This window comes from Musca autumnalis, unplaced genomic scaffold (genome assembly GCF_047663935.1).
Source record: "Musca autumnalis isolate F117 unplaced genomic scaffold, ASM4766393v1 scaffold_5, whole genome shotgun sequence".
NCBI classification, from domain to species: Eukaryota; Metazoa; Arthropoda; class Insecta; order Diptera; family Muscidae; genus Musca; species Musca autumnalis.
In genome coordinates, this window is record NW_027412088.1 from 54686463 (window position 1) to 54747410 (window position 60948).

At 35.6% G+C, this 60948-nt stretch overlaps 4 protein-coding genes across 5 annotated transcripts; 2 read left to right on the forward strand and 2 right to left on the reverse strand.

Moving 5' to 3' along the window:
- The first annotated feature begins 337 nt into the window (after window positions 1-337).
- On the forward strand, window positions 338-11633 carry Rab2 (RAS oncogene family member Rab2). Its single transcript, XM_073957200.1, has 4 exons — window positions 338-608; window positions 3829-4144; window positions 4224-4404; window positions 10460-11633. The coding sequence occupies exons 1-4, from the start codon at window positions 563-565 to the stop codon at window positions 10556-10558; spliced, it is 642 nt and encodes a 213-aa protein (XP_073813301.1). The 5' UTR covers window positions 338-562; the 3' UTR covers window positions 10559-11633.
- A 22623-nt stretch (window positions 11634-34256) lies between these two features.
- Window positions 34257-38216, forward strand: LOC141405606 (uncharacterized). Of its 2 annotated transcripts, none has more exons than XM_073990137.1 (3): window positions 34257-34277; window positions 34496-34534; window positions 35483-38216. In XM_073990137.1, exon 3 carries the CDS (start codon window positions 35511-35513, stop codon window positions 38037-38039), a length of 2529 nt encoding a protein of 842 aa, XP_073846238.1. In that variant the 5' UTR covers window positions 34257-34277; window positions 34496-34534; window positions 35483-35510; the 3' UTR covers window positions 38040-38216. The 2 variants fall into 2 exon arrangements, with proteins under 2 accessions (XP_073846238.1, XP_073846236.1); XM_073990135.1 differs by having other exon boundaries at window positions 34260-34439.
- LOC141405607 (E3 ubiquitin-protein ligase trul-1-like) lies at window positions 38101-39474 on the reverse strand. Its single transcript, XM_073990138.1, has 2 exons — window positions 39206-39474; window positions 38101-38857 (listed from the first exon to the last, which is right to left on the reverse strand). Exons 1-2 carry the CDS (start codon window positions 39325-39327, stop codon window positions 38224-38226), a joined length of 756 nt encoding a protein of 251 aa, XP_073846239.1. The 5' UTR covers window positions 39328-39474; the 3' UTR covers window positions 38101-38223.
- A 10551-nt stretch (window positions 39475-50025) lies between these two features.
- Window positions 50026-50921, reverse strand: LOC141405108 (uncharacterized). Its single transcript, XM_073989115.1, has 3 exons — window positions 50787-50921; window positions 50595-50706; window positions 50026-50434 (listed from the first exon to the last, which is right to left on the reverse strand). Exons 1-3 carry the CDS (start codon window positions 50908-50910, stop codon window positions 50362-50364), a joined length of 309 nt encoding a protein of 102 aa, XP_073845216.1. The 5' UTR covers window positions 50911-50921; the 3' UTR covers window positions 50026-50361.
- Between the last annotated feature and the right edge of the window lie 10027 nt (window positions 50922-60948).

Consider the following 60948-nt stretch of genomic DNA (forward strand, 5'->3'; position numbering starts at 1 on the left):
ACTATGTTTACATTTACGAAATCCACTCGATTTCAACTGTCAACTCCTTTGCGTATACGTCAAATGAAAACTCATTTGAAATCGAGTGGATTTCATTTGACAGTTGAAATCGAGTGGATTTCGTAAATGTAAACATAGTGTAACCCACTTCGAGAGCATTTATTTGACGTTTGCGCTATGGAATTGACATTTGAAATCCAAACCCGCTGGGTTAATCCGGTTAAGTGTAACCTGGGTATTACATTGGAAAACGGAGTGAATTTATTACATCCAGTTATATGTAAACGTACTATTACACGTACAAGGCAAATGTAAAATAATAACGCCGTCTATGCACAGGAGCGAGGCTATGCTTTCACTCTAGAGACATCGCCGACATTTTTTAAGATTAACTTGGTACTCTGGTGTTGGACAGAGAGACAGAGAGACAGAAAAAAGAGAATTGCGTAGTGGTATAATTCTTCGAGAAATCGCGAATATTGTGTGATAAATATTTAATAGAATAGTTTTGTAAAAGTTCTATTCATCTAGCTCCTCAGAAAAATAAGAAAAAAAAGCAAAAATGTCTTACGCATATTTATTCAAATACATTATCATTGGTGATACAGGTAAGAAAGTGAAAGAAAAATTCACAAAAAAGAAAAACAACAATAAAAAAATTTGCCAAAAAAACTTAATTTTGTTGATTGTGTGTTGGCTGAGTAATTTGTGCAGAATTATGAAATCTTAACTGGAAACATATGGAAGTGAAAAATGTCAAGGATTTTTATGCATAACAAACTTTCAATCTTGCATTGTTTTGATGTTTAGCTTGCTTTTATTGGGCTGTAATAAATAATTTGAGATTTTCTTTGTTAGAGTTTACAAATATTCTGTCATTGTTGAAAAATCAATAATTTTTTCATTGTTGGCTGTTTGGTCATTTGTATTTACTCTTTTCTATGGCTGGTTTGGCTGCCTGAGAGAGCTCTCTGCATTTCCTAGTGCGCCCCCGTTTGTCCCCATTGTTGATGCTTTTGTTGTTGTATCAGATGACGATGATGACGACGTATATAATGGTGTATACGTAGAGGGGTGGTTGATGGTTGTTCTATATCCACTGTTTAAGAGTGTATACATAGCAGGAATACAAAGTCTGGCATTATATGTTGTTGTTATGAACTGCATACACATTTACCTGTATCACAGTTGAATGTACATAGTTACCACTAGTTACCACTTGCAGCTAATGATTGTTCCTGTCTGGAACTCACTATAGGAAGTTAATTTCAATACCAACCACCCCCTTCCTGTGCTTGTCATAAAACCTGCCCTTATCAACATACCCGTAGTACCTTAACTTTGCTATTTGTGGGTGTTGTCAGTCAAACATGTTTCCTTTTTCATCATCATATTATGGTATCCCCAACAGCTGTTTTTCCCCTTGATTTTGTTTTAGTGAGTTCATCCCCAAGCAAAGCATTTTGAGTCATTGCAATGGGTACACATACTTGTACTAAGGGAAGATTTAACTTCTAAGGGAGTCTCTTTATGTAAATTTGTCGTTATTTTATTTTCTTTCATATTTTTATGATTTTTTTAATTATCTCAAATTGGGGGGAAGGGAATTAGTTGACCTCTAAGGTCCATTGTCAATGTTGGTAGTTTAAGCATTGATATAACTAAAATTTAGTTACTCTGAAAAATGATAAAGAATGTAGTAGAACCGGTAACTTGATTAATTTCCGAGGGAGATGGCATTATTAACATTTTCTACATTTTCTAAGCTGTTTAGCTTTCATTAGTAGTCCGATTTTAATAGACTTCTTGTGTGTTGATACGTTCAACTTGGTTTTGTTGCTAGACCAAATTTTCTTAAAATGTAGACATCGTCGGAGTGAAGTAAGGAGACAGGTGTTGCTTAGAGACATCCCTCACATTCATTTAGTGGAAGTATGCATCACTTTATTATTATTATTATTAATATTATTATTATTTTTTTTTTGTTTGAAACTATATAACGAGCTTTCATTGGCAAAAATATATTGCTAGATGCCGTCTCAACTAAAAACGGTCAACATAAACGAATCCAATGTAACATCAAGATATTAGAGTTCTTGGAATGTTTTGAAAGTCGCACCGAATTAAAGCCTTTTTAATTGTTGGGTCTTGTCTCCCTACTGACGACAGTATGGCTTCTGAAGAGAGAGCTTGAGCCTTGATCTAATGACCCGTACATGGAATCTATGGGGGTATCAGTCAGGTGTGGAACTACCGAGGTAGAATTGCTGTACTCCAGCCTATATACTCAACATTGGCATGCTTTTGGAGGGTCATAACCGTCCGGTCTTGGGGGGACTTTTAATGCTCATAATGAGTTGTGGCATTCGATCCTCGGAAACGACCAGGCAACCCGTCGTTTCTTCTGAATCAGACCATCTCCCCATAATTATTTCCATCAGCAGACCGCACGATTTCATCAATCATGGGAAAGATCTCTTCCTGCTGAGTATGAACCACCACAATTCACAATGGATGATGTTGCGAATGTCATCAGGAACGCTAAATCATCCAAAACGTTGGACCTTGATGGAATTCTCATGCTGAAACTAAAGTTCTCAACCTGTCGCTACCTACCGACATCGCAGGGTGGTCCCCCACTGAAATAATTTTGCTTTTGTCGCCCGTAGCAAAGACCCTTGAGGCCTTAGTCCTTAGCAGCGACAGAAATAGCTATCCAGTTAACAATAATCAGCACGGATTGCGTACAGCGCTGCACGCCATCTTTACATAGTAGTCGAGAACTCAACCAGAGTAGGCCGTGTGATAGAACAGTGATGGTGGTGCTTGACTTATCAAAAGCCTTTGATACCCAAGCACTCCACGACAACCCTACGGCCAAGTTTGAAACTTTGGATAAACAATTATATGCGTGGACACCAGTCGTACATGGAAATCAGGAACAAGAAGCCCAATCCCTGTAGAGTGAAACATGGATATCTCCTTTCCTGTATTCCGCCCCTCCAGACGGCATTGAAATCGTAACCTATGCGGATGATTTTACAATCTTGGAGTCAGGTACCTAGCCTGGTGTAATTTGTGAAGGGCGGAACTCCTATTTGATTGAATTTATCACCTCTCCCTTTTGCCTCAACTAAGCTTGGGATGGGTCTAAATTCCAATAGGGCAAGAATCGTTGACACCGTTCCAAACAACTGTCTGTTTGCATTAGAGCTTTTTGCAGGGTTAACTAACCTTCTTTATGAGGATTTATTTGACATCATAACGTTGAGAGAAAACCATTCTGGGCTTATTTTCTTTTCTTTGGTCGAAAGCTAATTGCCTTTGTGTAGAGTAACCCTCGAAGACAGTATGTGGGTTTGTCCAAATATTACACATGGTAATATTTCTTCCAAACCCATGAAGATGGGACTATATCGGTCTACTTCTATTGGTATCTTCTCCACAAGTGTAAAAAATTCGAGTTAATGCCTGCCTTGCCTCGATCGCTTTGATATTTTTTAGGTATGTATTACTTAGGGTCCCGACAGCCTACAACCACAAACCTAGTATTTGAACAAAGTTCTTTTTCCCCAAAAAATATATGCATTTTTGGGGAATGAACTTTGTTCGTATATTATTTCGAAATATGTTGTTGTTGTCCAAATTAAAATTCAATACCCCCATGATTCATTTGCTTTTACGAATGACAAGATAAGAGATTTAATAATGCAGAAGGTTTTCATTATCAAGGTGTATAATGACCTGTGATTCACATGTACTCTGTGATATATTCAATGTGCACTAGAAAATACTTTAAAAAAATATTCTTTTTCATATTTATTTCAGGTGTTGGCAAATCATGTCTTTTGCTGCAATTCACCGACAAACGTTTCCAGCCCGTTCATGATCTAACAATTGGCGTGGAGTTTGGTGCACGCATGATCACCATCGATGGCAAACAAATTAAATTGCAAATCTGGGATACAGCCGGTCAGGAGGCATTCAGATCAATAACACGTTCATATTATCGTGGTGCCGCTGGTGCACTTCTGGTATACGATATAACACGACGTGAAACATTTAATCATTTGACAACTTGGCTGGAAGATGCCCGACAACATTCAAATTCAAATATGGTCATCATGTTGATAGGAAATAAGAGGTACGTATGGATTTATTTGTTGGTTTGTTTTTTAATGTTGCCATTTTAATATGTATGTTTTTTTTTTTTATTATTTAAGTGATTTGGAATCACGCCGTGAGGTTAAGAAAGAAGAAGGTGAAGCATTTGCCCGTGAACATGGTCTGGTATTTATGGAAACCTCAGCACGCACAGCTGCAAATGTTGAAGAAGCGTTTATCAATACAGCCAAAGAAATTTATGAAAAAATCCAGGAGGGTGTTTTCGATATAAATAATGAGGTATGTAAATGTGTGTAAAATGGAGTTAGTTGGTTTGAAATGCTTAGCTGGCATAAGAACTTGTATAAATCGTTGCGAAACTATGGGAGTTTAATAATGAATCATACAAAATTATTCAAATGGATGCTGGTGGTAATGACACTAAAGTATCATATAATTCCTAAAGGAATTGAACAATTATTTTCTTAACAAGATGGAGCTTTGTAACTCCAACTAAAGTTTATGCATATAGGAGCTTTATGTCTAAAAAAAAGTTCATTAACCCAGATATGCCCAACGTCCTATATATAGGACACACAAAATTCTTGCTAATTTGATATGTTATGTTTATCAAAGTACCGTTTATTTTATATACTAAGTATACATCTGTAGCTCTTGGGATATTATGTGATTCCATTATTTTGAGCTACTATTTCTGAGTTTTGAGGTCTAGTTCATCGAAGTTGCTACCTATCGCTTAGTTTTAACAATGATTAGCGTTATGACCGATTAATTATTGGGTAGTTTTATAACGAAAACAAACACGATGTGGAGCCTACTATGAAAAAACGTTAACTAGATGCCAAAAAGGTATCTTTGGACTATATGTCAAATGTTTTGTGCCCCATAACTCCCAGTTATATGATAAAAACCTGTGTCCAAAAGAGGCCTCAAAAACCATTTTTTTCAAGAAAAAATTGAAAAACATATAAACATACTGTTATTATTTCACATTTGCTTCTAAAATAATATAAAAATACTTTTATAATGATCACGATCAAGCAATGGGCATATCTGGGTTAACATTGCGGTGTTTCCAAACCTATTGCTAATTGGTGTTTAGGGTTCGACGAACACATGAGGATGGTACAGCCTCCTTGCTCTTATATTGACTCAGTACAAAGTTCGCTTAAAAGTACTTGTCAAAGCCTCATCCAGACTAACACTTTAGGAAAAATAGATGTCAATTTGTTCGGATAAAATATAAAGTTGACAACAGGTTAGGTTAGGTTTAGGATGCGTAACTGCCGTGCAGGCAGCCACTCCACTCGGAGACCTTGAGGTCCATTGTGATCATCCTGACTATTGAAATGTATGTGTTGTAGAGATGATGATGATGTAACGGTTATGGATTTGATGGATGGATGGTGTTGAAAAGAGGATTCATTGTAGACTATGAATGAGATGATGTTGGATGCAGCTATGTGGTGATATGTGAGTGCAGATGGTGTAGATGTGTAGTGGAAAGTGTGATGCGTTTCGTGCTGTGAGCGAGGCTGTATAATGTTGCGTGACTGCGGATTGTGGTGATATGTTTCTGATGGGTATATGGTGATTTGTGCATACGGTGATGATATTCTGAATGATGTTAGATGCAGCTATATGGTGATGTGTGAGTGCAGATGCTGTTGATGTGTAGTGGAGGGTGTGATGTGTTTCTTGCTGTGGGCGATGCTGTATGATGTTGCATGACTGCAGATTGTGTTCTGTTTATGAGTAGTGGAGAGTGTGATGTGTTTCTTGATGTGGACGATGCTGTATGATGTTGTATGACTGCAGATTGTGTTCTGAATGGTGCTGTAAGCCTACAGATGGTTGTTTATGATGATATGATGAGCTATGTGGGAGAGAATTGTGGATTAAGTTGGAAAGATGGGAAGGAGGAAAGGGGGAAGTGGTAAGACAAAAGAAACAAGAATAAGAAGAATGAGTAGTTGTAAAGAAGAGTGGTAGATTGTTTTAAGAAGAAGGAGATTATTTTCCTAGAATGTACTAAGCCTGTTCTGACCAGCCCCAGAGCCACTTTAGACTCTTGCAGTAAACCACCAGGATAGTAGAGTCAATAGAGGAGAAGTAAGAAAGAGAGTCAATCACATGTACACCAAATAGTCTATGCCTTTTGACCATCAGTCTAGGACATCTACATAAACTTGACAACGCCAAGAAAATTTAATAAATTGCTCTTCACAACAAAACAAACCTCAGGCAAAGGTTAGCTTGAAGTTTGCAAATATAAGTTCAGATGAGTGGTTGGGGGACTGTCGACAACTGACTTATCCAGTAATTATATGCTCTGTTCCAGAACCTGCACGATGCTACTATTTTTTACTAAGATAACACTTTTTTCATTATTTTATCGGAAAAAATATTTAAAAATAGTAGTTTCCTGCAGTTCTGGAACAGACCAATAGCATTACTTTAGAATTCAATCCTCGGAGTGTCAAGTTATTGTTGAAAATTAATCCTACATCTCTTCGGACCAGTTAACGTCACGTTGCCAAAGTTGAATGAAGTGAATTTTCCCCGGGATCGAGAGCGAATTAACCACTGCCCACATTTTACTAGTTCGGACTACTATGTTGAAAGATTTAAGATTCGATCGCTTATGCTCCCCGTCCAACTTGTTTACCCCATTGTCAGTTCCCTGTTTTAATTGTTTTGTGAGAGTTCCTCACAACCAATTGTTAGTTCCGTATTCTCAATTAAGAAATTTGATCTCACTTCGGAATGAAGCAGAAGTAAAGGTGGCATGAAATTTCCTTTCAGCTACACGAAAATCAGAGGTTTGGGTTGCTACCCTCAACCTTGTAACTACATGGTGCCTCAATGAAGTAAGGAATTTCCCACAATTTGGGGTAGAGTCATGTCCGTCCGTCCGTTGTTGTTGTTTTAGCAAGCAAATATGCTCGAATCCCATGGTTGCCACTTCTATGCCCCGCATTACTAGGGGAATTTTTAACCAGGGGACGTCACCTCAACAATTATGTGTTTGTCTCTTTCACCAGGGAAGCGGTAATATATCCCAGAATGCCTGCTTAGAGCTCTTTTGTTCCGTGACAGGATAGAGAAGAACCCCCGTTCGTCAGATACCCATCCACCACAGGTCAACATCGGTTGTTGTTGTTGTAACAGTGTTTTTGTTATGTTTATATGTTCGTTCCTCTGTTCAATCTGGCTCTGGATCTATCTCCAGTTCCAGAAAAGTGGCTGCTTCGATGGGATGTAGCCACAGATCCACTGGAGTTAGATGGGTAGGTTTGGCGGGGCAGTTAAAAAGGTGTTGTGTGTCGTGCGGGCCCATGCCGCATACTGGGCATATGTCTTGCACGGCGCGGTCGATTTCCGCCCAATAAGAATTTAGGCGACTGCAGTATCCCGATCGTAGTTGAGCCAAAACTACTCTGGTTTGTCGTGGCAGCTGACGCTCCTCAGCTGCGATAGATGGAGGATGTACTCCGAGTACTTTATTCACACTATAATTGCTTATTTAATCCTGCTTGATATGCTTGTTGTCCTAGGGGTTCTCTCCTGTATCGTTGGACCTCTCCCTTTAGAGCATCGATATCCTTCCTGATCTCCCTGAATGGGCCGGGCCTACCCACAAGATGGTGATTGGGATGGCTCACACGATAACATCCAAGCAGGTACTGCAACGAAAGCATCTCATTGTGTTGCTTTACAGGAAGAATTTTTGCCTCCTCATGTAGATGGTCCACTGAAGATTTGAGGAGGCACCCTGTCGCTGTTCTCAGTTCGAATCACACAATCTCGGGGACCAGACTGGAGCCGCATAGCTTACCACAGACCGACCTATCGCGTTATACGTGGCCAACAAGGTTTCTTTATCTGCACCCCAATTGCTGCCGGCCAGGGACTTGAGGACCTTGTTCCTACAGTCCCTGGCCCTAAAATTTTAGGGCAGTTTGTGGTCGGAATTCTGCTACCGTCGACCACGACATTCAACTCACGTCCAAACTGCGCTGTCCATGTGGTGAACAGAGTGGCTGTAGATTTTGTGGCGGAAATCTGCATATTCTTCGAATGGAAAAAGGTGGTAAGATCGGTTAAATAGTTGTTCAGTCTCTCACAGATGTCATCAGGATAGGTACCCGACGCCAGGATCGTGCAATCATCCGCATACGTCACGATCTCAATGCCGTCTGGAGGGGGTGGAATACAGGAGAGGTAGAGGTTAAACAGTTCCGGAGATATCACCCCACCTTGGGGAACTCCCTGTTTCCCTCTACGGGGTTTGGACTTCTTATTCCTGAATTCCACGTACGACTGGCGTCCACACATATAGTTGACTATCCAACGTTTCAAGCTTGGCCGGTGAGGTGTAATGGATGTAGGAAATTAGGTGCATTTTCTCTGGCCTTAGCCGCTTCCTAGACTACTGCTATAGGAGTGGTTCAGCAGCAAGCAGAACATCTCCCAGCTCCCATTACATCAACAATTATTTGTTCGTGTTCGTGTAGCGGCAATAGGAATAGAGAAGAACCCCGGCCCATGGATCAGTTCCGTTCAGATCTCCATCCACCACATTTCAACAGCGGTGAGGTGTAATGGATGTAGGGAGAAGGCTGCTCTGGCCTTAGCCAACACCAAGAATACTGCGATATGCGTGGTTCTGCAACAAGCAGAACATCTTCCATCATGTCTTCAACTACGTCGGCGTATTCATCGTCGCCGTTCGAATACGTGGCACCTATATGTGTGCACGCCAGTCGTTTATGGAATTCAGCCATAAGAAGTTTAGGACACGTAGAGTGAAACAGTGAGCTCCCCAAGACATGGTAATATCCCCTGAACTGTTTAGCCGCTACCTTTCTGAAATTCCACCCTCTTCATACGATCGTAATCTATGCGGACTTTGTCATTGTTCACCACCTAGACTGCTGAAATGTGGCTCCCCTCAGCATATTTTAGTCAATGAAGACATTGGGTGCCACCGTGGTGCAATGGTATGCACACCCGCCTTGCACGCAGAAGGTCGTGGGTTCGATTCCCTGACTAGGCAACATCAAAATTTCAACAGTGACAAAATACCTCTCAGTAATGTTGGCGACATTTCCTGAGTATTTCAGCCATGTATAACTTCTCTACAAGTGGTGTCGTAGGACACGCCGTTCGGACTCGGCGATAAACTGTAGGTCCCATATCATTGAGCTAATATGAATCGGGGTGCACTCATTGATATGAGAGAAGTCTCCCTTGTCCCGTATGGGATGTTGTGGAACAATGTTTGTGTTTGAAGATATTGGGTGTAATGTTCTATAGCATGTTGAAGTCGTCCGCGCAAACCACAGCTATCAGACAGAGGAACAAGATCCTCAAATCGCTGACCAGCAGTACCTGGCGTGCTGACAAAGAAACCTTGTTGACTTCTTACAAAGCAAAAGGCCTGTCTGTGGTAAGCTATGCGGCACCAGTGTGGTATGAATATGTTTGCCATACATTGTGGAAGAATGTTCAAACCTATAAGAGTGTCGCACTTATGACCGGAACTGAGTGTCTTTTCACGACACCGGTCCGTTGGCCACTTTCATGAGGAGACAAAGATTTTACAGGTTCATCAGCACAAGATTTTGTAGATGGATTACCTGCTTGGGTGTTATCGCCGTGAGCAGCCCGTCACAATGTAGTGAACAAGGCTTCCTCCACCCAGGCATTTCAGAAGATCTTTATAATCTAGAGAGAGAGCTTCCAAAGTATGACGAGTCTATCAGTTTTGGATATTATTTATACTGATGCATATACGCGACTGTAAAAAGTATACAGTGCGACTTAGTTTGAAATGGAAGATGGGCCATATCGGTCCCATCCTTCGAATACCTATCCCACAAAAGTTCAAAACTTTTCCCTAAAATGGTGCGCACGCACCATCGCACTCTCAAAGACGATAATCGATTTGGTCCTAAATATATAATTTTTGAGGAAAAGGATTTGGTCCTAAATATATAATTTTTGAGGAAAAGGATTTTGGTTGTATAGCCGATATTCGATTTGTCCATAGATGAAAGTTTCAATTCGCTATACTATATACTGATACTTTTTTACCTGTTTTGTAGGCAAGTTCATACCTCCAAGAAGTGCGTGATCAATTCTGCAAACCCCCCAAATATGTACATAATTTTTGGGGAAATGGGTTTAGTCGGACCTGTCCATAGTTTAAAGTTTCAATTCATAAAAAGTTTTAATTCTGTCAACAATGTTGAGTGAAAATTTATTCGTTTTTTTTTTAAGTGGGACATTTTGTTGTTACTGATATATTTTCTTCCTTTTCTCATTCCAGGCCAATGGCATCAAAATCGGCCAACAACATTCCCCCACAAATCCATCACTGCCTGGTTCGGGCAATCAAGCTGGGTCAGCTAGTAGCGGATGTTGTTAAAAGTTTCTTAATTGTCCCCCTTCCTATCCTCCCGTATAAACTTCTAACAACTTTTTAACAAGAGCCCGACATAAAACTAACTCTAACTATAGAACACTCTTCGTAATTATTTTTTACACAAAACAAAATCATTGAGAAGATAAACTTAAAGAGAAGAAAGGAATCATAAAATAAAAGCTAATAAAAGATATATATTTACTTCAACTACATATATTTTTCTTTCCTTATTAAAAAAAAAAATAAAAAAATTAAAGCAAAAACTTAGCCGAAAAAATATGAATTGAATGAAAAATAAGCTAAATCAAACTGTTTTATTCCATGGACAGCAGCGATAAATCGATGAGATAAATTCCTTTTCCTAGGAGACTAAAAAAAAACTCATCAAATTTATTGCTTAAAGTTAAAAAAACAACAACAACAACAATTAAATTAAGAGCCGAAACCAAACACAATTATTACATTAAAACTAAAAAAATACCAAATATTTGTAATGAAAAGAGACATAAAGTAAAAAATAATTGATAACGATATGTATTAAAGACAGTTTCAAATAAATAATTTCAGAAAAATAAATTGCTTCTTTTTTACGTCATTACAAAAACAAAAGAACAACAGCAAATAACTATTTTTTTACAATTCTTATTAAATATTTCTTGCTTTTTGTTTTGTGGGCTTTTAATTTTATATTTTTTTTTTTCGTTTGTTTGTGGTACAACATTTATTTCTATACAAGCCAGTTATATTATGTTGATTAATTGGTATTGTTTTGTTGCAATTTTTATCCCTATATTTTAATTTATTTACAAACTCCTCTCATATATTGTGTTTTTTATATTTTAATATCGTATCATAAAAAATAGTTTTTTTTTTGTAAGCCTATAATTTATATATACAACACACATTTATAATATACATATACACAATTACTTATATAAAAACGTACATAATTTGTATGTATGTAATAAATATTTGTGCATAATTAATTGTAGTTTTAATAATAAAAAACAAACAAAAAACAACAATTTATAAATTATTTTGATGTTTTGAATAAAAAAAACCGACAGAAAAGATTTCATTAAATGTGTTTTGAAGTCGTGTTTGTTGTTATCAGAGAGCGAACAGGGCGGTGCTGCATGTACATCCTCCTGTAGGTGATGTGCATCTAGATATGGAAAAAACCCTGTTGGTCATTAGTATTGATAACTAAGATACCATAGAACCCAGAATATAGTATTGAATCATGGTAGAACAAATACAAGGTAAAGTTAATACTACAACAAATACAACTCGAACAACAACCACAAAGGAATTTGTTTTTGTTTGTAACGTTACTGCCAGTTGTATTTGTAAACAAAACAAGGAAATGTCTATAAATTATTGGAATTTAAAAAACTAATAATTTTTCACATTTGGTTGAATATTTTGGAAAACATGAATGAAAATTCGTTACATTTTCAATTTTTATGCTTCCACATCATTCCACTAAATGCATAAATTCTCGCAGAAAGTAGAATTCTTGCAGAAAAGTTTGGGGTCGCTGGAAATACATAGAAAAAGGAGAAGCTGTTTCAATGTTTTGTTTTAGAAATCAAAGAAGCACATGTTTATTAGGGCTTTATTTTTTAAATTTTAACAAAATACCTCACATATTAACAAACGTTGTATCGCCTCTACAAGCGGTGATTTACTGCGCGGCTTATCGTTTGAACTTGGAGGAGGTTACATATCATTGATATGAAGAAGTCTTTCTGGGAAATGGTTTTTTCCGAATGATATATTTTTTTTTTCTCAAAAAATATATGTCCCTAATGTACATCGAAATAGAAATGAATGTATAAAATGTCATATGAAATTTGACACTAACGTTACAACCCGGTTCAGTCAGCTGGGTATTGCTGCTACCTTTTCTTGCTCTACCATGGTATTGAATGTAGAATGAAGCATATTACCATTACCCCACAAATTTAAAAATTGTGACTGACTTCATAAATACAGTATTTACATTGCAAAAAATGACAATATCATAAAAAGATGAAGTAAATATGTGTGGCAACACAATGCCAATTGGTGTGCAGTCCACTTGAAAACACTGCACAAATTCGGCAATTGCTGCGCAGTGTGATGTGTCGCGTAACATTTATGAAGTCGCGACGATGTCAATAAAAAGACATGCTGCATTTATGAAGTTGCGACGATGTCTTTTGACTGCACTTATGAAGTCAGCCTGTTATTGCCTTATTTTAATTTATAGTTTCATGTCGAGCGGAACAAAATTAATAGAAACGATTTTTCCGCATTATTGCACATCGCAAACCGCTATAATTAATAAAGCAAGTAGAAAATAATTAGCCGCCGATAGGTAATACTCAGCCCTTAACTGTGAATAAATGTAGCTCTTATAGGCCGTTTATATATAACAAGGTTAACCCAGTGGGTCTGGGTTTCAAATGTCATTTCCATTGTATATACTTCAAACAAATCCTCATAAAGAAGGTTAACCCTGCAAAAAACTATAATATAAACGCCGTATAACCCCCAGTTTTTGTAAAAAAATTTATTCTTCTCACACGAATTGTCAAATTTTGTAGATCGATTTACTCGCTTTAGCGCAAATGTAGAGCGCTGATTTTTAAATGAGGAATCCTTAATGATATATGGAACGGGTATACGAAAAATTAGATGTGTATGTCATCTGGGGGCTGAGCTATGAATGCCTAAATTATTACGAATATAGACGAACGAACAAAAATAAGTTACAAAAACTGGGGGTTAATGGCTATATCACACCATATGCTTTTTCACATGTATGACATCAGCTGGGGTTGGATTCTTGTTCTATGAAAATTTGAAATGAAAAATATTTTCTTTATAATTTTTTTTTCATTTGACATTTATTTCCTTTATAAAAGTTTTCATTTCAAATTTTCATAGAACAAGAATTGAGCCCCTGGTCTGTATATTAGTATACCCAAAGTGACAACATACATGTGAAAAAGCATATGGTGTGATATAGCCATAAGTAATTAGTTTGGTTGTTGGGATTCCGCTGAAGGTAAAGTAAGAAGCATGGTACAATTACTTAGGTAGATGCATCGGCGAATTGCTACAACAAAGCAACTTTTTTTGTAATGTAAACTGTCAAAATTTTCGCCGAATGGTTCCTTGTTGTCTCTTTTTATCACTTGTGTTTGTACAGTGAAGTGAACACATGCTATCTCTTACTTACCGAATCATATGGTTTTTATACCCTCCACCATAGTATGGAGGGTATATTAAGTTTGTTTTTCCGTTTGTAACGCATTGAAATACTCATTTGCGACCCTATAAAGTATATATATTCTTGATCAGGGTAAAATTCTGAGTCGATCTGTGCACGTCCGTCCGTCTGTGGTAATCACTCTAGCATCCACAAAAATGGAGATAGGACGCTGAAATTTTGGGAAAATCCGTCTTTTGTTTGTAGGCAGGTCAAGTTCGATGATGGGCTATATCGGTCCACGTTTTGGTATAGCCCCCATATAACGGTACCCCCGATTTACGGTATTTTGACGTTTTTAGCTACATTTTCAGACCGATTTAGCTATAATTTGTCATTTAGGGTTCTTAAGTGTCAAAATATTTATGTAACAAAACTTGTGGACATAGGTCCACGTTGTGGTATAGTCCCCATATAACGGTACCCCCCGATTTATGGTATTTTGACGTTTTTAGCTACATTTTCAGACCGATGTAGCTATAATTTGATATGTAGGGTTCTTAAGTGAAAATAAACTTATATAACAAATGTTGTGGACATAGGTCCACGTTTTGGTATATCCCCCATATAACGGTACCCCCCGATTTACGGTATTTTGACGTTTTTAGCTACATTTTCAGACCGATTTAGCTATAATATGACATTTAGGGTTCTTAAGTGCCAATAGTTCCACGTTTTGGTATATCCCCCATATAACGGTACCCCCCGATTTACGGTATTTTGACGTTTTTAGCTACATTTTCAGACCGATGTAGCTATAATATGACATTTAGGGTTCTTAAGTGCCAATAAACTTATATAACAAATGTTGTGGACATAGGTCCACGTTTTGGTATAGCCCCCATATAACGGTACTCCCGATTTACGGTATTTTGACGTTTTAGCTACATTTTCAGTCCGATGTAGCTATAATTTGACATTTAGGGTTCTTAAGTGTCAATAAACCTATATAACAAAACTTGTGGACATAGGTCCACGTTTTGCTATAGCCCCCATATAACGGTACTCCCAGATTTACGGTATTTTGACGTTTTTAGCTACATTTTCAGACCGATGTAGCTATAATTTGACATTTTGGGTTCTTATGTGTCAAATAACTTATATAACTAGTGGACATAGGTCCATGTTTTGGAATAGCCCCCATACAACGTTACCGCCCGATTTCAGGACGTTTTCACATTTCTAGACCGAATTAGCTATAATTTGATATTTAGCGTTCTTAGCATGATACAATGATACAAGGTAACCTCACGTTCACAGCTCACAGAGTTGTATTCGCTTTGCAGTCCCTTCATTGACAAAATGATTTTGACAAACTTTGTATGTATGTATATGTTAAAATATACATGTCAGGTTTATTTACATTTTAAATTCCAAATCAGTTTAATTATTTTTTTTTTAATTTAAATTTTCAGACAGATTGGAGTCAATTTACCCCTGTACGTCTAGCTGGCTGGAGAAAATCTCTCAAACGGATCAGCCGATGTGGTCCAAATGTTGGTCCGCGTAATATTTTTTCCAATCATTGATCAATTTCACATTAGCTGCCGTGACATAAAGCATGCATTTGGTTGCGGATTTATAATTTTACAGAGGTTAAAACATCTGGTTCCAGGTTCACATAAAGGCTAAATGTGTATACCCTTAGCCTTTACGCTGAGGAACAAGCGTTTTTGGACAAAATACTTTTCAGACGATTTGAAGTTGATTTGTCCATGTCCGTCCGTCTGTCTGGCTGGTCCGCACGATAACTCTTGAACGGATTGGTTAAAATTTTGGGAATCGTCGTTAAGGTTCGAAGATGAACCATATCGGCCCACTTATTCCGGTACCACTACAACAAAATATCACACATTTTAGTCCAAAAATAGCATTTCTTTCGGGCCTAGATCAGGTATGACTATATCGTTTCAGTTCTTCGAATACCTCCACACAACATTTTTCCTTAAATGCAGTTTATTTGGTATTGCACATCGTAATATTTCCTTCAAACATGAACATGTTCTTGTTTTCTGACATAATGACCACAAGGTACAAAAAATCCTACAAGGAAATGACTCCAAGATGGAATAGGGCGTGTCGAGAATTTAATAGCACCTAGTCACTTTAATCATGACTACAACATTATATTATTTTCCCCGAGGAAAACAACACTTCCCAGTTTCTTTTTGCGACCAGTACTTTAAGTTGGTAAACGTATAAATTAGAGCTTTTGGACCACTACGTCAGAAAGCATGGACTTACACACGAAAAACTGCACTTAAACACAAATGGTGAAAATTTGTGAGGGAGGTACAATAAGAAGAGGGTCCATATGGGTCATTTTAGAAGTTAAACTCAATTTGGACAAAATATTATCCATAGTTTGGATCAATTTGTTTGCTTTATTCGTTCAAGAGATATACCGTGTACCATTTAAGTGACATTTTTAACTTTTGGGTGAGGTACCGGAAGGTGTGGACTAATATTGTCCATCATCGAACTTGTACTAAGTATAGACTCCAAATTGTCTGAAACGGATTTCGTTCAAACATACCTGGGGTCTAAAAGATTTGTTTCGATGGGCACATATTGCCCATAAAGACTGAGGGTATAAAAAGCGGAAGACTATGGCTGACATCCGAAATATCAGTTGCTTTGTTGCAGTTGTGCATTTGAAACGCAGATTAGATTTTGCAACGATGTGCATTTTAAAATACTTTTACAATGCACGAGCAATAACTGAAACAATGCAGTTTCATGACGTTTCGGAAGTTGAATTGAATTTTAATAAGGATAATGACTTATGAGATAAATCTGTGGCTGTCCTTGCCCCAATAAAACGATCTTTTTATTTTTTCCACCTCTTCAACAGATTCGGTACAAAATTCGGCCTTTGTTCAAACTTAGTTTAAGTTAGAAGATGGACAATACCGATTCTTAACTTCCGGTACTTGCCCCCAATATTTAAAAAATGTCACTAAAATGGTTTGCACCTTATCTCTTGAACGGGCAAATAATTTGGTCCAAACTTTGGATCTCCTAATATTTTGGTCACATTTACTTTAACTTCTAAAATGGTCGAAATGGGTCCTCTTCTTAGTATAGCTCCCCCACAAAAGTTCACCATTTATGTTTTAGTGCAGTTTAGGGTCTGTTCGAAAATCCTTTGGAAATGTATACCGATGCTGTTCGTAGTTTTAAGTCGACATGTCTAAGACGGCAAGTTCAAATGTCCAAAAAGGGCCACAAAATTCTGAAAAGACCCTAAATACATTCGATCTGTGCCTAGATGACAGTATCAATTCACATAGGCTGTTGGTATATGTTGTTGGCAAAGCCGACTAATACGGATAGACCCAGAGCCAGATTGAGCAGAAGAACAAACATACAATAATAAACACTGTTACAACAACAACTGACACTTTTTTACTCGATTTTATACATTTTATTCATAAAAAAATACGGATACCGAAGAAAACCTTCATCCTTGTAGTATACGACGACGGGACCAGAACGTAAATCGGCGACGGTCGCTGGCCCAGATCTTCATGGGCCTGTGGAAGGCAATAGCTTGGTAGGTCTTTGTACTTTATCAGAATTGACCAAAGGGAATTCAGAGAGCCAATGATGTGGCCCGTAGAGACCTAGGCTTTGGTTTGCATTGACCTCCAGGTGTCTAGGGCAAAAAACCTTGGTAGGAACGAACATGAGACCACCACGGCACATGTTATGAAAATCATTCTGTCCAGAGCTATGAGTACCACCCCACGGACACAGGAATACGCGAAATAGCGCGACCAGTAGGCCAAAATTCCTGTAACAAGGAGCACACATTCAATATATGAATATAAACCCATTTATCATCGCTCCAACCCAATTACTTACCGGCGTGTTTGCTATAAGCGTTATGTAAACACGCATCAATTGGTTGTTGGTGCATAGATTAGATGCTGGGTTGACGACATCACTGCTGCCAAATAAATGATCGTTTCCTCGATTTGTGCATTGTTCACTGGACCAGTGGCCCTACGTTGTCTAAGTTCTGCAATAACACGAAAAACATTCAAGTCAAAACATTTTCACGTTGTATTTCACAAATCAATTTCGAGAAATAGAAAATCAAAATATTTATCTGCTTTTTACTGAACTTTAACATAATTTTGGTATATCCACATTGACCGCGATGTCCGTTTGTTTTGTGGGCAGTTATTTTCTTGATGATTTTTGATAAAATTACGAAAATATTTTTTTCTGTTCTATAAAATTATGTACACAAATATTAAAAGAACGTAAACAACCCATATGTTGTTATTGTTGTACACAACAACAACAACTTTCATATTGTTTCGAACGCATGGTTGTATTTGACAGCTCAAGGACGGTTTTTTGAAATGAGATTACCTTCTTATTCTGCCATGCGTTCTTAGTGACCAAAAAACTTATATTCGAAAAAATTATGAACATAGGTCCATGTTTTGGTATAGCCCCATATAACGGTACCTCGGTATAACGGATTTCGGTATCCCCATATAACGGATTTTCGGTATTTTGAGAATTTTACCTACAAGTTTTAACCGAATTATCTGTAATTTGAACATTTGACATTTGAAATTCTTAGTGGTCACCACACCCCTCCACCAAAAATTGTCAAGAAAGGTCGATGTATTGATAAAGCTCCCATATAAAAGTACCTCCCGATTTTCAGTAATTTGATGATTTTAGCTACAATATTAAACCGAACTAGCAGTAATTTGCCATTTGAAGTTCTTAGTGGTCACAACACCTCTCCATAAAAAATTGTCAACATAGGTCTATGTTCGGATATAGCTCCCATATAACGGTACCTCCCAATTTTCAGTAATTGGCAATTTTAGCTACAATTTTTAGCCGAACTAACTGTAATTTGACATTTGAAGGTTGTAGTGGTCACCACACATTTGCATCAACAATTTTCAACATAGCCCCAATATAACGATACTTCCCGATTTTCGGTACTTTGAGGATTTTACTTAAAATGTTTAACCACGTAGGTTCATGTTTTGGTATAGCCCCAAAAAATCTTCCCGACTTAGCTTTATTTTTTGGACGAACTTTCTGTAATTTGAAATTTAAAAGCCAACAAAAATTCTGCAACAAAAATTTTTCATTTAAATTGACATTTTCGTATAGCCCACATACCTCCGATCTAGCTGTTAATGACATTTGAAGTTCCCACGTTATGTACCGATTTTCGGTATTTTGGGGATTCTAGCTACAATTTTTAACCGAATTAGGAGTTATTTGACATTAAAGGCTCCCATCAAAAACTGTCAACATAGGTCCATGTTTTATTATAACCCCTATACAACGGTACCTCCCAATTTCTCGCCCACCAAAAATTGTCAACATACTTAGTTAGATATAGGCACCATAAAAAGGGCCTCCGAATGAAGCATTTTATGTACATTATCTGACATTTCAACGTACCCACTCAAAGTTGGGGACAGGAATGAAAACTAATTATTCCATTTTAGTTCAGAATATTTTATGGTGGAGGGTATGAAAAGTTTGGCCCGGCCGAACTTAACGCTTTTTTACTTGTTTGTTTTGATTTTTCATGGCCATGGTACAATAAGAAAGGTAGATGCATCGTCGAATTGCTACAACAAAGCAACTTTTTTTGTAATGTAAACTGTCAAAATTTTCGCCAAATGGTCTCTTGTTGTCTCTTTTTATCGCTTATGTTTGCCTATAAAGTGTAGACATGCTATCTCTTACTTACCGAATCATATGGTTTTTTGTTTTGATTTTTCATGGCGAATTCCTAGTTTTTTGACGTTTTAGATTCGATCAGCTGGGCTGAGGCATCTACCTTTCTAATTGTACCATGACAGAACTACCAGGTAGTGGTATCACACCAGCTGATCGAATATGAAAAGTCAAATCCCTTTATAAAAAAAATAATTTTGTTGTAATTTCCCCAACAACATAAAGAAAGTTTTGATATAACATATTCAAAATTTTACGATGCCACTACCTGGGTAATTGTGCCATGAATTGTACCATGGAAGAGACTAAAGCTGTAAACAGATACAACGTTTGGGTAAAGTTTTGTGTCGTTTTGGCCGTTTTTACACTGTTGGGCATGATGCCGAAAAATTCAAATTCATTTGAAATATATGCCGACAAACAGATAAACGCTGGACTTTGGTGTCGTCGTCGCCCTGTTGTTGCTGTTTTTTTCTCGACGCCCAACGCAAAACTTTAATCAAACGTTGTATCTGTCTTCAGCTTAAGGGCCAGAACAGAATCAATCGTCGCTTGCTTTGATTGCTTCCCCAAATGTCAAATTATGAAGGAATGCCAGAGCCTCTTTGCAAATCCGCCTGCGTTCTTCTTTAGGAGGCTCTGGCATCCCTTTATAATTTGACATTTGGGAAGCAAGCAAAGCAAGCGACGATTGATTCTGTTTCTACCTTAATAAATAGCACGTCTTCAACGAAAATGCCCCAAAATGTTGTGTATTTTAACTTGATGAATTATTCCTCATAGCAAATGAGAAAAAATGATTTCAAATTAGACTACATTCGTTAAAGGGAAGTAGTGAGATAAATAGAGATTAGGTGTGTTCGTTTACTCAACAATTTGTACAAATTTGTACAAGTCCAGTAACTTGTTGTAACCGACTAAGGTCTTTTGCATTGTACTGTAGAGTAAACGAACGACATCCAGAAACAATTTGTACAAATTTTGAGTAAACGAACACACATATTATCGGGTATGTTCTGAGACATTTTACCTCTCACTTCACGCCTCAAGCATTTTGTCCACAAATCTAAAAAAAATGGAAAATTTTTTTACTGGCTCATTTTGACGTACAGGTAGAATATGTTGCAAAAGTTTGAAAATGTAATTTTGGAATGCGGTGCCCACGGTAGCTCGAAAACGGATGATCCGATCTTCATATGCTTTTGTGGGATTTTATACATATGTACATACATATAAAAAGATTGTACTTGAGCGAGAGGCTTTTTTAATTGTTTGACGGATTTATGGCGAAAAAACTATCAATTTTTTAGTTAAAATCGAAATTTTCAGCCCAATTATGAATATCAACTCCCCGTGAGTTGTCTAACTTTTTCCTTTAAGTTAAAAGTTTACATTTATAATTACCCTGTTTGACTTGGACAGAATTGGCTCATACCAATGCGGCTTTAGACCTGGCAAATCCACCATTGACCAGGGGCACAATTACGTGATTCGATTCGATCGAGAATTTGCTCGTGAACATGGCACAATTACCAGGTAGATGCATCAACAAACAACTACAACAAAATCGAGTTCAGTACTATGAAATGTCAAAAATTTTTTCCAAAAATTTTGTTAGGCAGTTATTAATAAACACATTATAACAAAAATCCGTCAAAAATTCACAATTTTTCTTTTAAATGTTTGTTTTTTAATTTTGTGTGTTTCAATTACAACAACTTTTTTGACAGCTCACAGTACATCAGCTGGGCTGACGCGGGTACCTGTATGATTGTGCCATGCTCGTGAATAAGTTTTCGACACGATAAAAAACGGCATGACAAAACTCGTTCGAAAACGTTCAAGTAATGTTATCGATTTTTACTATAGTAACCGGTAATCGATCAGGCATGGTACAATAAGTCTGTCTGGTTACTTTCCCAGCAACAATTGTCCAGCAAGAACTTTCTCAGAGAGTAAGGAGTTTTTATTCTCTTTTGCAAGAGAACTGTATAAAGTAAACAGACACTTTCCCAGCAAAAACCAGCAAGTAATCAGCTGACTTGCCAAAACAGAACAATTTGTCCGTCAATAAAGGAAGCAAAGATATTGTATTTTTTAAAAATAAAAAAGAAAATGACCAACAAATGTATTTTTTCACTTTGCAACTTTGTTCTCCAAAAAAACAATACCATTAGGCTTGCTATTTCCACAATAAAATTGTTTTTAATTTTCACAAACATAAATCAACAAAAAATTAAAAACAGCTGATTGATTGTTTTCAGGAAGAAGAAGAGCTTGCAAGTGCTTGCTAGAAGAAATTTGTCCAGCAAGAATTTGCAAGCTCTCAGTGAAAGAACTGTCAAAATGTCTCTCTCGAATTGCTCTCTTTTGCTGGTTTTTTGTGTTAACAGACGACTTCCAGCAACAATTGGTACAAATTGTTACAAATTTTAGGGTAACCAGACACATCTAATAATACAGGTAGCATTATCATGCCAGCTGATGGTAACATAATAGCCCTGTTCCTTTACGTTCAAGAATCTTCAAGTTTTACAATTTTTTCCTCGAAAAGCGTTCCTTTACTTCAGACACAATACAATTCATATGGGAGCAGTTTTCAACTTTTACTACTTTTGCCGGTTTTACCATTTTCAGAAGTAAAGGAACAGACCAAATGTGTCAATTGCATTGAATTGAAGTCAAATTGTGACATCTTATGTTGCCAACAATTGCAGACGCGGCTACCTGTGTATTTGTACCATGCGATCAGGTAATCTTCAGGGAATATTATAAAGGTAGACGCAAAAAAATGTGTTTATTTTAAAACAAAAGCTAAAAACCAAAATTATGAATGAAAAAATGTAAGTATTTGTGAAATTTGTTGAATAATAAGAAAATTATCTATGTTTACAAAACCTTTTTGGCATTGTTATAACAGATTGCTAATACATCTACCTTAATAGTTCTCTCTCAAAATAAATGAGAATTTGAAGGGTTTTTTGCTTAGCCTCTCTGAGAGAGTCTTTCCTTTGGTAAACAACGGAGCATGTATTTTATAAACAATTTGTACAAATTTGTACACGTCCAGTAACTTCTTGTAATCGACTAAAGGCCTGGATACATAAGCTGCCTTGCCTGCTTACCTTGCTTGCTCCTGATAAAAGAATAAAAAAGGAAAGGGCAACCCAGTTCGAAATTTCCTCTGCCTTCTTTATTCTTTTATTTTTATCATGTCAAAAATGAAGCAGGAAAGCAAGGCAATCAGGCAGAGCAGCTTATGTACGCAGGCCTTTAGGTCGAGTTTCCCAATACAGTAATTTCATAAAATCACTTTATTATGGAACTCGATCTATAAACGCCAAAATAATGGGAAAGTTTCGTATGAAAGTTTCAGCGTGTAGCTTTAGAGTTAAATTGAAAAGCCATTCACTGAGGAATGATAGCAAAAAATGTCTTATCTGTCCTTGGCATGGTACAATTAAAAAGGTAGAAACAACGGCGAATTGCTACAACAAAGCAACTTTTTTTGTAATGTAAAATGTCAAAATTCAAAAGTCAAAATTGATCTATTGTTGTCTCCTTTTATCGCTTGTGTTTGTCTATAAAGTGAACACATGCTATTTCTTACTTACCGAATCATATGGTTTTTTGTTTTGATTTTTCATGGTGAATTCCTAGTTTTTTGACGTTTTAGATTCTATCAGCTGGGCTGAGCCATCTACCTTCTTAATTGTACCATGGTCCTTGGTCACACTATATGGTTTCATTGAAACAATTTCATGAAATCCAGGGTTCCTAGGTCGATTTCCATACATGGTAGAATAAGAAAAGGTAGCAGCAATACACAGCTGACTGAACTGGGTTGTAACGTTAGTGTCAAATTTCATATGACATTTTATACATTTATTTCTATTTCGATGTACATTGGGGACATATATTTTTTGAGAAAAAAAAAATATATCATTCGGAAAAAAACATTTCCCAGAAAGACTTCTTCATATCAATGATATGTAACCTCCTCCAAGTTCGAACGATAAGCCGCGCAGTAAATCCCCGCTTGTAGAGGCGATACAACGTTTGTTAATATGTGAGGTATTTTGTTAAAATTTAAAAAAATAAAGCCATAATAAACATGAGCTTCTTTGATTTCTAAAACAAAACATTGAAACAGCTTCTCCTTTTTCTATGAATTTCCAGCGACCCCAAACTTTTCTGCAAGAATTCTACTTTCTGCGAGAATTTATGCATTTAGTGGAATGATGTGGAAACATAAAAATTGAAAATGTAACGAATTTTCATTCATGTTTTCCAAAATATTCAACCAAATGTGAAAAATTATTAGTTTTTTAAATTCCAATAATTTATATACATTTCCTTGTTTTGTTTACAAATACAACTGGCAGTAACGTTACAAACAAAAACAAATTCCTTTGTGGTTGTTGTTCGAGTTGTATTTGTTGTAGTATTAACTTTACCTTATATTTGTTCTACCATGATTTCCATACTAGAGTAAAATCATGAAGTTATTGTAGCTTTGTTCCAGAACTAAAAAGTTTTTACAATTTTTACCACTTTTACACATTTTACACGAAAAAGCGTTCCCGTACACAAAAAAGTTGTAAAATATTCACTTCTCTTTAAACAAAAATGGCGCTGAATGACGCTCTCTTTAAAACTTTTTACACAACAAAGCTTCGTTCCCGTACTTTTTAATAGTAAAACTCGTAAAAGAGAGAACTGTAAAAAATTTTTTCTCACACAAAAGTTTTTTGAAATAGTTCGGGAACGGAAAAATGGAAAATACGTCAAAAAACTGGAACAAATGTCAAAGTCGGCGTATCAGCCAATCAGACGCCGGAAACCATGTTACTATTTTTTACACGCTTAAGCTGTGTTCCAGAACTAAAAAGTTTTTACAATTTTTACCACTTTTACACATTTTGCGTTTCCGTAAACAAAATTTATATGAAAATCGTTTACGACTTTTACAACTTTTACGACTTTTACCACTTTATAAAGTACGGGAACAGGCCATTAAATTTGTCGAGTAAACAGTTTTTAAAGAGAGCGCCATATAGCGCCATTTTTGTTCAAAGAGAAGTGAACATTTTACAATTTTTTTGCGTACGGGAACGGCTTTTCGGGTAAAATGTGTAAAAGTCGTAAAAATTGTAAAAACTTTTTAGTTCTGGAACAAAGCTCAAATTTGAGCGTGTAAAAAATAGTAACATGGTTGCCGGCGATACGTCGACTTTGACATTTCTTCCAGTTTTTTTCACGTATTTTCCATTTTTCCGTTCCCGAACTATTTCAAAAAACTTTTGTGTGAGAACTATTTTTTTAAAATTCTCTCGTTTACGAGTTTTACTATTAAAAAGTACGGGAACGAAGCTTGTAGTGAAGAACTCGATTTAAGAATCCCTAAAAGTTTCAATGAAACCACTCTGGTGTGACCTTCGACTTGTTTTATTAAATGTTGTTCACCAATAAAAAAAGGCTATTAATATTATTTTTTGCGGAAATGCTTACTTTAAAGACTAAAGGCCTGCGTACATAAGCTGCTCTGCCTGATTGCTTTGTTTTTCTGCTTCATTTTTGACATAATAAAAATAAAAGGCCGAGGAAATTTCGAACTGGGTTGCACTTTTCTTTTTTATTCTTTTATCAGGTAAGTAGGCAAGGCAGCTTATGTACTAAAGTCGTGCACAGTTACAACTGAATGCAACAGTTTTGATGTTTTTCAGAAACCAGTGAGTATTGATGAGTGTTGTGAAGTTTATGTTACTGGTTGTTATTGTTACTCTTTCAAACAGTTATGGTGTGAATTGTTAAAGAGAGAAAGAGAGTAACATATCTGCTCCATCTGATTCGCCCAAACTGTTACAAACAGTAGGTGTGTACGATAACTTTCCCAGCAGCGTGACCGTTGTGCCACTAAAGTATCAATTTTGATACTTTTTATCGGCATTGATACTTTTGTGCCACCTTTTTATATTGATACCAAATGTGCCACTTTTTGATTTTTTGTGCTACTTTTTCATACCTTGTGCCACTTTTTAAACTACATACATTGTAATGTAAACTTCCCGGCAAGCATTGATGAATGCGATTGTCGAAATCTTATCCAAAATGATGAAGCCCACGGGAAGAACTGTGCCACAATCATATGAGTGGCTCAGTGGGCTTGATCATTTTGGATAAGATTTCGACAATCGCATTCATTGATCCTTGACGGGTTCTTAGTCAAATAACAATGACTCGTATGTGGTCTCTAATTGTGTGTTGCTGTATGTGTGTGCGTTCGGCTATTGAAATTTTTCCATTAAACGCCTTTTAGACCAGGGATAGGCGAGCACACAAATGTAACTATCTTTACACTTGTACGGCGATGTTATCCCGATTTATTTGACATATACTGTATGAAAATAAAAATTTAAATCGTCTGGATTTGCTAAATCCAGCATAGTCTTAATGTACTATTACCAACATTAATATGATCAAATTTTATCAAGAATTAAATTAATTAAAATTATCAGAATGGAAGTCAAATATATAGAAAAGAAGTGTTTTTTTGTAACCTCTGTTCCTTTACGTTCAATAATCTTCAAGTTTTACTACTTTTTACTCGAAAAGCGTTCCTTTAATTCAGACACAATACAATTCATATAGGAGCAGTTTACAACTTTTACAACTTTTGCCGGTTTTACCATTTACAGAAGTAAAGGAACAGGCCATTAGAAAGCGGTGCCCACTGTAGCATGAAAACAGATGGTCCGATCGTCACATGTTTTTGTGGGATTATTATTAATATAATAATCGAGCGAGGGATTTTTATTAATTCTTTTACGCTTTTATGACGAAATCGACATTTTCCGTTTTGCTTATGGACAAGAAATTTATCCCACTTAATATATGCTTATCGGTGCTTAATAAGTGCCTAAGTCCCAATTTACATTAGGCGAGTTTACTTGCGGCAATTGTCAGTTTGATGGAGAGAGAGGTGAGGTATATGGTAACCCTTTGCCTCTCAACATCCTCTCTCACCAACAAACTGACAATTGCCGCAAGTAAACTCGCCTAATGTAAATTGGGACTATAACCCCTTAACAATAGTAAAAAACTGTGCCACTTTTTTGCTACTTTTTCAAAAAACTTGTGCCACTTTTTCCAGAAATGATACTTTTTGTGATACTTTTTCAAAATTTCCAGCGGTCACACTGTTTCCCAGCAATAATTACTCAGTCAGTTCCAGCAACCTCTCTCAGTGAATTTTACTCTCTCAAGCAAGAAAAATTGCAGAAAGTTATCGAACAGCATTTTGCAAAAAACTTGCAAGAAAGTCAGCTGTTTCCGAAAATGTATGAAATTTGTTTTTGTTTCTTTTGATATTTTAAACCAAACGGAACAAAAACATAAATTTTAAAATTGCACTTTACTTATTTAATGCTTTAATCCTATCCACAACGCTTTAGAATCTAAAAAAATGTGCAATCGTGAAATTTTCTTGGTCGAAAATGTTAACATTTCGATTTGTTTACATTGAACATGTGATTAAAAGTCAGCTGATCAGACTTGCAAATTTTTGCGGGACAAATTTTCCCAGCAAAAATTTGCAAGTTCTCAGTCACAAAACTCTCCAAAAATCTCTCCAAACTCGCTCTCTTTTGCTGGATAATTTTGTTATCGAACAGCATTCAGCAAAAATTTGTACGAATTTGTACAAATTATTGGATTATCGTACATACCTAGTTACTGGTGGTGATACCACAGGTATCTGTTGTGTGTTGTCAGAGTGAAAGGGTGGTTGATTGTTTCAAGCTGTTGTGAAGAAATACTGCAAAACAATTCCATATTTTGCCTCAATATTTTTTAATATTATTAATCCAAGATGTCTAAAGCGGGGTACACACGATCAGACTGTCGATTTTTCGGAAATATCGATAAATGTCCAACCGTCCAGCAACCACAAAATATTTTGTGGTTGCCTGATGACTGACAAAAATGAACGGCCACACTGGCAAGCAACCGATTATTTGAGCCAAACTGACAGTCAAAACTGATCGTGTGTACCCCACTTAAGATACGAGTATTTCATGTTTGTTTAGTCCGTGTTTAGACACACGGGAAAGTAAATTCAGTTTTTAGGCAATAGGGGGTAGGAAAGAGTATTGAGGAGCTCTTTCCTCTCCGCTCTCTCCCAAAAACTTACTTTCTTACTTTCCCGAGAAATTTGTGTGTCTAAACACAGACTTATGACATAAAAATGGTTTTTATTTATAAATAATAAAGAAATAAAAAAGTATAACAAAAACATATAATTCAACCCTTTAAGGACAAACATAAGCAAAGAAGTATAACAAAATATTTTATTAACTTTAAATGAAAAGAGCTTACACGTGGGAAGTTTTTACGCATTCTTAAAGGGTAGTAGGGTAGTTTCAAAAAATCGAAAACATTTTATGGTATTATTTTAAAGTACAGGTTATATAGATTATGACACCAAAAAATCAATTCATAAATTTTATTCAAAGTGTTGATTTTGAAAGTGACTTAAGTCACGAAATTAAAAAAATAATGTTTAGGAGCTCAACATCTTTCGTAAAGGAAATGATATCATTGTTCTCAATTAAAACAAATCTATGATGCCAATCAGCCACTCGGTAATGCCGGGCATACACTATGGGCATGCAGGACAGCATTTGTAATAGTATTAGTAAATTTTGAAGTTTTTGTCAATGTATTTGGGAGTAGTTTTGGCAGGATTGAAATCAAAATCGTTTTGATTTTGTAAATGAACCACTTTTAATCCGATTATTTTTGTTTATTTTCCAAGTAACCAACAAATAATTTTTGAAAACAACAAATATTTGTGAGGAAATTAAAAATTTGGAAAATTTCAACCCAAAATCGAGTTCTGGAGGAAAATTCATCATTTTTGCAATATGGATTGAAGGAATGCCACACACTATTCAATCACACACTTACACAGGGGTTCATCGGTTGCTGTCCTGCATGCCCATAGTGTATGCTCGGCATAAAAGTTTTCATTTCAAATTTTCATAGAACAATAATTGAGCCCCTGGGGCTCAATTCTGTTTCTATGAAAATGTGAAATGAAAACTTTTAAGCCTTTACCTAATTAACTGCGTGTTGCGTGTGCGTTCAAAAATACAAAAACAAAATACATAGCTTTGTTCCTTTACTTTTTTAATGGTAACCGTGGTAAAAGAGAAAAGTGTCAAAATCGCTCAAAATTGCTCTCTCGTATACATTTTTACCAGAAAAGTAAAGGAACGGAAAAATGGTAGATCTGGCAGCAATGTCAAAAAGAAACAAAAAAAATCAATTTTCGTCTTTTATTTCACAGTTTTTAATTTAGTTTTGTCAGCGTTCGACTTTTTCTTCTGTTTTTGTCCATTCTTTTTCATTGTGAAATAATCGTCAAACAAAAGTCGAAAAATCAGTTCTGCCATTTTTTACCTGCAGAAATTTTGCTGGTAGCCTGTGGTAGAAGAGAAAGCCATTTTCGCTCTCTCTCCCCTCTCACTCTCTTAAAAATTGCTTGCAGTTTTGCCACTTTTCGGGTTAAGGAACGCTTTGCAGGTTAAAAATGGCAACAAATGGTAAAAATGGCAACAAATGGTAAAAATGGTAACCTCAGGTAAGTAAAGGAACACAGCTCATGTATTTCAAATTGAAAACAAAAACAAATACATGTATTTTGTTTTTTTTTTTTGAACGCACACGCAACACGCAGTTAATTAGGTAAAGGCTTTATAAAGGAGAAAACTGTCAAATGAAAAAAATTATAAAGAATCCAGGGGCTGGATTCTTGTTCTATGAAAATTTGAAATGAAAAATATTTTCTTTATAATTTTTTTTTCATTTGACATTTATTTCCTTTATAAAAGTTTTCATTTCAAATTTTCATAGAACAAGAATTGAGCCCCTGGTCTGTATATTAGTATACCCAAAGTGACAACATACATGTGAAAAAGCATATGGTGTGATATAGCCATAAGTAATTAGTTTGGTTGTTGGGATTCCGCTGAAGGTAAAGTAAGAAGCATGGTACAATTACTTAGGTAGATGCATCGGCGAATTGCTACAACAAAGCAACTTTTTTTGTAATGTAAACTGTCAAAATTTTCGCCGAATGGTTTCTTGTTGTCTCTTTTTATCACTTGTGTTTGTACAGTGAAGTGAACACATGCTATCTCTTACTTACCGAATCATATGGTTTTTTGTTTTGATTTTTCATAGCGAATTCCTAGTTTTTTGACGTTTTAGATTCGATCAGCTGGGCTGAGGCATCTACCTTTGTAATTGTACCATGGAAGAGACTAATAGTACGTTTATATATAATCGGATTTAACAAACCCACTGGGTTTTAAATGTCAATTCCATTACATATACGTCAAACAAATCCTCATAAAGAAGGTTAACCCTGCACAAGGCTATAATATAAACATGGCTTAATGCTAAGTTTACATTTACGAAATCCACTCGATTTCAACTGTCAATTCCATAGCTCAAACGTCAAATGAAATCTCATCTGGATTTCATTTGACGTTTAACCTATGGATTTGACAGTTGAAATCGAGTGGATTTCGTAAATGTAAACCAAGCATAAGGGCCAGAACAGAATCAATCGTCGCTTACTTTGATTGCTTCCCAAATGTCAAATTATAAAGGAATGCCAGAGCCTCTTTGCAAATCCGCCTGCGTTCTTCTTTACGAGGCTCTGGCATCCCTTTATAATTTGACATTTGGGAAGCAAGCAAAGCAAGCGACGATTGATTCTTTGATTCTGTTTCTACCTTAATAAATAGCACGTCTTCAACGAAAATGCCCCAAAATGTTGTGTGGACTGTATTTGCTATTTTAACTTGATGAATTATTCCTCATAGCAAATGAGAAAAAATGATTTCAAATTAGACTACATTCGTTAAAGGGAAGTAGTGAGATAAATAGAGATTAGGTGTGTTCGTTTATTCAACAATTTGTACAAATTTGTACAATGTTTGGTTTACATTCGGCGTCTTTTCGTGATTTCGAAGGCGTTTCGTGATTTCGCGCGGAATCATGTAAAATTTATCATGATTTCGCATACAAAAATGAAATCATCTTATTTCGTGATTTCAGCGAAATCAACATCGAAATCACAGTACACATGATATACAACCTTGCTTTTGCCTAAAAAAGTACCAAAAGTTGCAACACTTTTCACGTATCACAATAAACAAGGTAGATGTGCGAATTGCTGAAACAACAAATTTTAGTATCAAAATTTGTAAACAACGTCAAAAATATTAAAAAAACTTTCTTACAATGCTATTTTTTTAATGGTAATTTTAGAAAATGGATCTAATTGTAAAATAATGTCTCCCCTATACAAATTTCCTAAAAATACGTAAACGGGAAATGACGGAAATTGCAAAAACTCCAGCAAAAATGTCAAAATCAACGTATCAGCTATAATATTAGATACCAATGAACATATGAACATGCTTGCTGCTAGTTTCTAATAGGCCAAAATTGTATGGCAGAAAACAGGAGAAGAGGGTGTTATTCGGCGCTATTTTTGTTTAAAGAGAAGTGCATGTCTTGCTAGATTTCGGAATACGGGAACTCATTTTTAGTACTAAACGGGACAACTACTGCATGTACTAATATTTTGTAGGTTCTGAGCACAACTTTTATCTATCAAAATTTATTATTATGATGTCTCAACTATAAAATCATTATTTATTTTTTTTATTTTTTGGTACTATACACAATTGATATGATATATAGATAATTTTATGATAATTTTTTAAATAAAGTTGTAAAGTTCTGTATTGTCGAATATTTTTGATCTTTAATTCAATTTACAACAACTTGTCTTGAAAATTCATGTTCAATCAGCTGCGCATATGCATCTACCTTGATCATTGTCATATGTTTGAAATCAACAAAAAATAAGTGTAAACACCGGGGTGTATTTCAGGATTTCGTGAAATCCAATGGATTTTGGAGCGCAAGTGTAAACTTGGCACAAGTCCAGTAACTTGTTGTAACCGACTAAGGTCTTTTGCATTGTACTGTAGAGTAAACGAACAACATCCAGTAACAATTTGTACAAATTTTGAGTAAACGAACACACATATTATCGGGTATGTTCTGAGACACACTTCACCTCTCACTTCACGCCTCAAGCATTTTGCTTCTTTCTTGGGACTAAGATTCATTAGGGTATTTAACAAGAAGAGTACACGCTAGTCCATCCATAAAATACTCGAAAAATAAACGTAAATTGGTTGAACAAAATGCTTGAGGCGTGAAGTGTGTCTCAGAACATACCCGTATGAATACTAAAGGAGTTATGGCCACTTACAGATTTTAAAAAATGAAACATTTTTTTACTGGCTCGTTTTGAAGTACAGGTAGAATATGTTGCAAAATTTTGAAAATGTAATTTTGGAATGCGGTGCCCATTGTAGCTCGAAAACGGATGATCCCATCTTCATATGTTTTTGTGGGATTTTATACATACATACATACATACATATAAAAAGCTTGTACTTAAGCGAGAGGCTTTTTTAATTTTTTTGACGGATTTATGGCGAAAAAACTATCAATTTTTTAGTTAAAATCTAAATTTTCAGCCCAATTATGAATATCAACTCCCCGGGAGTTTTCTCACTTTTTCCTTTAAGTTAAAACGGCAGAAAGACAAAACTCACTGGGAGTTTACATTCATAATTATCCTGTTTGACTTGGACAGAATTGGGTCATACCAATGCGGCTTTAGACCTGGCAAATCCACCATTGACCAGTGGCCCAATTACGTGATTCGATTCGATCGATAATTTGCTCGTGTGGCAAGACAAAACTCGATCGAAAACGTTTAAGCAATGTTATCGATTTTTTCTATAGTAACCGGTAATCGATCAGGTAATCTTCAGGGAATATTATAAAGGTAGACGCCAAAAAAAGTGTTTATTTTAAAACAAAAGCTAAAAACCAAAATTATGAATGAAAAAATGTAAGTATTTGTGAAATTTGTTAATAATACATTGAATAATAGTTTCGGAATAAAGTAGTGCTAAGAAAATAAGAAAATTATCTATGTTTACAAAACCTTTTTAATTGTTGCAACAGATTGCTAAAGGGCTGTTTACACCATCTATCAGTGTCATATGAGCTGCCATTTCTTCACCCATTCGACATTCTCTATGTTTGTCAAAATTGACGTCATCCATACAACTTTCAATTTGTGCGTTCATACCTGCAAGTGTTATTTTCGTATGACATAACCTAAAAATATAAAAACAGCTGTTTTTTTCATTATTTACATTTATTGTTGAGTTGCAATTTTGCGCAAATTTTAATTTTGGTTGAAGGAAACTGAATTGGTAGAATTGGTGTTTGGAGTTATAGAGGCATTCATGTTTTTGCCACCAAACAATCATTTCAAAGACTGCTTCTTTCGACCTATCGATCTGAAAATAACATTATAAACGCCATTTATTTACTTTACTGACTATTATTAATACACATACCTTTCCATTTTCTTTTTTTAAAAGATTTTGTTTTTCATTTTTTGTTTGAGAATGTCAGAAAACAGCTGATAAATTTATGTTTACATACGAGAATGCCGTATGAAATAGAGCGCTCCCTAAATGAAAAATTTACATATGAGTTGCCAAATCATTTTGATAGATGCAAATTTTCATAGTGGTTACACTATGTGTACAACATTCGCAGGTAGAAAATTTGGCATCTCATACGACATTGATAGATGGTGTAAACAACCCTTAATACATCTACCTTAATAGTTCTCTCTCAAAATAAATGAGAGAGTATTTGTAGGGTTTTTTGCTTAGCCTCTCTGAGAGAGTCTTTCCTTTGGTAAACAACGGAGGATGTATTTTATAAACAATTTGTACAAATTTGTACAAGTCCAGTAACTTCTTGTAATCGACTAAAGCCTGGGTACATAAGCTGCCTTGCCTGCTTACCTTGCTTGCTTCTGATAAAAGAATAAAAAAGAAAAGGGCAACCCAGTTCGAAATTTCCTCGGCCTTCTTTATTCTTTTATTTTTATCATATCAAAAATGAAGCAGGAAAGCAAGGCAATCAGGCAGAGCAGCTTATGTACGCAGGCCTTTTGGTCGAGTTACCCAATACAGTAATTTCATAAAATCACTTTATTATGGAACTCGATCTATAAACGCCAAAATAATGGGAAAGTTTCAGCGTGTAACTTTATGCTTGGTTTACATTTACGAAATCCACTCGATTTCAACTGTCAAATCCATAGGTTAAACGTCAAATGAAATCTCATCTGGATTTGTAGCCAATATAGTCTTATGTCGGACTATGAAAATTTTCATTAACATGAAAATGAGTTTATAGGTAAGAGGTGTAAAGGGGGTGAAACTATGTACACAAGGTTCTGTAATCTGAAATTATTCTTTGTGTTTAAATTCGTAACTCTCAAACCAATGCAAAGCAATGAAAATATCAACATTTTCATATGATTTCATATATGTGTGTAGACGTCAATGAAAATTTGGAAGAAAATTGCAAAACGTTTTCAATGAAAATTTTCATAGTCTGGCATAAGACATATTTAATATTTTGACATTTTTTCATTTTTTAGTATATATAATTCATTGTAAATAATTATAATGCAAAACGAAACGAATGCGAATCAATCAATTACACAATTCGACGTGTTGCTGCCTCGTTTAATATTTTCGAAAGGTCAGTAATCGATAACAATCTCTTTGCGAGAAATGTGAGAAAATATTCTTCAAATGGTTAAAAATTAATTAAAAAACATTAAAACGGGGAATTCTTTAATTATTTAAAACTTGCGTGGATGTCTTTTTGTTTATTGAATAATTATTTGTGTATAGCAAAAAAGTATATTGCTTTATAATAAATCGTTTGTAAATAATCAATAATTTTTTTCTGCACAGACACGGCGACACCCAAAAACTTGTTGATATCAAGCAAAGGTAAAAGAATTGCAGGAACAAGTGTCGTTTAGGGGCACCTCTCGGATCGGGCTGAAATTTTTACAGTAGATAGCCCTTGGCATCCTGAATACAACGATATATAATTTTCTGTGGGAAGTCCATACTTCCCGAGATATGGGTCTTGACATTTCGGAAATTTCGTACTTTCACAACTTTAGGTTGTTTAGGGGCACCTCCCGGATCGGGCTGAAATTTTTACAGTAGATAGTCCTAGGCATCCTGAATACAACGATATATAATTTTCCGGGGGGAAGTCATACTTCCCGAGATATGAGTCTTAACTTTTTTACTGGGACTCGTTTTAAAGCTCACGAAGAGTACTTTCCAATGCCGCCAATAATTAATAATGGTAATTAGATTTTCCAATAATAATTTATTAAGTTTTTATAAGTTTCCTTAAGTAGCCGGCCTTTGGCCGGGGATTTAAGACTTTCTCCTATGGACAGGGTCAAAAGTGGGCTACGCGATCAAAACTCTCTTTTAAATTGAAAGTGTTCTTAAGTAGTCGGCCTTCGGCCGGGGATTTAAGACTTTCTCCTATGGACAGGGTCAAAAGTGGGCTACGCGATCAAAACTCTCTTTTAAATTGAAAGTGTTCTTAAGTAGTCGGCCTTCGGCCGGGGATTTAAGACTTTCTCCTATGGACAGGGTCAAAAGTGGGCTACGCGATCAAAACGCGTGCATAAAAGTACTCTCCATAAGCTTTAAAACGATGCCCATATTGCCCACGTTAGAATTGCAAAATGTCAAGACCCATATCTCGGGAAGTAGGGACTTCCCCCCGGAAAATTATATATCGTTGTATTCAGGATGCCTAGGGCTATATACTGTAAAAATTTCAGCACGATCCGAGAGGTGCCCCTAAACGACATTTAAGCCGAATTGCAAATTAATCTAAAAATCTTTAAATTAATTTTGTAATTTTAGTATTTATTTATCGTTGTATTAAACAAAGATGGGGACAACAGATGATATGAAGACATTATTATCGCGACGTGATCTATTAAAAGGTTCCATTGATCGTATAATGACATTTGCCAAAAATCCACCCGACAATCCCACAGCTGAACAAATTGAAACACGTCTCAAGCGTTTGGAAGATATTTGGCTTCAATTTTCTGAAATAACCACAAATTTGTATAAACATCAAAATAATGCAAATTATGTAGATCCCAGTAAGGAGTTTCACGATTGTGAAGATCTATATATGGATGCGAAATGTTTGCTTAATGCCTTAATACCCAAACCCACAACACAAGAATCAAATCCAATTATAGATCAGCAAAGTGATTTGATAAAACAGCTTGTTGAACGTTTAAACAACTTGGAAACGACGTCTGCGTCATCATCAATAAAATCTGCACCTGTTTCTTCTTCGAAGACGACAAAGAAACAAGATGATATTTTTCCCAATGTTGTTATTACACCATTCACTGGGGAGTATAAAGATTGGCCATCGTTTGAAGAACTCTATACTAGTGCTCTCAAAACAAAACCAAATCTGGCGAATAGACAAAAAATGAATTATTTAAAATCATTGCTACGCGGTACAGCTTATAAAATAATACAAAACATGCCATCGTCTGATGAGAACTATGAAACTGCTTGGAAACGCCTCAAAGATCAATTTGATCGGCCACTTTATATTGTTCATTCATACATTGAGAAATTTATGAACATACCCACAATGAAAAGGGCAAATGAAGACGATTTGCGCGGTATAGCAAATGTGGCCACTGATATCATAAAAGCTCTAGACTCGATGAATCAAAGTGAACGTGATCATTGGCTTATTTATATTTTAATGAGTAAATTGGATTCAGATATTTGTCACAATTGGTTAGCCCAATGTCAGCAGGAGCAAAAGCCCAATATTACAGATTTTCTCAAGTTCTTAGATTCCAGCGCTAACGACATGGCCGATATTAAGGATTATTATAAACCTTCTAATTCCCAATATGCAAATAAACCACATCCAGTCAATGGTGGCAAACCATTGCCCTTTGTCCATGCTAATAAAACATCTCCCGCTGCTAGCGTTCATAGCACAAAAAGTGAATTCAAAAGTAGAAACCAACGTTACAATAATCGTAGCTACAGGGGTAGAAGAAATAATGGAAACAGATATGGACAAGCAGAAAATAAAACTGATGAGATAAATGAACGCAGAGATCAATCTCCTACTGCTAGCGTTCATAGCACAAAAAGTGAATTGAAAAGTGGAAATCAACGTTACAATCGTAGCTACAGGGGTAGAAGAAATAATGGAAACAGATATGGACAAGCAGAAAATAAAACTGATACCACTGGAAGCAATTCCGTTGCTAATGCAAATAATATAAATGAGCGTAAAGACCAATCTCAAATGAGCCAAGGCAAGGGAAACCATTACAATCCATTTAGGGCTAACGACCAAAATAGTGGCAATTTGAATCATGGCAAGACAAATGCATCCTCAAATGCAGGTCTGTTTCCAGTCCCAGTATCCGGTGCTTCAGCTGGGGGTATTGCAACGCAACCATATTTTCCACTCCCACTCATGCCACCAATGGCCGGAAATCTCACCATGCCAAATATATCTTTTAATAGAGGAATTCTCAAACAACCATCTGTTCCACTTATACCATCAACTACAGCAGCAGTTGCTACAACAAAATCGAATGCTATCAGCAGTCCTCAACAAAGTGCTGTAACCCAGTATCAACTTTCTGTGTTAATGGGTAATAAAGCAAATACCGTAGCCGTGCCCAAACAAACAAACGTACCGTCAGTGGCTACTAAAGAAAATACCGGTGCCGTGCCCAAACAATCAAATGTACCATCAGTGGCTAATAAAGAAAATACCGGAACCGTGCCCAAACAAACAAATGCACCACCTAACAGTGGTCAAAGTCTTTTCATGGAATTCAAAACCTTGCAAGAGGCCATTCAAGCAACTCTAAACCAAGAAAAACCTAAAGCAAATGAAAAAATTGCCCAAATAACTTCAAATGCAACTACTACTGAAACAGATCCTCAAAGCGCAACAACAAAAATGGACAATAGCTCTCAGGAAAGAGGATCGGAAGCCAACGGAACAGTTATAACAACATTGGATCAAATTACTCATCAAAAAAATGATGATTTGGTTAATAAAAATACCGAAATTTCTTCTTTGCAAACAACAACATTAAATGATAAACTTGATGATACAAATCCCAATGCGGAATCCGATGATAACAAGGAAGAAGACAATGAAAAAGAACAGGATCAGGATCCAACTTCCCTGGAGTCACCAGCAACTCCATCCCCACAATTGGATCCAAATTTAATAATGTTGTTAAAAGCCATGGATGGCAAAAAGGGTGTACAGGAAATTGCATCGGATTTGGCATCATCCAACCTCACTCAACATCTAGAAACACTCAGAGACATTTTACGTCATATTGAGGCAAAGAAAGAAACCACCCCGACACGTGACTATTCTATACAATCACTTGATTGAATAAATTTACAGTAATTAAAAATAGTTACTATATTGCAAAGCAAATTATGTTAAGCACCCATATATTATTGAAACAAAAATATTTTATTAATAAGGAATATTAAATGCTTTTTGGAATAATACATGCTTCATTTTATAATATATATTATATATATTATCTACATATATCTCAAGAAACTGCATTTTACTTTTTATCTTTGTATATATTCATACATTCAATATAATTTTTTAATTTCATGTTTTCAATTTGAAGTTCAGTGTTTTGGGTAATTTCTTTTTCAAGTTCTTCGGACAGATGCAACACTTTCATTTCCAAATTATTAATTTTATCATTATTTAAGTTTATATTTATCATTGGCTTTTCTTGTGGCTGTCTACCTTTCTTCGATTTTTGATTTTTAGACAATTCTATAGCCAACTTTGTAGAACTATTTTCCAATTTGTCTTTTAAATCATCACATTCTCTCTTAAGATTGGCAATTGTATTCTCGGAGGCTGATTCTATTTGGCATATTTCCTCATTGAGGATGCAAATTTTCTGGCGATTCTTTTTCTCTGCTCCTTCTAGGCACACAATATTTGTACGAAGTTTTGTTACGACTGCTTTGAGATCATTTAGCTCGTGATCAGTTGCCGTACGACTTTTGGCCAATGCTAGATTCCGTTCATAGAGGTGTTCCTTTAATTTGGCCAATTCATCAGAAGTTTGTTGTAGATTTTCTTTTAATATCATGGGATCATCACCATTCTCGTCAAACTCCAAATGAACTAAATGTGCAAGTGGTCGATAAGCTTTGCACTGGGGACAATCGGCATTTCTATTTGATAAGATCAATATTTGCGCGTTATTATTATGCCGGGTAGTTAAATAATTCGGAGCAAGTTGAGATGAAGCATTAAGCTCGGATAAAATTATAATTTTTCCTATATAGCCGGACTTCGGCCGGGGATTTAAGACTTTCTCCTATGGACAGGAGCCAATCTAGGGAACGGGAACAACATTTTCTTTTAAATTAAAAATTTTCTCTAAGTGGCCGACATTTAACTTCGGAGGCCCATATCCCATACCGCAATAAATGTTATATATATTTGTGATCAGGTCCCGATTCGAGCTTAATGCTTCAGCTCATGTTAAGTCCATAATTCTTCTAATTTTTTAAACTTACAGTAATTGATAATTCAACAAACATCCATAGTGGAAAATGTGTCCACAACTAGTAGAGTATATTTCCTTGGAATTATTGAAAGATCCACAACAAATGGGACACAGTGATTTTAGAACGGGCATGACTTCTTTGCAAATTAATTATACCGATGACTATAAGCGTGTAACAAGCACTCCTTTGTTAGCTCAAATATCTTATCTGTGAATTCTAGGCAGAAAAAAATCTGGGACTTTCCCATAGAACAACAACCGGCAAAATGACAATTTCAAACAAAGAGTCATGTTTTATCGATAACTAATTAATCAAACACATAACTCATTTAATGTGGCCCGGCTACATTTTGAACTAGAGCTGGCAAAAATTCTATAGCACTATCGAAAGTGTCGATTCTTTTTTCGAAATTAAATATCGATAGTTATTTTTTTCTATCGATATTACCCGTTTAAAAATCCTTAACCTAAAATCTGCTCTGTTCCAGAACCTGCAAGAAGCTACTATTTTTTACTACGATAACATTTTTTCCTTTATGTTATCGAAAAAAATAGTAAAAATTAGTAGAGCTCTGTTCCAGAACTAAAAAGTTTTTACAATTTTTACCACTTTTACACATTTTGCGTTCCCGTACACAAAATTTATATGAAAATCGTTTACGACTTTTACGACTTTTACCACTTTATAAAGTACGGGAACAGGCCATAGATTTTTACAGTACTGGAACAGACCAATCTATTGAAATTAATGCTCTGTTCCAGAATCTGCAACAAGATACTAATTTTTACTACGATAACATTTTTTACTTTTGGTATGTCGAAGGTCACACTAGAGTGGATTCATTGAAACTTTTAGGTATTTATAGATCGAGTTGCCCACTACAGCAACTTCATGATATCACTCTACTGTGGAACTCGACCTAGGAACCCTTGTTTTCATGAAATTGTTTCAATGAAACACTCTAGTGTGACCAAGGACTATGTTCCAGTAATACAAGAATCTAATAATTTTTATTATTTGGTCTGTTCCAGTACTGCAAGAATCTACTAATTTTTACTATTTTTTCCGATAACATAAAGGAAAAAATGTTATCGTAGTAGAAAATAGTAGCTTCTTGCAGGTTCTGGAACAGAGCAATTGTTTTCGATAACATTATGGATCAGTTTTTACTGTCAGTTTTGGTCAAATAATCGGTTGCTTGCCAGTGTGGCCGTTCATTTTTGTCGGTCACAAAATGTTTTGTGGTTGCTGGACTAGAGCTGGCAAAAAATCGATGGCACTATCGATAATATCGATTGTTATTTAAAAATTCAATATCGATAGATAGTTTTGCCTATCGATATTATCGTAATAAAAACCCCTAACCTGAAATCCATCGAAATAAATAGAAATTTTCGGTTATGTGTGTGTAAGAAAGTAAGTCAGTAGGCACACGTACACATTTTTCGGTAAAATAAAATGTATTTTTTTACATTTTTTATAAAATAAAAGCATTTGTTTATTCTCCTTTACATTTCTGTGAACTACTTGTACAAAATTCCAATAAAAGCATTGACATTTCCGCCATTTTCATCTCCAAATTAATGGCGATGACAAATTAACGATAATATCGATAGCAATCGATATTTTAAAACATTATATCGAAAATATCTAATGTTGGGAATATCGATGGTTTGCCAGCTCTATGCTGGACGGTTGGACAGTTATCGATAACTGCAAAATATCGACATTCAAAACTGACAATGTGTACTGCTCTTTAATGTTGGCAATATCGATAGTTTGAAATTGATGGCTCTATCGATTATTTTTTTAATAATATCGGTAAATAGTTTTGTCTGTCGATGTTATCGGATTAAAAACCCCGTACCTAAAATAGAGCTGGCAAACCATCGATATTCCCAACATTAGATATTTTCGATATAATGTTTTAAAATATCGATTGCTATCGATATTATCGTTAAGTTGTCATCGCCATTAATTTGGAGATGAAAATGGCGGAAATGTCAATGATTTTCTTGAAATTATGCAAAAGTAGTTCGCATAAATGTAAAGGAGAATAAACAGCTGCTTTTATTCTATAAAAATGTAAAAAAATGCATTTTATTTTACCGAAAAATGTGTACGTGTGACAACGGACTTACTTTCTTACACACACATAACCGAAAAGCTGCGAAATTTCTATTTATTTCAATGAGTTTCTGGTTAAGGATTTTTATTACGATAATATCGATAGGCAAAACTATCTATCGATATTGAATTTTTAAATAACAATCGATATTATCGATAGTGCCATCGATTTTTTGCCAGCTCTAGTAGACACGATCAGTTTTGACTGTCAGTTTTGCTCAAATAATCGGTTGCTTGTCAGTGTGGCCGTTCATTTTTGTCAGTCATCAGGCAACCACAAAATATTTTGTGGTTGCTGGACAGTTTGACACTTATCGATATTTCCGAAAAATCGACAGTAAAAACTGATCGTGTGTACTAGAGCTGGCAAAGAATCGATGGCACTATCGTCGATTATTTTTTAAAAATTAAATATCGATAGATAGTTTTGTCTATCGATATTATCGGAACAAAAATCCGCAACCTAAAATTCATTGAAATAAATAGAAATTTCGCTGCTTTTCGGTTTTGTGTGTATGAGAAAGTATGTCCGTAGTTACACGTACACATTTTTCGGAAAAGTAAAATGCATTTTTTTAATATTTTTATAATATAAAAGCAATTGTTTATTCTCCTTTACATTTCTGTGAACTACTTGTGCAAAATGACATTTCCGCCATTTTCATCTCCAAATTAATGGTGTTGACAACTTAACGATAATATCGATATTTTAAAATATTACATCGAAAATATCTAATGTTGGGAATATCGATGGTTTGCCAGCTCTAGTGTGTACCCCGCTTTAATCAAATGCTTGGTTTATAGCCCGTTTCCACGGTACGTCGTTCGTTCTCTATTCGTTGTTCGACCCATAACTACGAATAAATTACTTATTTCCCCACACAAAATTCTATGAACGAACGACGATTTTTCTACGTTGTTCGATTAGAAATACTCTCTGAACTACAAATAAATATGTCCCATCCCTAACAAATGAGAGAATTTATCGAAAAAATTAATTATGACATGTCCAAATTCAAAATTTAAAAATTTGTTGAAAACACAAACATTTTTAGAAAAGAGGAAAAAATGAATGAAAATTAATGAACTAAACATTTTATATAGATGCAGGAGGAAGATGGCTGTGTTTCCTTCTTAACTCCACACACATTTCTTGTCCATTAGTTCAAAATCGCGTAAAAAATCAGAAACAAAAAGGAAACAAATACCTGAAAGTCTGTATACACAAACATTGTTTTGACATGTCTCTCTCTCTTTAATTTTGAAAATAGAAACATATAAAAATATATTGAAAATACAAAATTATTCAGAATTTATGGAAAAAATGAATGAAATGTGTGTAGTAAAATATAGAAGATGCATTTGAAGGAAAGTCTATTGCTTTTCCTATTCATTTGATGTGTATTTTATGTGTTTTTGGTTCAAATTTTCGTGAAAACAAGGAAACAAAAATGAAGGAAATTTTGTTTATGTTTCTGTTAATTAAGAATGGTGTCGTGGAAACGGGTTAATTCGTGTACGTCGTTCGACAGGCGAACAACGTAATTGAAACGCTCGTGTGAACATGACATTACATTTACGAAATCCACTCGATTTCAACTGTTACTTCCATAGCTCAAACGTCAAATGAAATCTCATCTGGATTTTATTTGACGTTTAACCTATGGATTTGACAGTTGAAATCGAGTGGATTTCGTAAATGTAAACCAAGAACTAGAGCTGGAAAAAATTCTATGGCACTATCGAAAGTGTCGATTCTTTTTTCGAAATTAAATATTGATAGTTATTTTTTTTCTATCGATATTACCCGGTTAAAAATCCTTAACCTAAAATCTATTGAAATTAATGCTCTGTTCCAGAATCTGCAACAAGTTACTAATTTTTATTACGATAACATTTTTATGTTCCAGTACTACAAGAATCTAAAGCATAGTACACACGGTCCAACAAAACTGACAGTCATCGTACTTTTACGGCAATTTTCTGGCAAATAAAAACTTTTTTTTTTGTTTTGCCTTATTAAGGCGAAGGTCATTTTTAGAGTGATATTTGAATTAATTCTCTTTCGAGTTGAGCTATTTAGACCTAATAGGTACATTGAAAAATTAGGAATCCACCGAAGTCCCACACATTCAACCACTATGCTACGTTTCACGGGTGGTTAGACCGATCATCAGGCATATTGAATGGTGTTTTTTAGTGGGTGGACGAAGGCTAAGCTTGGAGACTAGCATTTATATCACAAATCATTCGAAATTTGTATATTCGAATTATTTATTTATTTTTTTAATGTTAGTCATTTAATTCCAAACCTTTCCTATAGTCCGACTTGGCTGGTAACCCTATTTTTCAATGCTTTATTACAAATACTAAGGCAGCTTTTTTCCACCTTTATTTTATTTGTTCTTCTGTATCAGAAGATTTTGATCATCAATATTTGTCATCGGAATCTTTGACAAGTTGATGGCTTAGAACGCTAAGACGCCTGCAACCGTGTCACTTGATTGTTGGGGTCCCAGGTTCGAATCCCAGCCTGGTTCATGCTGAAATCATTTTTTTGTTTTGCCTTATTAAGGCGAAGGTCATTTTTAGAGTGATATTTGAATTAATTCTCTTTCGAGTTGAGCTATTTAGACCTAATAGGTACATTGAAAAATTAGGAATCCACCGAAGTCCCACACATTCAACCACTATGCTACGTTTCACGGGTGGTTAGACCGATCATCAGGCATATTGAATGGTGTTTTTTAGTGGGTGGACGAAGGCTAAGCTTGGAGACTAGCATTTTGTTAGCTAAAAATGATTGAAATACAACATTTAAGGTATAATTTAGTGATTAGGAAAGTAATTATTCAGCTAGAGTTTGATATTAACGAAATAGACCTCGATGACTGTCAGTTTTGTTGGACCGTGTGTACTAGCTTTTAGTGTAATGTTTGGTTTACATTCGGCGTCGTTTCGTGATTTCGAAGGCGTTTCGTGATTTCGAGCGGAATCAAGCAAACTTTATCATGATTTCGCATACAAAAATGAAATCATCTCATTTCGTGATTTCAGCGGAATCAACATCGAAATCACAGTACTCATGATATACAACCCTGTCTTTGCTTAAAAAAGTACCAAAAGTTGCAACACTTTTCACGTATCACAATAAACAAGGTAGATGGTCAATTGCTGTAACAAAAAATGTTATTATAAAAATGTGTAAACAATGTGAAAAAAATATTAAGTTCCTTTGTTACAATGATATTTTCCATTGTGTTCCAGTACTTTTATAAAGGTATTGTTAGAAAAAAGAGCGAATTGTCAAAAATTGCTTTCCCATACAAATTTCTTAAAAAATACGGGAAAGTAAAACTGACGGAAATTGCAATAACTCCAGAAATGTCAAAATCAACGTATCAGCTATCATATTCAGGTGCTAATAAACATGCTGCTACTTTCTACTATGCCAAATTTGTGTAGCAGAAAACAGGAGCAGATTGTGTTTGTTATTCAGCGCCATTTTCGTTTAAAGAGAAGTGCAAGTCTTGCTAAATTTCGGAGTACGGGAACGCATTTGTAGCACTAAACGGGAAAACTACAGAAAGTAGTAATATTTTGCAGGTTCTGAACACAACTTTAATCTACAAAAATTTATTATTATGATGACTCAACGATAAAATAATTTTTTATGTTTTCATTTGTTAGTATAATACACAATTAATACGATATATTGATAATTTTACTATAATTTTCGAAATAAAGCTTTAAAATTCTATATTGTCGTATTTTTTTGATGACTAATTCAATTTACAACAGCTTGTTTTGAAAATTCATGTTCGACCAGCTGCACATACATATGCATCTACCTTGATAATTGTGATATGTTTGAAATCAACAAAAAAAATAAGTATAAACACCGGGGTGTATTTCAGGATTTCGTGAAATCCAGTGGATTTTGGAGCGTAAGTGTAAACTTGACATAATAAAGTTAATATTCTTTGCTCTGTTCCAGAACCTGCAATAAGCTACTATTTTTTACTACGATAACAGTTTTTCCTTTGTGTTATCGGAAAAAGTTGTACAAATTAGTAGATTCTTGCAGTACGGGAACAGACCACTTGTTTACACGAATAAGCAATGTACACAGTCTTACATAAGTATACGTACGCCCCATAAATCTCGGGTTTTAGAAAAAGTAATGATATTTATGAAATTCCAAGTACACAGGTTTATTTCGTCTCACTAATAAACAATATTTAATATAACAAAAGTATATTCCATAATATAAATAACGGTAAATTTTACAAAAACCAAAAAATGATACTTACAAAAGTATACATACGCCCCAAGGAAATATGAGTATTATCGTACAATTTATGGAATTAACAGCAAAATTTATACATTTCATTGTTTTGGCGAATGTGTCTGGGTGTCCGAGATATATTTTAGACAGAAAAAAAAAATAATTTTTGGGTGTTAAATGCCGTTATTTAATGCCAAACTTCTTGTATAGCTCGTTAAAGCAGACCCTTGCCGATTTCTTTCCGTTTTAGGTATTTGATATGGTGTTATAGTGCGGTTACACTACAGTTTTTTGCCGGGTTAACCCACTTTATTAGGATTTATTGCTTAATCTGGTCAAATCTGACCAGATTTGCCATACAAAAATTAAATCCTCTCACGACTGGGTTTATTTTAAATCCGGCACAAATCCACCAAAAATACAGTGTTGTATTCGGTATTTGTGCAAAAAAATCCAACTCTACTCAAAAAGTACCAAAAGTTGCAACTGTTTTTGCAACAGAGTTTGTCGTGTTTTACACGTTTACGATTGGTCGCATGAGATTTTATGGAGTTAATAAATCTAAAGTTATTTGAAAATCATAAAATTATTTATTTTTTTACATTAGACACTTTTTTAACGAAAAGTACGCTTGATACAATGATACAAAAATGTATCCCTGTGTGTAAAATATACCAATATGAGCAAAGAGGGGACGATATCTCATACGAGAAATTGCAAAAGTGTAAAACACGACTTTATTAGTTATTTTGTATGTATACGTAAACAAACGTCAGCTGACAGTTTATATCCTCGAAAAGCTAAGTGTAACCAGCAAAGATTAACCCACTGGATCTATTAAACCCAGTGGGTTAACCTTCAATAGTGTAACCGGGGTATTATATAATCCTTGGACACCAATTGTATTAGAAATGTACAATTATCCGATACTTTCCGACCCTATATTGATGGTAATGGTCATAATACGAAAACTACGTTGTTCACAGTGTAAATTTCATGCTTTTTGGTAGTGATTATTGGTCTGTTCCAGAACTGCAAGAATCTACTAATTTTTACTATTTTTTCCGATAACATAAGGGAAAAAATGTTATCGTAGTAAAAAATAGTAGCTTCTTGCAGGTTCTGGAACAGAGCATATATTTTGATGCTTTGGGAGCAGGTTTTTAACAGAATATTTCACATTTCCGATTCAATTGGTGTCCAAGGATTATATAACACCATATTAAAACACAATTCAATGTCTTCTGTATGTAATTTGAGCCAAAAATTCCGAGGAATCTATTAACTTCCTGAGATATCCCAGGAAAATGTGAATTTATCGACACCCAGGAAGGTGTGTTATGCACAAGGTCAACTAAAAAGCTTTCCAGGATATCAAAATCTATAATCTGACACTAATATTGTGGATTTTGTGTACTCAAATACCTAAAACTGAAAGAAATCGGCAAGGGTCCGCTTTAACGAGCTGTACAAGAAGTTTGGCATTAAATAACGGCATTTAACACCCAAAAATTATTTTTTTCTCTCTAAAATATATCTCGGACACCCAGACACATTCGCCAAAACAATAAAATGTATAAATTTTGCTGTTAATTCCATAAATTGTACGATAATACTCATATTTCCTTGGGGCGTATGTATACTTTTGTAATGTCCAATTTACATTAGCAACTTTTTCGTCATTTGGAGCTGTTTCGTCATTTATTTGCTAAAACAGGCAACATTTTGCGTCATTTACCATACAAAAATAAATGACGATAGCTGCGTCATTTATTCTAAACAACGCACGAAAACACCATACTATTATAAGCAGCCCAGTTTTTTTGTCATAAACTACCAAAAAATGCAACTGTTTTATGATGTCTTTGTTTGTTTGTGTGTGTTGTAGAAAAACAAAAATACTCAAACGATGACAAAAGTGAAAATAAATGTTTAAAAAACTTGCAAAAATTATGTTTTTTTGTTTTTAGAATTAATTTAAGTTATTCGAAACACATTTGTGTTGTGAAATTCCTATTTCTCTGAATAAATATATTGTGTGCGTGTGTTTGTGTTATTGTATAAGTGTGTATGTGCGATTGTGTGCGTAAGCAAATGACGCAAAAAACAGATGTAAATACACTTCATTTGATTCTAGGATTTCGTAAAACGAAATCATTTAATGTGCATATGTAAATTGGACTTAAGTATCATTGTTTGGTTTTTGTAAAATTTACCGTTATTTATATTATGGAATATACTTTTGTTGTATTAAATATTGTTTATTAGTGAGACGAAATAAACCTGTGTACTTGGAATTTCATAAATATCATTACTTTTTCTAAAACCCGAGATTTATGGGGCGTACGTATACTTATGTAAGACTGTGTATTTTATTTATTTTGGGATATTTGCAAAGGCTTGCATTTTATAGCATCTTTGGACTGCATTTAAATTCAATCCAGAACACTACATTAAAGGCTGTGATTTGGATCGAAAATGGAGTGCATCCTAGCTGCGCGCTCTCTTGTAAAATTCATAGGTGAATTCATAGGAAAAGATGTACTCCAGCGCAATTGTTCCCAGCAAAAATTTTTGGAAGTTGTGCAATTGGAGTTATAATTTCACAACATCTTTCGATGTATTCCATGCACTCCGTTCGATACATTTTATAAGCAGTTGCTGTAGAGATCCCTACAGAAAAAAACAGTTGGTTGATCCCTACATATCCCTCCAAAGGTAAGCAAGAGTGTATAAATTTCGAAGAATTTGTTATAAAATAAAGAAATAACAACTTAAGAGCAGTACACATTGTCAGTTTTGAATGTCGATATTTCGCAGTTATCGATAACTGTCCAACCGTCCAGCAACCACAAAACATTTTGTCGCTGCATGATGAATGACAAAAATGAACGGCCACACTAGCAAGCACCAACAAAGCTGTCAATCAAAACTGGCAATGTGTACTCAGCTTTAAGTTGCGAACATTTTTGCGGTAATTCACGAGACGGAAATTTTTAATGGAGTGGAGTTGGAGTCCATGTCGAAAGCTGAACTAGTGATGGGAAGGCAACATAAAAAACATTAGAATGATGAAAGATAATCTGATGCGCTTGGATTACATCGATAACGGAGGAAGTAAGCTCATATGTGATTGAATTTAATGGAAACTTTTTTTTTTAATTTGTGTTTATATAATAAAGTTTTTTTGCGTTCTTGTTTTACACAAATAATAAATACCTTTTATTTATTTTGGGATATTTCGCAATGGCTTGCATTTTAATTGCATCTTTAGACTGATTAATAATGCAGTCCGAAGAGTGCCTTTAAATTCAATCAAAAAAAACCTACATCAAAAGCTGTGATTTGGATCGAAAACGGAGTGCATCCTAGCTGTGTGCTGTGGAAGCAAAATGGAGTGCATCCTAGCTGCGCGCTCTCTTGTAGAATTCATATGTGAATTCATAGGAAAAGATGTACTCCAACGGCAAATGTACCGTAGACTTGTAGTGACTTAACTGCATCCGCGGATGCAAACTTTTTGCTGGGAAAACTCTTTCTTGTGTTCAGAAAAAAAGACTGCGACTGTAGGGATAAAAAAATTGGTTTGCTTGGCTAGGGATCTTTAAGCGAGTGCTTCTAAAATGTATCGAGCGGAGTGTATATTTCATAACTCCGTGTGGACTGCATCGAAAGATGTATTGAAATCCTAACTCTGCATTGCACTTCTTCCAAACTTTTTTGCTGGGATCACTCCCTCTTATTTTTAGAACAAACGATTTCGCCAGCGGCGGGTAGGGATCAACCGACTGTTTTTTTTATAGGGATCTCTAAAGCAACTGCTTATAAATTGTATCCAACGGAGTGCATTTTTCATAACTCCGTGTGGACTGCATCGAAGGATGTTATGAAATCATAACTCCACATGCACAACTTCCAAATTTTTTTGCTGGGAAGACAATATGAAGAAATTGTTGTTTAGTCGAAGGTCACATTAGCGCTGTTTCAACATGGCGACTTCAAGTTTAAAGGCGAGGGGTATGAGGTAGTGAATCCGCTGTACATCGTTTTCTGTGTTTGTGTGTTTCCTATTATTCGTTTCAAGAAACTCGTTATGGAGATCAATGACTTAATAAAAAACCCAAGCAACATTAGAAATCAAGGAACATTAATAATTACTTTCTCAAATCCTCAAAACCGCGTATTTTCTATTCATTTCAATAGATATTAAGACCGATAATATCGATAGACAAAACTATCTATCGATATTGAATATTTAAAAAAAATAATCGATAGTGCCACCGATTGTTTGCCAGCTCTACCACATAAATGACTTGATAAATGAAATTGATGTATCTCCCGACCACATTAAATGCTTATCGTATTTCGATAACCCCATGCGGTACGGCGCAAACATATTTAAACGACTTTGATCTCTTCGAGCTGCCCTGTCAACGTATTTTTAATAATTTTAAATAAAATTGCACATTTGTTTAAATAATTTCCACTATAGCCACAAAGTGTAAGCAAAATTTACACCAAATTTAATAACATTTAAAATTCATACATATATATTTTTCATACAACAAATGCTTTTTGGAAAGTGTCAGTTCTAGATACAATTGTATTGTTTTTTTGTTTGTAATTATATTACAAATATAATACATTTTGTAAATCAATCTTATTATTTTAACGAATATCATTTGAGACGTGTGCGCGCCTGTTGTGTGAGCGTTGTGAAGATTTTTGTTGCAATTCACAAATATGATGATTACTTGGGAGACATCATTTCTATGGGAGGAGGAGGCTGTTGATGGGAATAGAAAGCTTGCTGCTGCTGTACACTAAAATTAAAACAAAAAGGGGGAAGATTAATTAATTTGTTTTTGCACTGCTGGGGGTAATGTTTGTAAACAATTAGTCATTAAAAACCACAACACATCGCAACATACACACAACGCACCTGTATATAATTAGAATAGGTATTTGCAAGGGTATACTTACATGGGTGGTGGCATAACATTTTGCGGAGATGCATACAATTGTTGACTGTAGTACTCTTGACCATCCTTTGGCAATTGGGTTACTGGAGCACCTGCAAACGCTGTCACGGGTCCTGTGTGGAACATATGTTTTAAATGTATATGTATGTAGGCAAAGCAAATTGGTGCAACCTGAATTTGTGAAATTACCTACCTTCTTCGATTATAATGACGTTTTGATTTTGCCTTTTCCTTTTGCGACGTTCAAACAAAATGTATATTAACCAACAGACCACAAATAGTTTTAGGGCCACTATATACCATATCATATTATTCATTGTGTCTTTTTTTTTTTAAATATTTGTATGCACCACAGAGACACCGGATGAAGATGAGATGAAATTCCTCCTTCGCTGCTACGTTTGCAACAACAATGCGTCAAAACAACAAAAGTTGTCTGCAGACTTACAACATTCATTCATGTCATTACTCATTCCAAATAGATGTGGCCACCCGTTGCTGTCAAAAGAACAGCTGTTAGCTTTTTAACGGAAACTTGTGAAATTAGCATTGTTTAAAAGTTCAAAAAAAAAAAAATGGCTTTCACTATTTAAAGCACTATTTAAAGTGTTTAAAGCGGAGTTTATTATGATGATAATAGATTGCCTTCGAATGCACTGAGTTTGACTAAAGTCAGTGGAAAAACATGAATATTAAATGGTAAGTAGAAAATGTTTGTTTTTATAAAATATATATTCATATGTACTTAAGTAGTAAAAAAAGTTTAGTTGTAGGTAGATATCTACGCTTGAGTATATTAGAGCTTTTTTGCAGGGTTAACCTTCTTTATGAGGATTTGTTTGAAATATAAATAATGGAATTGACATTTAAAACCCAGTCGGTTTGTTAAATCCGGTTTTATATAAACGGGGTATAAGAGTAAAATGTATTTAATACCTAGTGTTGTTAATTATAATTTAAAAAAAAATGTTTCATTACAATCATTTTAATGTGAATTTTACAAGAATTTTTATATAAACACATACCTGCATACATTGTAAATTATATGGCCTGTTCCAGTACTGCAAGAATATACTATTTTTTTTATTTCAATTCACATATCTTTACATAGTTTTTACTATTTTTTTATATCATAAAGGAAAAATTGTTATCGTAGTAAAAGAATAGTAGCTTCTTGCAGGTTCAGGAGAAGCCATGTCATGTAATCAAGATTACAATTCAAATCTTCAATACATATACATAAGAAAATAACTCAATTTTGTACAGCAATAAGTTACCTCTAAAATTTAGGTGGCATTGTGCTTGAATCTTGATTCCTGAAAAGAGAAATGAAAAAAAAAAATTATTAGAAGAAAGACCTTCGTAGGGAGTTGCCCAAGGAGAGTTGATATGTCCTTTCCTGTTTTCCACCCCAGACAGCCCAATATCCGTCAGTATACATATGTATCTACAGGGGCTCAACTCTGTTTCTATGAAAATGTGAAATGAAAACTATTATAAAGAAGAAATCTGTCAAATGAAAAAATATAAAGGCAGCTTATTGCAGGTTCTGGAACAGAGCAATAATTTCAAAAATGGTCTGTTCCAGAACTGCAAGAATCTACTAGTTTTTACAATTTTTTCCGATAACATAAAGAAAAAAAATTATCGTAATAAAAATAGTAGCTTCTTGCAGGTTCTGGAACAGAGCAAAAGGAAAAAATAGGTCTGTACGATAACCCAAATTTGCACAAACTTTTACAAAATGCTGTTCGATAATAAACTTGCAAAGTAAAAGAGAGAGAATAAATATGTATGCCAAACATCGCACTGCGTTCCAGTATGTTTTATATTTGTGCATTGGAAAGGGAATTATAGTTGTAGCAACACAAAGGGCCTCGTCACATAAGAGGCAGAAATGCTTTCAGCCAGAAAGCCAGGCTTCTTATGTACCGAGCCCTTAACACGATAGCCGGGTGGAACTCAGTTCCGGATCATTGGCGCAAGTCAAGTCAACGGGGTTGCCTGCATAAGTCAATCGACCACTATCAAATAAGAACGTGGAAGAAGAGCCACTATATTTGAAGGCACAAGCTACAACAGCATTGGATTTTCGTGTCAGAACAAGATGTAGGGAAGGCCAGAGAAGGAGAGAAGATTATTTTGACATCTGTTGACACAAAATCAAATAATATAGCTGTTAAGTGTGTACAAGATTTTATGGATCAAAGAAGAATTTTAAATGGAAAATAAAAAAATGGTAGACACCTTCAATTGTTAAATTGGAACTCCTTTCCTTTACCGACCCAACAGAAAACTATGAAAAAATTACCACAGATAGTGCTTTTTATCCCGATTCCAACCATGTGTTGCTGTTGTTGCGGAAATGTATACTTCCCGAGATATGGGCCTCAAAAGATCCACAAAGGCCCTAACCTATTCTTTTATAAATAGCCGGCCTTCTGCCGGGATTCAAGACTTCTCCTATGGACAGGTGCAAATATCGGGAATGGGAACAAAATTTTCTTTTAAATTATTGGATTTCTATATTTTTTGGATTTCTATATCTGGAGAAGTATACACACCATTCAACAAAATAATACATCATTGTAATCAGTATAAACATCACTATTTGTGGTAATTTTTTAATAATTTTCTGCTGTGGTTTGCCAACATTTTATACAAGGATCTTTGTGGAACTTTGGAGGCCTATATCTCGGGAAGTATACATTTCCGCAACAAAAATATGAATACATGGTTGGAAACGGGATAAAAAGCACTATCTGTGGTAATTTTTTCATATTTTTTTGCGGTGGTTTGCCAACATTTTATACAAGGGACTTTGTGGAACTTTGGAGGCCCATATCTAGGGAAGCATACATTTCCGCAACAAAAGCAATACATGGTTGGAATCGAGAACTTGCTGAGTGCTTGCAAGTACTTTTTACTTGCGAAGATGTCGTACACACCTAATGTTATCGTAGTAAAAATAGTAGCTTCTTGTTGTGTTCCAGAACGTGCAAGAAACTACTACTTTTTACTACGAAAACTTTTTCCTTTATGTTATCGAAAAAATAGTAAAAATTAGTAGATACTTGCAGTACTGGAACAGAGCAAATTTTGAAATTAAAAAATCGTTGAGAGTTATGTCCGCGTTTTTGTGGGAGTTAATTCCCCAAAGCAAAGCGGACATAATGCCCAAAATCATTTTGGGAGTTATGTCAGGGCACCTTCCAGAACACCTGTTTTAAGTGCAAGTGTAAAGTGAGTTTGTAAATCATGATCGTGAGTTCACAATACCCCAATATCTAACTTATAAAAAAACATATTGATATTTTCTACATACCCTTGCGGCGGTGCAAAAGACGTTGCATTAGGCTGTGTTTGATATGCCGTTGCTGAAGTCGATGTTGTTGCACCCACTGGTATCTGTGAGACGGTGTAGCCACTAGGTGCGGTATGTGTAGCTGATGTCACAACTATGGGCGCTGTAAAAAGATAAACAAAACGTATGATTTGTTATCAAAAAGATGTTGACAAAATGCCGCTGTATAATGAAAAGAAGTGGTTGATTTGGAACTGCACAAAATAACGACGAACCCACCACTTTGGATATAATAATTTTTTTGGCAACACGAAAAGTAGGATTCAAAACCAAACCTCTAATTTGTTTCTAAAGCAACAATTCAGCAACCTTGTTCAAAATTTCAAAATTATTTTGAATATAAATATGTACCTCCTATAACTTGACCAGGATGTCGTTTATTCATATTTCTGCGACGTATCATCACTACCATTGTTGTTATCACAAAAATTGAAAAGGCAATACCGAAAGCGATAAGAAATGCAATCATGATGACGGACGACGATAAATTCTCTAGTTTTTTTATTCGATTGCTAGTTAGTAGCTACTATTGCAAATGCCGTGGTAGAAGCTAAAGCCAAAAAGGCTATTCGAATACTGACTTTAAAATACATTTAATTTAAAAAGTGATAGCCAATATAACCCCATACACAATTATCTGTGGTTGAAATCGGAGACGATAAAGCAGGGGGAAATACATAACGTAACACAATTCTTGGAAAAGTATTGTAGTACGGTTGGAAATTTTTATTCTGGGGAGAATAACAATCCTCAGAACTAACTATGTAGGTGTGTATAGGAATGTGGTGGTGGTGATCTAAAGTGTAAAGTCACATTTACATGAAACAGGTAATAACAAACGGCGTCATTTAAGTCGTGAATTACATTGAATATTTGTGAAATAGCGCCGGATATCTCAGCATCACTTATTTCAGCAGAAAGAATGTAGAACACTTCATTATTAATAACTTCGATGCCGAGCTTAAGCAGCTACAACACTTTCAATATAAAGCGGGGTACACACGATCAGTTTTGACTGTCGATTTTTCGGAATTATCGATAACTGTCCAACCGTCCAGCAACCACAAAATATGTTGTGGTTGCCTGATGACTGACAAAAATTAGCGGTCACACTGGCAAGCAACCGATTATTTGAGCAAAACTGACAGTCAAAACTGATCGTGTGTACCCCACTTAAGGGCATTCTTCAGTAATGGCCCCGGCACATACGGTCCGTTGTGAATCGCGTCATGCGTTGAAAACAACGACCACATGCAAAACTGTAAGTGATGCCAAGTTTGTTATTGAAGTTTTCATGTGGTTGATGTAATGTGCCGCGGCCTTAATAGTTTCAATGCCGGTATTCTCAACTGCTATGTCAACATTAGGTCTGTACGATAATCCAAAAATTTTTACAAATTTTTACTGAATGCTGTTCGGTAACAAAATTATCCAGCAAAAGAGTGCGAGTTTGGAGAGATTTTTGGAGAGTTTTGTGACTGAGAACTTGCAAATTTTTGCGGGACAAATTTTCCTAGCAGCTGATCAGTTGACTTTTAATCACCTGTTCAATGTAAACAACTCGAAATGTTAACATTTTTGACCAAGAAAATTCCAGAATATTTTTTAGATTCTAAAGCGTTGTGGATAGTATTAAAGCTTTTAATAAGTAAACAGCAATTTTAAAATTTATGTTTTTGTTCCGTTTGGTTTAAAATATCAAAAGAAACAAAAACAAATTTCATACATTTTCGGCAACAGCTGACATACTTGCAAGTTCTTGCAAATTGTTGTTCGATAACTTTCTGCAATTTTTCTTGCCTGAGAGAGTAAAATTCACTGAGAGAGGTTGCTGGAACTGACTGAGTAATTATTGCTGGGAAAGTTATCGTACACACCTATTATTATGCTCTGTGCTCATCAATTTCCGCTTTTTGCGGAGAAAAACCATCCTCAGTACTACATAATGCTTGGTTTACATTTACGAAATCCACTCGATTTTAACTGTCAATTCCATTGCTCAAACGTCAAATGAAATCCAGTCGATTTCAGATGAGTTTTCATTTGACGTATACAGGTTTTAATGAACGGCGTAATTTGAGCTTTGTTCCTTTACTTTTTTAATGGTAAGAGTGGTAAAAGAGAAAAGTGTCAAAATTGCTCTCTCATGAACATTTTTACCAGAAAAGTAAAGGAACGGAAAAATGGTAGATCTGGCAGCAATGTCAAAAAGAAACATACAAAATCAATTTTCGTCTTTTATTTCACAGTTTCTAATTTAATTTTGTCAGCGTTCGACGTTTTCTTCTGTGTTTCGTGCATTTTCTTCTTCATTGTGAAATAATCGTCAAACAAAAGTCGAAAAATCAGTTCTGCCATTTTTTTACCTGCAGAAATTTTGCTGGTAGCCTGTGGTAGAAGAGAAAGCCATTTTCGCACTCTCTCCTCTCTCACTCTCTTTAAAATTGCTTCCAGTTTTGCCACTTTTCGGGGTTAAAGAACGCTTTGCAGGTTAAAAATGGTAACAAGTGGTAACCTCAGGTAAGTAAAGGAACACAGCTTAAAGTAGACAATTTCATTGAATATCTGTCAAATAAGTTACATATTTGGTGTGAATACTTGTTATAAGTTGCAGTGTAAATTGGGTATTGTAATCTTATCGAATGAACTGATCCTATTATAACTTTTTAGATACGGTAAGGAAAAACGTAAAGAGGGGACAGATCATGACTCACGTCTCTAGTCATTCACATGAAGGCTTCTTATGGTCTATAACAACATGAGTGATGAAAATGAGCTACAAAATTCCACTATTGGAAACACTAATGGGACGATATCTTCGAAATTCCTTAAAGCGACGACGCGGCATTTTATATGGTGCTATATCAAAACTTGGACCTATACAGCCCGTTTTCAACTCCAAATGCCCTACCTACTTCAATCCGTTCGGAAAGTAACTAGGCGTTTACACACAGACAGTATTGGCAAGACAATAGCAAAGTTACAAACCATTTTCACCAATACATTCACACTTTTCTCTATTCATATTTAAAAATTTGTAAATGTATTTGTGAAAAAGGTTTGCATTTTTGCTATTGTCTTGCCAATACTGGCATTTGTAAACGCAGGGTAAGGTGAGAACACAATGGATTTTTGTTGCTTCAAAGCGCAAAAGTGAAATTGTACTGTTTTCAATAAGACAGACCACACCGAAGCGAGACTTCAGGCCTCAAAGTTGAAAATTGTTGAACTTCTGAATTCTTCGCCTGGCTTCATTTTTGACATTTCGTTTCGACATTCAATTTGACGTAAACACGTGTTCAATTTGAAAAATATAATTTGGTTGTAATTTTTATGTTCAGTCATGGTAGAACAAATATGTCTATAAATTATTGGAATTTAAAAAACGAATAATTTTTCACATTTGATTGAATATTTTGAAAAACATGAATGAATACTCGTTAGATTTTCAATTTGAATGTTTCCATATCATTCCACTAAATGCATAATTTCTCGCAGAAAGTAGAATACTTTGCAAAAATGTTTCGGGTCGCTGTTTAGGGCTTTATTCTTTTCAAGTTTAACAAAATGCCACACATATTAACAAATATTGTACCGCCTCTATAAGCGGTGTTTTAGTGTGCGGCATGTCGTTCGGACCTGGAGGAGGTTACATGTAAATGATATGAAGCCGTCTTTATGGGAAATAGTTTTTTTTCTGATGAATAAATTTGTTCTTCAAAAATATATATCCCTAATATACATCGAACATAGAAATCATGGTACAATAATACAGGTAGCATTATCATGCCAGCTGATGGTAACATAATGTGTCAAGTGCATTGAATTGATGTCAAATTTTGACACCTTATGTTACCAACATTTGCCGATGCGGCTACCTGTGTATTTGTACCATGATAGAAATAAATACATCATGGTACAAATACACAGGTAGCCGCATCGGCAATTGTTGGTAACATAAGATGTCAACATTTGACATCAATTGAATGCAATTGACACATTATGTTACCATCAGCTGGCATGATAATGCTACCTGTATTATTGTACCATGAAATACATAAAATGTCGTATGGAATTTGACACTAACACTACAACCCAGTTCAGTCAGCTGGGTATTGCTGCTACCTTTTCTTGTTCTACCATGATGTTCAGTACTAATTATTTACGAACAATTCATATTAAAAAATTGAATTTTATTTGATAAATTGAAATAATTATGTTTATAGCGCCCATGACTTTTACACTTCGATGTGTGATACCAAGAAATAAGCGGCCTAGTGAGGAAATAAGCAAAGCAGGAACATTAAGCTACTGAAGGACGGACATGATTATAGTGGTGTCTTTTTCAGTAACAAATATGCAGTAACTTAATTTCAGAGAGTAAGAGAGATTTTACTCTTTGATACGAAAATAGAGTAAAACAAGTACAAAAGCTTTAAGTTCGGCCGTACCATCCACCATAAAATATTCTGAATTAAAATTGAATAATTAGATTTCATTCCTGTCCCCAACTTTAAGTACTTACTTACTTAGCTGGCCCATTACAGAACATTTGTTCCATAGACCGAACTAAGAAAAGATCTCCAATTCTCTCTGTTTTTCGCTTCTCTTTCTGGATTACCGCCCCTTTTTATTTCTTCATCCACTTGTGTGCTCCATCGAAGCTTAGGCCTGCCGATTCTTCATACGCCTTTTTAGCGGGTTCATCATAGCTCATTCTTATGATATGGCCTTGCCAACGCAATCGTTGCATCACGATACGTGTTTAGGTGAGGGAGGGGAAATCCATAGGCTTCGATAACTCGGTAAAGGAATGATGAGCAGTGGAGGGAGAAAAGAACAAGAAAATAAAACACAAGCAGTATCAGTTTTAGTATTAAATAATATGCTGGTTTATTGGTGATGTTTATTTCTTTTCTCATATAACAACAAAGATTACCTTGTAATCTGGGGTGGCGACAGAGGCCGGTTAGTATCAACTAGGATTACCAATTGTAATCTGTGGTGGCGACGGAGGCCGGTTAGTATAACTCGTAGACGTTATGTTAAAGCGCGACAAGTGAACTATTCAAAGGTTGATCGACAAGTGAACTCAGAGGTTCTTGCAATCGCAGAGGATTGCAGCGATCGCAGAGGATCTGAGTCGATTTTTACTACTACATTTACATATTCCAATTAAAGAAAACTCAACAACCACCGCTCGTTAGCATCAACACTCTACGGTCTCCGCAGAGGGAACTTGCAGAGGTGATGCACGATGATGTCAATCAGCATCCGTGATCGACTGAGCTCGGGAAGTTGAGTTGGAATGTATCAAACCTAAACAATACGTTTAACAATATTGATGTCGTTGTACAGCAGATACAGCTCGTGGTTCATGCGACGTCGATATTCACCGTCAACGCAGATTGGTCCGTAGATCTTTCGAAGAAATTTTCTGTCAAACACGCCAAGCACTGCCTTATCTGCTTGCGCAAGTACCCAGGCTTCGGAACCATACATCAGCACGGGTAGTATCATTGTTTTGTAAAGCGTTATATTTGTTTGACGAGTTGTGGCTTTGTTTTCAAAGTGCTTACTTAAACCAAAGTAGCATCTGTTGGCCAATACAATTCTTCTTTTTATTTCATAACTGATGTCGTTTGTTGTGTGTTTACGGAGGTGCCGAGGAAGACGAAGTCTTTTACTACCTAAAAATTATAGGAACCAACTTTAACAGTTGGTCCGATCTCGATGGACGCATTGCGCGTCGACACCATCAGCTTGGTCTTCTCGCCGTTTACCGCCAGACCCACTTTAGCAGATTCTCCTTCGACCTTCATAAACGGGCTGTCGAAAGCTGCTTTATAATCGACAAAAAGGTGGTAGGTGTCGATGTGCATCTCTTGGGTCTTCTCCAGGATTTGGCGCAGGGTAAATATCTGGTCAATGGTGGACTTGCCAGGTCTAAAGCCGCATTGGTATGATCCAATTATCTCGTTGACCATAGGCTTTAATCGTTCGCACAATATCCCTGACACTATATTGTATGTGATAGGGAGAAGACTTATGCCCCTATAGTTGGAGCATAAAGTCTTATCTCCTTTCTTATGGACGGGACACAGGATGCTCAGGTTCCAATCGTCGGGTACGCGTTCTTCCTGCCAGATGGAGCTAACTAGCTGATGCATTCACCTTATCAGCGCGTCGCCTCCGGTTTTAAACAGCTTGGCTGGTAGGCCATCAGCTCCTGCTGTTATATTATTGTTCAGCCGGTTTATTGCTGTCTTTACCTCATCTTGGCCGGGTGGTATACATTCAATACCATCTTCTTGGATTGAATCTGTGGTATCTTCGTCGACTTCGCTACTATTGGATACCGACAGTTTCGAAAAATGCTCTTTCTATATCCTTAGCACACCATCTGTATCAGTTACCAGATTACCTTTCTGGTCTCTACAGGAGGATGTGCCAGTTCCAAAGCCATCAGTTTGATGTTTCACTTTTTGGTAGAATTTTCGGACTTCATTCTATCTCCTGTACATCTCGATTTGTTCACACTCCCGCTTTTCCATCTCTCTCTTTTTTCCTGCGGAAAAGACGTTTCTCCTCTCTCCTTTTCTCCCGATAGCTATCTCGTGCACTACGCGTTGCTACTGATTGTAAAGTAGCCCTATAAGCCGCATTTTTCTCTTCGGTAGCAGCACGACACTCCTGGTCATACCATGGATTCCTTGGTGGAGGTCTCTGGTATCCAAGTACTGATTTTGAGGCTGTTTGCATGGGCAATGGTGTGCCATTGTCCTGATATGTTATCGGGACGAGGAGTGCTTTGATTAAGCAGTTGGGCCAGTTAAGTGGAATATGCTGTGGCTATCTGTTGTGATTGCAGCTTAACGATGTTCAACTTCCGTGTTGTTTCTGTTCGCACTTTGTTTGCTACGTTTAATCTGGTACGTACCTTTGCCGCAACAAGGTAGTGGTCCGAGTCTATGTTTGCACCTCGGAACGA

Excerpts from the sequence above, each read along its gene's own strand:
- Rab2 (XM_073957200.1), top strand. The coding sequence starts at position 563 with ATGTCTTACGCATATTTATTCAAATACATTATCATTGGTGATACAG. Across the intron at positions 609-3,828 it reads CATTATCATTGGTGATACAG|GTGTTGGCAAATCATGTCTT; the intron begins GTAAGAAAGTGA and ends TATTTATTTCAG. Across the intron at positions 4,405-10,459 it reads TTTTCGATATAAATAATGAG|GCCAATGGCATCAAAATCGG; the intron begins GTATGTAAATGT and ends TTCTCATTCCAG.
- LOC141405606 (XM_073990137.1), top strand. The coding sequence starts at position 35,511 with ATGGGGACAACAGATGATATGAAGACATTATTATCGCGACGTGATCTA.
- LOC141405607 (XM_073990138.1), bottom strand. The coding sequence starts at position 39,327 with ATGCCCGTTCTAAAATCACTGTGTCCCATTTGTTGTGGATCTTTCAAT. Across the intron at positions 38,858-39,205 it reads TTGTTGAATTATCAATTACT|AAATGCCGATTGTCCCCAGT; the intron begins GTAAGTTTAAAA and ends CTTATCAAATAG.
- LOC141405108 (XM_073989115.1), bottom strand. The coding sequence starts at position 50,910 with ATGAATAATATGATATGGTATATAGTGGCCCTAAAACTATTTGTGGTC. Across the intron at positions 50,707-50,786 it reads CGTCATTATAATCGAAGAAG|GACCCGTGACAGCGTTTGCA; the intron begins GTAGGTAATTTC and ends TGTTCCACACAG. Across the intron at positions 50,435-50,594 it reads AATGTTATGCCACCACCCAT|TGTACAGCAGCAGCAAGCTT; the intron begins GTAAGTATACCC and ends TTTTAATTTTAG.